Source organism: Vigna unguiculata, chromosome 6 (genome assembly GCF_037176805.1).
Source record: "Vigna unguiculata cultivar grain cowpea cultivar isolate G323 ecotype 2 chromosome 6, ASM3717680v1, whole genome shotgun sequence".
Classification (NCBI taxonomy): domain Eukaryota; kingdom Viridiplantae; phylum Streptophyta; class Magnoliopsida; order Fabales; family Fabaceae; genus Vigna; species Vigna unguiculata.
Window position 1 is genome coordinate 9,689,724 of NC_140797.1, and position 72,089 is coordinate 9,761,812.

General features: G+C 35.2%; 3 protein-coding genes, 2 long non-coding RNA genes and 1 pseudogene across 14 annotated transcripts in view; 3 read left to right on the plus strand and 3 right to left on the minus strand.

The window, feature by feature from the left end:
- Positions 1-2,808: 2,808 nt before the first annotated feature.
- Positions 2,809-23,246, minus strand: LOC114188349 (uncharacterized). 2 transcript variants are annotated; one of them, XM_085674892.1, is made up of 11 exons: positions 23,010-23,246; positions 22,822-22,905; positions 10,058-10,494; positions 9,714-9,811; positions 9,449-9,591; positions 7,311-7,802; positions 6,516-7,008; positions 5,999-6,141; positions 4,519-5,010; positions 3,369-4,405; positions 2,809-3,157 (listed from the first exon to the last, which is right to left on the minus strand). In XM_085674892.1, exons 1-11 carry the CDS (start codon positions 23,217-23,219, stop codon positions 3,112-3,114), a joined length of 3,675 nt encoding a protein of 1,224 aa, XP_085531018.1. In that variant the 5' UTR covers positions 23,220-23,246; the 3' UTR covers positions 2,809-3,111. The 2 variants fall into 2 exon arrangements, with proteins under 2 accessions (XP_085531018.1, XP_027932744.2); XM_028076943.2 differs by having other exon boundaries at positions 6,378-7,008.
- On the plus strand, positions 11,421-15,386 carry LOC114187313 (uncharacterized). Of its 3 annotated transcripts, none has more exons than XR_003605231.2 (4): positions 11,421-11,729; positions 11,821-11,962; positions 12,888-13,528; positions 14,508-15,386. It is a non-coding gene; the product is annotated as an uncharacterized LOC114187313 (long non-coding RNA). The 3 variants fall into 3 exon arrangements; XR_003605230.2 differs by lacking the exon at positions 14,508-15,386 and having other exon boundaries at positions 11,427-11,729; positions 12,888-13,188; positions 13,391-13,661; XR_003605228.2 differs by lacking the exon at positions 14,508-15,386 and having other exon boundaries at positions 11,422-11,729; positions 12,888-13,661.
- A 272-nt stretch (positions 23,247-23,518) lies between the features above and the next one.
- On the plus strand, positions 23,519-24,463 carry LOC146885499 (uncharacterized). Its single transcript, XR_014995544.1, has 2 exons — positions 23,519-23,927; positions 24,080-24,463. It is a non-coding gene; the product is annotated as an uncharacterized LOC146885499 (long non-coding RNA).
- Positions 24,464-24,658: 195 nt separating this feature from the next.
- Positions 24,659-29,652, plus strand: LOC146885500 (polygalacturonase-like; annotated as a pseudogene).
- Positions 29,653-63,574: 33,922 nt separating this feature from the next.
- Positions 63,575-67,693, minus strand: LOC114187264 (protein SIEVE ELEMENT OCCLUSION B-like). Of its 4 annotated transcripts, XM_085674401.1 has the most exons (8): positions 67,570-67,693; positions 67,200-67,448; positions 67,006-67,113; positions 66,131-66,567; positions 65,616-65,713; positions 65,363-65,505; positions 64,428-64,919; positions 63,575-64,281 (listed from the first exon to the last, which is right to left on the minus strand). In XM_085674401.1, the coding sequence occupies exons 2-8, from the start codon at positions 67,413-67,415 to the stop codon at positions 63,688-63,690; spliced, it is 2,088 nt and encodes a 695-aa protein (XP_085530527.1). In that variant the 5' UTR covers positions 67,416-67,448; positions 67,570-67,693; the 3' UTR covers positions 63,575-63,687. The 4 variants fall into 4 exon arrangements, with proteins under 4 accessions (XP_085530527.1, XP_085530526.1, XP_027931265.1 ...); XM_085674400.1 differs by lacking the exon at positions 67,570-67,693 and having other exon boundaries at positions 67,200-67,541; XM_028075464.2 differs by lacking the exon at positions 67,570-67,693 and having other exon boundaries at positions 67,006-67,092; positions 67,200-67,539.
- Positions 67,694-71,658: 3,965 nt separating this feature from the next.
- The window catches only part of LOC114187735 (protein FAR1-RELATED SEQUENCE 3-like), an 11,104-nt gene continuing 10,673 nt past the window's right edge, over positions 71,659-72,089 (minus strand). For all 4 annotated transcript variants that reach the window (XM_028076079.2, XM_028076075.2, XM_028076076.2 and 1 more), the window contains one exon: positions 71,659-71,969. In XM_028076079.2, coding sequence (XP_027931880.1) covers positions 71,925-71,969 — 45 coding nt within the window. In that variant the 3' untranslated portion in view covers positions 71,659-71,924. The remainder of the gene's footprint in view (positions 71,970-72,089) is intronic.

Sequence of the window (72,089 nt, forward strand, 5' to 3'; positions counted from 1 at the left end):
TACATACTTAAAAGATAAGGACCACACAATTGTCGAGATATAGCTCTCCATCAAATGTAATCTAACGAAATAAATGCTCAAAAATCTATGATAATAAGTTGGTTAATGATCAACAATGATATATGTTGTTCCAAGTTATCAGATTACAATACAAGTAAAATTAGAATTTTCCATAGTCAAAATTCATAAAAAAAACAGTTAATCTGTAGATAAAAATGTTTTCCACACAAATTTACAACAAGCAGAAATTTGTGAATAATATGTGCATAGAAAATGTTTCCCACAAATTTTAATATATGTAAGTAATTTTCATTAAACATTATTTGTGACAAAGGTCATAATTCTCTTAAACATTATTTGTGACGTAGTCTTACCAAACTATATCTCCTATGAATTTTGAACAATCATAACCATTTGTCAAAAAAAAAGAAAACTTGTGATAAATATACATCTTTTAAATTAAATAATCAAATACTAAAATTTTTATATGCTATCATGAAATTTGTGCCTTAAACATATTTAAATAATGAATATGTAAATTTTTTTTCCACAATTCAAATGATGCTATTAATATTTTTTATAATTAAAGAATATGTATAAATCATATTTAACAAGTTGAAGAGTATAATAAAATATTTTAATAAGCTAAAAATTTAAAAATATATACCATAATTTAATAGATTTAATGAAAGTGTCAAAGTATTATAATAACAAATAGTTATAAAAAATTCAAATTAAATGTATGCATGTTTAAATACATTTGAAAACATTGTTGAATAAAAATTAAATCACTGCTAAAAAAAATTCATATTACCTACTAATTTTGTTTTTATTTTTTTTTTGTAGGAATACTTATAAATTTTATTATGAAAAAAAATTTGCAAGAAATTGCTATCAATTTTTTTGTAAAATATTTTTGTATAAAACACTTTTCACAAAAAATTTTGTAGGAAATACTTGCAAATTTTATAATTTTGTAGGAAATAATTACCCACGAAAGAATTACCTGCCAATTAAAATTCTTAAAAAAAAAGCATGAAAAAGTTTTTTCTTACAATTTTTTTTAACAAATTTGTAAAAAAATTCCCATGTAATATGAGAATTTTTAGTAGTGAATATGCAAGCATATTTAAATTCATTGGTATTTTGCAAATATGAGTAGTGAGATTTTAATAAAAATTTCAAAAACATATGTTTTAGTTAATGAAAGTCAAAATATAAAAATTACAAAAGTGTGCAAGGCAATTTGTATCGGACGAATTACAGAAAATAATTTTTGTGAAATAGGAGATTGATATACTTTTGGCTTCTACAATAATAAGTCCATTGTTGCATTGAGCATAATGTGTGAAATAAGTATTGGGGAGACATTGTAGTTTAGGCATTTTAACTACGCGTTCTAGATAGAAATTTTAATGTTATGTTATTTTTATTGTTTTTGTTCTTATTTTGAGCTCATCTTTTATATCAAAAACATTAAAACAAAATTACAATAAATGTTTTGGTTTTTAACATATCTTTATTGGTTTGTAAGATGTTTTAGTGATTGGGATTATCAAATTCATGAAAAATTGGAATCTTAATTAATGTTGCATGGATTATTTATATGTTGCTAATTTATATTGGTTATTGAGAACTGTTATAGGTTGAATTTTTATAATAGAGTTATCCTTGGTGAGATTTTGAGCCTATTGATGGATTGTGTGTCATATCTTATTTTTCTAGTGTGATTTCACTTATGTTTTATTTATACTCTAACAATTAGCTTGATTATGTATTTTAAAACTTTGTTTACATGCATAAAATTATATGAATTAGACACTTCTTGTTTTTTAAGGCATTGCTAATATTTCATTACGGTGAAGTCTTCCGATAACTTTTCTTAATTTTAACCTCATTACTTAGCTTAAAAGAGAAAGACCATAATTTGTGGGAATATAGCTATCAAACAAATATAATCTAACAAAATAAATACACAAAAAAACTATGATAGTAAGTTTGTTAATGTTCTCCCAACAATCATATATGTTGTTTCAAGTTATTAGATTATACTAAAAAAAAAATAGAAATTTCCTGTAGTCAAACTCCAAATTTACGAATAAAAATGCTTTCCCCACAACTTTCCCATAAACAGAAATTTGTGGGTAATATGCTCATAGGAAATGTTTCCCAAAAATTTTAATATATGTAAGTAATTTCCTTCAAATATATTTTTTGTAAAATGTCACAATTATGAGTAGGTAATTTCTCACGGTTTTCTTTTTTTTTCTTTTTTTCAAAACTTCAAAGCCTTTCCCAAATATATTTCTCATGGATTTTGAATACCCATGTCCACTTTCCAAAAAAAGTACTAGTGAGAAATATACATTTTTTAAATTAAACAATCAAATATTAATTTTTTATATGCTATCATTAAATTTGTGCATTAAAAATATTTAAATAGTGAATTTACTGCAAAATATTTTTTTCTATAATTCAAATGATGCTATTAATATTTTTTTTTATAATATATATATATATATATATATATATATATATATATATATATATATATAAATCACATGCAACAAGTAAAAGAGTATAAAAAAAATTTAATAAACCAAAAATTTAAAAATATATCCCATGATCATGATTAGTAATTTTAATAGATTTAATCAAGGTGTCAAAGTATTATAATGACAAATAGTTATAAAAAATTCAAATTGAATGTTACTAAAGATAGAATTAAAATATCTAATAGATTCTTTTTTAATGCATGCGAAAAGTAGGAAACTTTCAAAAAATATCCAAAAGAATATACGAAAAATATAAAAAAAGTAAATTTAAATAAAAAGTTATTCGATACTTTTAAATGTATATATACGCAACTATCTTATAAGTATCCGTAGCGGAGAAAGATAATTTGTTTTAACATTGACATTCCTTCCCTGATCTGGTTCCCATTCTAGATGACATAATACATTGCAAATGATTTTAGGGTGCGTTTGGCATATTACTTGTATTGAATCCCTATTCATGCATAACACCTTCACATTAATGGACCCGTGACTGCTTCCTTGTTGTTTACGTTGTTGTTGTCGTCTAAATTCCTACCTGAATTGATATAGCTTATCATTTCCGTTTCACTTCACTTAATGATCTTTTTGTCCTTCTGTTCCTGCAATTTAAACCAAAACACATTCACCAAACAATATTCTAGCATTTTCCAGCCCCTCGAATTCGCTATTGTTCTTATTTGGTGACTGAATTTATGCAAGATAATGGTTTAGGTAGGAATCTGAATATGAGCAAATAGCATTGGCGTATGAATATTACTCTTTTCTATACCATTTTCTGAAGTAAAAATGCTGAGTGTATGAATTGCTAACCTTTGGCGTCTCTGTTGTGTTTTGGTGCTGTTTGTTAGGTCCCCGCGTTCATTGTGTTTTCGCATCTTGCTAGACTCTCCCTTCTGCACTTTTTCTTTCATTTTGAAGCTTCGTGGATCAACTTCTGCTGTGTTAATCAACATCATATATTCATCTTCACTTTCGATCTCTTCCTTTACCTCCAACCCCTTCCCTTTGTCTTTATTTGTATTCCTCTTTGATTCTTTTTCTTCCCGTTGTTCATCACCTTCGTCGCTTTCCTCGCAACCAGAGTGCCCTCGGTCAGTTCTCTCTCTGCTTCTTGTATTTTTCTCCTCTGCTGATTGTTTTCGGCTTTCTTCAATTTGGGTCATAATTTCTGTTGGGCCTGGCTCCATTCTATGTTCCACGTTGATCCCACACTTTGTACTGTATTCGGCTTCGCTGTGAAGTAGAGATGGTTCGAGACCATGAAAACACCTATAATTAACAGAAGCTACCTCCATGGGACGTCCACATTGGCAAGGTATATGAGCCAACACATCAGAGGGGTGGTTAGAAATCTCAATATGCTCACATATTTGAGGAATAATCTTTACCATGGTTCTCTCATAGTACTCTTTGAAAGCTTCATCAAAGTTCACTTCTTCATTCAACCTCACATGCCACAAGCGAAAGTCCTCGACGGTGCGAGACATGGACTCACCATGACCAAGGAGCTTCACATTCTTTCCCTTGCTAAGAATGGCCCATCCCTTAGGGTCTTGTTTGAGGAAGAGCAACCTCATTATCTCTATTGTTGCAAAGTCTTGCACCCCTTCATCTTCACCCTTCACTCTTTTTTGCTCCCTACTTGCAAGCAAGCTCTCAATGGCAATCCAAAAGTGTGGCACAATCTTAGGGTCTTCCCTTCCCATTTGGTATGAGTCTATTGTGATGTCTATTTGCAAGCTTATTGTCTCAACATCCCTCTTCAATTTCTCTATTGCACTCGTGAATTCTTGGATCCACATAGTATTTGTGCCTTCGTAGATGAAGAGATAACTATCCTCCTCGATCTGATTTTTTCAACATTATATTATATATGTATTAAATCATTACTATTTAAGTCATATTCCACACTATAGCCCACACATATACAAAATAGGACATGCAAGCAGTTAGAACTTACCAAATATCCAATTCTTGGGTTAAGCTTGTTCATTTGAGACCAAAACCAATTCCATTGATGAGTGAGTCGAGTGTGATTAGAGTTTCTAAACGGAAATCCATCAATGCCATACATCGATATAATTTGTTTTGTGTCTATGTTTTCCACCTTACCCTCAGGACTTAACAATGGAATCACAGGTTTTCCCCTATAGTTGAACACTTCCTTAATTAGTTCGATGCCTGTTTCAAAATTGAAATGTTTGACCACATACCATCCAAACTTTGCTCTTTGTAATTTAGTTTCTAATTTTTTTATTCGATCTTGATTCCATTCATCTACAATGGGAATCCACAAAATCTTGAAATCCTCCTTCATGTAACCTTCTACTTCTCTTGGTTCCTCTTTTAATTTCACATAAATAGTTTTCAGAAGTTGAGTCTCCTCGTCGATATGTTCGAGTCCCGAAATGAATAACAACACATGCTTCTTCTTAAACTCTTCAACTTTAACCTGTCAAAACAATACACTAAATTCATTCGGAATTTAATTACAATACTTTTTACTCTCTCATCTACTTATAGATTCACATGTAAGCAACTTACTGACTTTCACTATACATTCAAAGCATGTCTTGGATTATTTTCAATTAGTTAACAAAATATTAACTTTTACATTCCATAGTTCGTGAAAAGTTAAATCATAAGTAAAAGGAAGGACTATTTGTATCCAATCTTAGTGTGGTAAACATTGAGAAGATAGTAATTAAATTGAGTGCATGTATCTATTGATAGAAAAAAAAATCAGAAAAACACATACACACACATATATATATATATATATATATATATATATATATATATATATATATATATATATATATATATATGTCTCAAATCTCATTCCCTTGACAAACTTCCCACACCAGAACAAAATTGATTTTATCAACCTATTGCACCTGATAGCAATTTTATCACGAGAAGATAAACCTAACAAACCTCTGTTGTGACAATATATATAATAAGATAAAAGTTTAAGTTTAACTCATTGATGGAAGCATCCTCCACGGCTCCAAGTAGAAACAAGGCAAAGAAAACTTAGACTTTCTCAATGGAAACTTGAAAGCAATATCAGTTACCCAACAATGAAAGTTCCTTGATGGTGAGTCTAGGAGAAATACTCTCATTTTAAAGGCTTTGTAAAACAAGAAGACGTAGCATAAATAAAATATCATCAATTTCAAGCTTCATCTTCTTCTATCCTGGCCAAAAGTGTGGAGGTTGGATGATCCTCCATCACAAATCCTTACAAAACTCAACTTGTAAGTTGAGGATTTTTCATATATACTACAAATTAACTTTACATCTACCAGATATGGGATCTCCAACACTTTCAAAAGATGTATTTTTTTTTCTACAATCCATCCATTTAAAACTTTTAGATGACACTCATTATGCATGAGAAATAAGATCAATTAAAATTATAATGCTAGTTATTATACCTGTTCTGAAGTGAGGCCATTAATGATATTCTGTCTAGAATCCCTATTCTCATTAGAGATGATGAGTGCTTTCAAAACATTGACAATATCTTTTCCAGTATTAAAGATAATATTTTTACGCCTGGAATAGTCTTCTATTCTCCCTGCAATTACCAGACATAATTTTAAGATCATCTTATAAGGAAAAATGAACTTCAATTCAGCTTCTTACAGTAGAAATTGTATTTGGAAAAGGGAGTAAGGTATATTCAAAATCAACTCATTGAAAAACATACGAACAGATTGAAAATTGTTATTCTCTACTACTTGAGAAGCAAGTAGCTAAAACCTAAATAATAAACACACGAGCACAAATTTAAATCAAAAGGTGGAGTCTCACATGGTTCCCCGAAAGAGTAAATTGTCTGCTGATCAAGACCATGACAATTAAAAGAAGTTACCTCCATGGAACGTCCACCTTCCACATTAGGGCAATGTATATGAGCCAATATATCATAAGGGTAATTAGAAATCTCACTATGCTCAAATTTTTTAGGATTAGTCTTGTCCTTGATGCTCTCGTAGTACTCTTTGAAAGCCACATCAAAGCTCACTTCTTCAATCATCTTCACATGCCACAAGCTCAACTCCTTGACGGTGCGAGACATGGCCTCACCATGACCAAGAAGCTTTACATTGTATCCCTTACTGAGAATGACCCATCCCTTAGGATCTTGTTTGATGAAGAGCAACCTCTTTATCTCTTTTGTTACAAAGTCTTGCACCACTTTATCTCCTTCACCTTTCATTATTTGTTGCTTCCTACTTGCAAGCAAGTTGTTAATGGCAATCCAAAAGCGTGGCACAATCTTAGGGTCTTCCTTTCCCAGTTGGTATGAATCTATTGTGATGTCTATTTGCATGCTTATTGTCTCAACATCCCTCTTCATTTTCTCTATGGCAGTCGTGAATTCTTGGATCCACATAGTGTCTGTGCCACCGTATATGAAGAGATAACGATCCTCCTCAATCTAATTTTTCAACATTATATTATAAATGTATTAAAATTATTAATATTTAACTCATATTCTCACTCTATGACACATATACACCTTTTGAAAAACAATTCTGACAGTTTTTGTTACAAGTTAAATTCTTGTGAGTTAAGGTTGGACGAAAGGAAAAAATACGAAGAAAAGAACACACAAACAACTATGTTCTGTCCTAAGAAAAGAATCTCGGAAGGTACCTTTTCTTTACGCATATAGTTTTGTTTGTGTTCACATATATTAAATAGGAAATATGTGCTATGATATAAGCACTTAGTACTTACCAAGTCCCCAATTCTTGGGTTAAGCTTGGTCATTTCAGACCAAAACCAATTCCATTGTTGAATGAGTCGAGTGTGATCGGAGGTTCTAAATGGAAATCCATCAATGCCCCACATTGATATAATTTGCTTTGTGTCGATGTTTTCCACTTTACCCTCTGGACTCATCAATGGGATCACAGGTTCTCCCCTATAGTTGAACAACTCTTTTATAAGCTTGATGCCTGTTTCAAAAGAAAAATGTTTGACCACATACCATCCAATCTTTGTTCTTTGTAATTTAGTTTCTAATGTTTTCCTGTGATCCTCATTCCAGTCATCCACAATGGGGATCCACAAAATTTTGAAATCCTCCTTCTTGTAACCTTCCACTTCTCTTGGTTTCTTCTTCAATTCCTCGTAAATAGTTTTCAGAAGTTGAGTCTCCTCGTCAATATTTTTAAGCCCCGAAATGAACAACAACACATGCTTTTTTTTAAACTCTTCAATTTTAACCTGTCAAAGTAAAATACACTATATCGATTGACTTACAATGAACTTACTAACTTTTACTACATTTAAATCATGTCTTGGATCATTTTTAATTAGTTAACAATATATTAAATTTTACATACATATTTCGTGAAAGTCAAATCATTAAATAAAAGGAAAGACTTTTGTAGCTAATCTTAGTGCAGCAAGAACATTGTGAATGTGAAGATAGAAATTAAATTGAATGCATGTGGTTATTAATAGAAAAAAAAAAAACCCAAAAGCATATGTATTTCCATTTATCTTAAATCACTTTCTCTTAACAAACTTCACACTAAAACAAAAATAATTTCACCAACTAGTTGCATCCGATTGTAACTAAAGAGCGGATAATTGGGATGGGTCCAACAAATATCACCTATTATACTATAATTACAAGATATGATGGAGAAAAAGAATTATATCACTACTAAAAAAACTCATATTTTTTGTCAATTTTGTTTTGAAATTTTATTTGTGGGAAATACTTACAAATTTTGTTGTGAAAAAAATTTTGCAAGAAATTATTACCAATTTTCTTGCAAAATATTTTGTATAAACACTTTTCGCAACAAATTTTGTAGGAAATACTTGCAAATTTTATAAATTTGTAGAAAATGATTACCCACGAAAGAATTACCTGCCAATTAAAATTTTTCGAGAAAATAATAGAAAAAAGTTTTTTCTTGCAAATTCTTTTAACAAATTTGCAAGAAAAATTTTATGTTATATGAGAATTTCTAGTAGTGTAAATTGATTTAGATAAATTACATGAAGTGTGTATATATACAAAAATAAGAGAAACAAATATAATAGAAAAGTAAATTGTTATATTTGTGTGTTAGTATTATTTTTGTTTATTTGCTAACATCCCCTTCAACTTACGATGGGATTACATTCCACCTTAAGTTTAAGTTTATGTCTAAACTTAATTAAAGAAGCAATACACAAAGGTTTGGTAAGAATGTCAGCATAGTATTTGCTTGGCACCAGCAGCTGCTGGTCCTCTTGCTAATAGTTGAGAAATTCTTGATTGACTTTGTTGTTTAAAACATCTTTATGTGATGGTGGTATACCTATATCACGACCTTCCAACAACTTCACGAGTTGAAAACCTTTAACAGTGGCAAGCACTTCTTGTTGCCAAATAAAAAAAATTCTCATCGTCTAATTTGAGAGAGTTAGGTGTATCAAAGTGTGAGGAAAAAAAAAGAAGAAAGATCTGAAGATGTGCCATAATGCATTGTGGGAGAAAAAGAAAATTAGAATAAAACAACATTCTACATAGAAAAAAAAATCTCAAAAAAGATAGAAAAGTCTAAGATAAGATAAAAATATGAAGAAAATTTTACATAAGAAAAAATCTAAAACATCCCACACAAGTTGTGGCTATTACATTTTGACAATGAATAAGACAATATTTAATACATACTCACTACTACTTCCGCGTTCTACTATCTTCACAATTTTCTCTATCCCATCAATTATTCTTTTCACAACCTCAAATCCTATCACCATCCAATTAAAACTTTTACTAATCCCACCATGTTTTCTTGTAGAACTGAGGACACTCATTATGCATGAGAAATAAGATTAATTAAAATTGTAATGCTAATGATAATAGTTATTACCTGTTCTAAAGTGAGGCCACTAATAACATTCTGTCTAGAATCCCTGTTCTCACCAGAGATGATGAGTGCTTTCAAGACCTTGACAATATCTTTTCCAGTAATAATGATAATATTCTTACGTCTGGAATAGTCTTCTATTCTCCCTGCAATTATCACACATAATTTTAACATCTTTTTATAAGAAACATGAATTTGAATTCAGCTTCTTACAGTTTAGAAACTGTATTAGGAAAACGGAATATGATACAAAGCAAGCATAACTAACCTATCTCCGTACTACACATTTCCAAATGCTCCCTAAAAGTTCTTATAATGAGATCAAGCTTCTTCTCAAAGTTTCTCGATAATTCATATTTGTTAAGCCTGAATAAAGAAATAGCAATCATTATATTTGACAGAAAATAAAATAAAATTTGATAATTTAATGGTTGACACATCAGATAAAACCCCTACCTTGAGAAATCTTAAATATAAGCCACCCTCTAAGAATTTATATGTATGACATATTTTTAATATAACTAAGTTGATGAATTTATCCCCATGGAACAAAATATAAGAACTAAAATTAGTTTTTAGAACATAGTAATTAATTTGTATAAATGGTTTTACTTGTGGTGAGTGGTGAAGTCATCAATTTGACCAGTGCAAGTGACGAAGGTGAAGATTGCCCAGTAGACGACAACAGGGATCTCATGCAAAGTCTCTGCCAAGGTGGGGACGTCCTTGATATCATAGCCAGCACTGGTTAACCACTTCCACTCGGTGATGCACTCAATCATTTGCATCACCTTCTTCACCACACTGTTGAAGAAGCACAGGTGCTGAGGCTTTTGCTGAATCATCAGAAGCCCATTCAGATCAGCCAGAGATTTCTCATACTCCTCGTACTGTCTCAACTGGGGAAGGTACATGAATTTCCCGTATTCCAGAGCAAAAGCTGCTTCAACTATCAGTGCCTTTGCATCCCACGAATATTCTTTCAACTGTTCCAGAATCAGCATCGTCGTGTGATGCGCGTACTTGTCACCACGGGGAGTGCTCACCATCTACATCTCCGACCATTCCAATTTTAATATCTATAGTTAATGTCAAGATTTTTATATTATTTATAGTTAATATCTATATTAATTTTATGACTAAAAATTATTATTTTATGTACTAACCAATTTAAATATTAATTTAAAAAAATAAAAAATTATTGATTACTAAAATAATAATTATTATAAATAAAAAATTATAATTAATTACTAAGTTGATCATTAATTAATTAGAAACCAATTTAGAAACTAAGTCATTTTGATAATCAAAATCTAGATAATCAATTTTTAGTGACCAATTTTTTTTAGTAGTCAAAATTATGATAATTAATTTTAAAAATCAATTTATAACTAACTGTATCTTTTTTATTCATAATAGTTGTTATTTTAGTAATTAATAATTTTTTACTTTTGAAATTTGTATCAAAATTGGTCACTATAGTAACTAATAATTTTTTGTCACTAAAGTTGATTATTAATGAAGCATTTTCTTATAATGTTTAGACTATATTAACCTACAGTGAATGAAGATCAATTTAATTTGATCTTCAAATTATAAAAAGAAATTGTTTTAATTCTTTAATTAGTTTTAAAATACATATAATTAGTTTTTAATTATAATATTTAATTTTATTAGTGAAGTTACAGTAATATTTATATTTATTTCTAAATGTCAATTAAAGTTAACATGAAGTGATTAACTTTTATTACTGTACTTATCTGTTGGTCTTAAATGAATAAATTAAGTACTCAAGGCGGCCTAATATTTAGGCCAGTCAAATTAAAGGAAAAAAAAAGTTTAGGGTAAAATTAATTAAAAAGCATGTTATTCAAAGGTTAAAATAAGAAATAAAATATAGATACTTAAAAGGAGAATTTTATTTATATAATGGTATATATATAATTTAAATTTTATATAATTTTAGTTGAGGGTGGGCAATTGCTCAATCTGATCATGTTTTGGTATGATCTGTTTCATTAAGAATCTATTTTCTAAAATTCATTTTCTGATTCAGATCTACATTTTTTAACTTTTCTAGACCAGGTAACCATTTTATTTAGTTGGATTTTAAAATTTGGATAATCCAATTCGGCATCTGGATCATGTTCAGATCCAAATAAATCTGAACTAATTCATTAAGTTCTTCCCAGTACCAAAATTTGAAATTCATAAATCCCGGAAGTCCTTCCGGTACAATCAATCTTAAATCATTTTCTCACTTCTTTCTTTATACTTTATCAAGGTAAATCTAATTCGTTCTTAATTCGATCTCCATTTCTCCTTTCGTTCCTTCCTTCTTCGACATTTAATTTTTTTTTATTTTGTTTGAACAGAACGTTGTGGTGCCATGATTCTCGTTCGGTTCATCAGGATTTTGTTGGAGAAAACGTACGAAGCCACTACTGAGCTAGTGAATGTGGCGGGATTCGCTGGAGATTAAGATTAAGGTTAAGTTACTACGCGTGTTGGAAAGAGGTATGTAACCATTATGGTTGTGAATCCAAGAGTTCTTTTAAATGAAATAATGTTGTAGAACTACGTGCAGAGATCTCTGTATCTCTATGGTTTTTGCAACTATCTCTCTGTGTCTGTGTTTGGATGTATGGGAACAAATAAAAGTGATTATTTTAAGTTAGATTTTCTATTTTTAAATGGTATTTTGGTGTGCGGTGTTCTGTCTGTGTATAATCAATGCATCTTAATGGAATAATGAGTGGGAATCATAGATGATTCAACAATGATCAAATCTTCATGTCGTTTTTCATTCTTTGTTTTCATTTTCTTAATTCTATTTTGCTGAACAATTTAGTCTGGTATCCTGGTTGTAGATTGAAATCATACTTTGGGCATGTTAATGTTATTTATTTTGATTGTTATCTTTTGATAACTTAATTTATTTCTTTATTGGAGTCATCATATTAGTATCTTATAAGTTGAATTTTGTCAGTTAATTATAATTCTTGACAATTGGCATACATGTGTCTTTTGGTGGATTTGCATTTCTGATACAATTAAGGAATATGGGGTATGGTATGTCAATTTTGTATGTGAACTGTGAACTAAATTAGGCATGGTAAGTTGTTGAAACATATTTTTTGTGTTATCCAACTTAACCTGATTATGTATAGTGTGAAAAGTGAGGCTTCTTGGTATGATAATTCTTAAAAATGTGTGCTAATATGATAATTCTAAGTATCTAAAGACCAAATCTAAATTCTGTTTTCATTTGCTTTTGGGTATGAAAGAGAGCAGGCCACTTTTTTCATAGAAAATCTATTTGGAATGGATATACACTAGTATCTACCAGATTGAATTACACTGCAAGTTCTATTACTGTTGATTCATGTACTACTAAAATTTTACCCATGTGAATGTGATGGTGGTAATTGGTACTTATTAGGTTGATCGTTGATGTACATATTGGGAAAGGGGACACTTGGAATCATCAAAGTGGGTACAACTTGAGGAGCCGAATATATCTCAACCTGATAAGGCGAAATAGCCAATCATGACACACACCAATGTGCTAGTCCGAATATACTCCAACCTAAGAGGTTCATAGCGCACGCACATGTCAGGAAAGTAATATGAAGACAGGCGAGGATGTCGTGATGACTGAGGAATAGGCCTTAATGACCTCGACACTAGGGCAGAGGACACTTCTGCTGAATGAACTAATAATAAGTGCTCTGAATGGAATGGTAAGAAAGGAATTAGGATTAATTAAGCATAGTTAGTAAAGCCTAAAACTAACTAAATAGTGCAAACCCTAGGCCCATAGGGTTTGGCCCATTAAAGTAGTATAAAAGGCATTATTCACGAGGTAAAATGACTATGCTATTTTTTACTATTACTATCATTTATTGCTCTGATACTGACTTGAGCGTCGGAGTGGCTTTGCAGGCCTCCCGCCAACGAAACTCTTCATCGGAAGGAGATACTCAGGTTCCTGAAAGGAGATACTCAGGCTCTTGGGAGGAGATATTTAGGCTCCTGGACTTAGAAACTTAAGCGAAGAAGGTGGACGTGTGCATTTAAAAGGTTCATTGGTCCCTACATAATTTGTGTTCGCGGGTACATTTGTATTCGATAGGAACAATTGATATTTTAATTTGTGTTCTCTATAGTTTTGTGAAAACTATAATGAATTTATATGAGAACTAATCATTGAGAAGTTGTGTAAGTGGGAAATAGTTGGTCTAAAGTTCTTCGGATAAACCATCTTAGTGATTATGTAGACAAACATGTTAGATTTAACCCTTCTAATGAAAGAGACGTGTTTTCAAATCAACATGCAAATTTTTTTCACATACTTATATATAGGTGTCTTTAACTCACATTTTTACATATTACTTATGATTGGATTAAGACAGTGAAAATTTAGGATTAAGTATCACTCTTTTATACAAAATATAGATCACCATAGGATTGGATTTTCTAAATCTTATTTTGTTGGGATTAGTTATGAATGCGTAATCTTGTGTTTCCCTTCTTTACTTTTCACTTATGATAATCTTTTATCTAATTCGATCTCCATTTCTTTTTGTTGCATAAATAGTCATGTGCATCTTCAAAGACATCTTTTGGGACAATAATGCATATTTTACTTTTTAACTCACGTTATATGCCTCGGTTGTCCAAGAACCAAAGCATATAATGGCACGGTGGCAATTTTGCGATTCCAAGCTACTTTTATGCCTCGGTTCAGAGAAAACCCGAAGTAAAAGAGGGTTATAGGCTTCGGTTCACTAAAAATCGGTGCCAAACGCCATTATATGCTTCTGTTCCAAAGACCTGAAGCAAAAAACGTGGCTGAATATTTCAAAAATGCCACTAGCCATTACGTCTTTGGCCTCGGGTGAAACTCAACCTGTACCAAATAGGGTCATATGCCTCGGTTATTAATTGGGAAATGGTAATATATATTTGAATTAAAACAAATACTTTGCAATGTACTAAAGTTTGGTGTACTAAATTTGTCTTTCTATATACTAACTTAAGTTAATGTCTTACCTTGCAGACATTCAAGAGTCCTGCGCCAATGCTCGCGAAGTCCATAAAGTTTGGTAGGATAACATGTGCAAAATTAATAATTTAGATGTACAATAGTATTGATTAGGATATATGTATTTGGATTGTGGATATTCCAATTATCTTTTAAATGTATTTGGATTGTAGATGCTTGATAAAATATTTTGTTCTGGTTTATGCTGGTCTCTAAAAAGAATGCTGGTTTAAATGTGGGAATGACAATAAAACAAAAAAAATGTATTTAAAAAGAAATAGTAGAATAGGCCTCAGTTCTTACCAAATCTGAAGAAAAAAGGTACTCTATGGCTTCGGTTCTTACCATAACCGAGGCCAAAGGCTCTACGAATTTTTTAATAAATTAAAAATGTTGTGAACCTTTGGCTTCGGTTCACGATTACCCGAGGCAGAAAATGACGTCTATGGCTCTGGTTCGTCTACAACTGAGACAGAAAAGCAGAACCTCTATGGCCTTGGGTGATAACTGAGGCCAAAAGGCACTCCCTTTTGGCATCGCCCCAATATGTCTCGGTTATAAAACCGAGGCAGAATAACGAAAACAACCGAGGTCAAAAGCCCTTACTGCACTGGTTGAACTATGTTCATTGAAAGAGTTAGTTATCTCAATTGTTGCAAAATACTTTTATGAACTGTATATCTTAAACTTAACAAACATTGTTTCAAATTATTTTTCTATTGTAGGAAACAATTCCTTTGTCACTTCACTCCCTCTATATTGTGAGAATTAGTGAGAGAACAAAGACTGATTTGTGGTCTCCGTTTATTCCACGATGGAGGCAGATTTTTTGGATCTTTTAGTCTATGATAGATTAATGATGTTTTGTCCTTTTAATGTTTTCTTTTATATAAGATATTGGTGTAATATTTTATTTGAAAGATGGCAGAATATTAAATATGTGTTCATGTTTGGTTATACATAATCATTTTATTATAATTGAATTTTTTTATACTTTTTATTAAATAATTTATATTATTTTATATATTATTTAAATTTTTATAAGTATTTATGTATTGGATGAAACAATTATTTTATTTTTAAAATATAGATGCAAAATTAAATTTTGATTTATTAAAAAATTATTTTTTATTAGAAAATATGGATCTAGAAATGAATTTGGATTTATAACTTGATCCAAATATTTGGATTTGGATTTTCAAAAAATCTAAAATAGTTTTACAGAAAAAGTAGATATGGATCTAATATCTGATCTAAATATTTGGATATAAAAGGGATATGGACTAGAGCATTAAAAATCCAATCCATGGTCACCCTTGATTTTAGTGTGGGTGTTTATGTAACCTATAGAATCATAGACTAGAACTAACCTATCTAAAATAGGTCCACTCAAGCAAAGGCTCATGAAACAAGTATAAAAGGATGAAGTGATTACGAGGTAAGATTGCGGAAGTGAGACTGACGTGTACTTGGAAGACCATGATGTATCAACGTGAAACATGATCAATGAGAAGCAATAAAGAGTAGAAGGACAAAGTAATCATACAAGCAAATATATGACATTGTTGATTGACATACATTCATAAATAGGAGGCTAAAGGAGGTCTTAAGGGGTGATGTAGGGAAGAACAACCCTAGTTACATACAACCATCTTTTTCGAGTGATCTAGGACACACCCCATTAATTGAGGCCGAAAGAACCTGTAGAACAACCACACGTTCTTAGCATTCCGAAAACACCTTGGTAGGCATAAGGGGATCCTGTAGCCATCCTTTTTTTATTTATGGTATAATAGAAGTTAATCTCCCTCTAAACTTGAAAGCATTAATCGTGATCATTATGATAGGAGTATTGATCCAAATGAACACATGAATGTTTAGATAACCTCTGAACTTGATAGAACACACTATATGGCAACTGAATTACAAGTAGGATGATTGCTTGTGCAAGAAGACGATAATCAACCTTGATGAGTTGCGACAAAGGACAACCAAGTTCATGTAGCTTAAAGAGTTGAGAGAATTCACAAGCAATGGAAGAACGAAAGTATAACACCCTAACCTTTTGCTTTCTAAAAGATATAGTTAACACAAAATAAAACTTTGTTCCTGTTTTATTGGAAATCTTAATAAATAAAAAATCATTATTTTACAACCATAAAGTAATTTGAAAAGGAAAAATATATATCAGACTAAAAGACTTCCCAAACCTCTCCCAATATTAATTACTCTCTCTAGTTTTAATGTGTATCTTCATCAACATTTGTACGATCCTTTACTCCTATGATAAATCACGACTATCGCATGTGCAAACCACAACCACGAACAGAATGGTGAGCTACCATCACCAAGAAAGAACCTCAATTTTTTAAATAAACTCATTCAATGTTTAAAACCCATGACATTTAAAAGAAATATATAACTTTTCATAACAAACCACAAAAAAGCCTTGGATCATAGAGTTCTCAATTTTGAGACATTCGTCCTTTGACCTTACACAGTCAAGTATCAAACATCATTCAATAGAGTGCTTCATCCACAAACATTTGTACTTTGACTTCAATACTCTAAAAACCTTCACAATCAAGCCTTAGTTCATAAAGTTCTCAAGGTAGAGATATTCTTCCTCTGACCTCGACACTAAACAACCAAGTATCAAACACTAGTCAATAGACTTCTCTGCCCAAAGACATTTGCCCTCTAACTTCGACACTCCAAAGACCCTACTCACGCAAACAAATTTCATAGAGTACTCTATCTAAAGGCATTCGATCTCCAGCTTCGACACTTAAAGAACCCTCCATTCCATGGAGCTACTCGCCAACTGGGATCCTTTCAAAGCCACCCACTTGAGGAGCATGCTCTAGACAGAGCCTCCACACATACAAGTCGTAGAGAAAGAAAGATAACAAGAATTTAACTCCTTATACAACCACCATTTAACAATAAAAATTCCAACATTAGAATAATAATTTTAAAAATCAAAACTTTCAATACCTTCACAACTAAGAACACATTTTGATCATCAAATAATAACAATATACAAAACTCAAAAGAAATCACAATCTAGTTGGCTTCACAACACACATACAAGCAAGAAAGTTAACTTCCCTCACAACCCAAGATACTCACACACCCATATACCTATAAAACTCATAAAATCATGAAAAAAAATTCTTTCGTGAAAATTTCAATTTTCTCAAAAACACCCTTTGAGAATAAATATTCACCAAATCTTTTTTCTTAGAAAATAAATATTTTAAATTAGATAATAAATCATTTTAGTTTTTATCAAAATCTTTTAAATATAATAAAATAATCATCTAAATTAAATAATTAATAAATCTCCTTGGATATATATAACTAATTATTATAATTTTCCACGGTCTTGTAGAAAGTACATGTATCTAAGAAAAGAAACCCCGAGAAAGAGCATTATTTTCAACTTTGACTCCCATGACTAGACCCCCCAAATTCACCCATTATACTTCACTTAACACCAACAAATCTTGTATTGTGGATGAGGCTCTCAACTTCTATCTCATACCAACTCACGAAAAAGTATCATCTTCAAGAAACTTTGACAAAAATAAACATTGTAGATATCATCGTAAGTATGACCATACTACAAACGTATATCATGCTTTAGAAGACAAGATTGAAGATTTGGTCCAAGCGGGACATCTTTGATGTTTTGTCCGAAAAGAGGAAGATGGAAGGAGTTATCAAGATAGGTGTGACCTCAAGTGACGCAAATATCAAAGGGCCAATAATCCAGGAGGTCAACAAGGGATAACAAAGGGAAATTCTCGTCCCATTGGGAAGGACCCTTTTGGGTGAGAGAATAAGCAGCCAAAGGAGCATATCGACTGAAGTACTTATTCAAAAAAAAATCCCAAGAACTACACACTTGAAATGAGGATGCTTAAATGATATACTTTTTCCTACTTGGGTAAGGAGAGTTTTGATCGAGGATGTTTTAATGAGTAACCTAGAAAATAAAATAGTACTTCACCAATTATGTACACTTCTTATGCTAAGGTTAAAGAAGCTTCATATGATGATCCCTCTTGAGACGAATCTCGGTCAAGGAAGTATTCATCATACGACCCCTACCAAGCCATCCTTTGGTCAAGGAACTTCCATCTTAGATGATCCCTCCCAAATGGAAAATACAACAAAGTAACCACTGATATTTAATTTAAAAAATTGGACGACGATAACACATTTATGTGTAATCAAAATGGTAACTTCATCCATGTTCATTCCCTAAATATGGTTTTGTCTAAGAAGGTTTTAACAAGGCATCAATATAGCACAACATTGCAAATAGTTATAATGGCTCTTTAAAGGCTAAAGTCAGGAAGTTTCATGGGGTGTCCCCTCTTGAGATATATCCTTGCCGGGGAAGATTCCCACCTCATGATCACTACCTAGCTCGCCCTCTCTCAGATAATGAAGCATGATCTAGATGAGATAATCCCTCTTGAGTAAACAAGGACATCTATATAAATATGTCAGATAAGAAATTTTCTTCTTAAAAAGATTATCTGTTCCATATAAACAAGCTAACTCATATATACATACCAAGAAATATTTCAATTTCATTCAAAAAACATGCTAAGGCCAAGTACACTAAACGACATGAGAAATGAGTACAACAAGAAAAAGTGAAAACCCACTTATTGAAAACTAATTGAAGAAAATGCCTAAATTGAACAAAGTCATTCCAAATCTTTGCCACCATCACCACTTGGGGTTAAAGGGTTTTCCTCACCACCACCATTGTTAGGGGTTCCATGATTATCTGTAGTCATTAATGTCATTTGTACCTCCTTGTGCTCAGGTATCTCGTTCAGAGACACTAATTCACTCGATAAACATCCTTATCAATGTTGAAGTGAGGATCAACCAAAGGAACTCTAAAAAGAAATAATCCCTTCTTCATGTTAGGCCTAGATATAACCCTTTAGCTACTTAAGCTCTTTTACAGAACGTTCCCAACAAGTTCTTTCCAATGAAATATTATGCTTCAATTGATCCAGGACTGACCAAGCATCATTCTCTTTCTTTTTAGAATCAAGGCATCATGTTCTCCAGTAATTACAATATGCCATTATGTCTAACCACTTTGGTTTAAAGAGATCCACCTAGTTGAATAGGTTTTTCTTCTCTTGAATTACATTTTTAGCAGCTTCTTAAGATCTTGTAACTTGACCTCTAACTGGATTTCCTTAGACAATTTGGTTGAATCAGCACCACGCAACTTACTTATATCAAAGGCATAAGAGTGAAACTCACTAGAAAGTGCAAAAGAGTATCACAGTCATCATTTTCTACCACTCCCACTACAACTGACATTAATATGAGTTTAATACCTTAATTCATCCTCAAGTTGGGATCGAGCAGACTAGATGAACCCCACTAGTGCTTGTAGAAGCAAAACAACCTTGTTTCGGTGATTCTTGGTAATATGTTGATGATTAATGAGAAGAATTTTCTTTATGTTACTTTTCTTTTTTTAGAGGCACTGGGGTCGAAGTTCCTTTCAGACTTCAACCTCGACAGCATTCCCTACATTCGAAGGGCAATTTTCACCCTCGACCCTCTTTTTTGCATGTCTCTCCTTCCTAAGATGGTGGAAAACCTCCTTCTTGAGAAGGTCAATCTTGACAATCGACGTAATGTGCGCAATAGGAGAATAACATCAACAAATGTCAAAAACTTGCAAGTAATGACTAAACAAAGCTACACATACAATAAAGGTCAATACGAGGGTGAGAATAGACTAACACCCCAACAATCTTCTTAGTGGACAACCTTCTAAGAAGCCTATCTAAATACCCAAGAACCCGATTGTCTTCAACGATCAGTAATGATCTTGACCATTCATGGTACCTAACTAAATTTTGAGTCAATAAAATCATAATTTCATTTTATTGCCATAATAGAATATTGATGTCCCAATGGATCTACCATGACCCAGAAAAAACCACCCTTAAAGTTTTTAAAAGAAGTGTAAGAGACAAATGGATACACCTTAGCCTGACCAACAAGTGTAAGTCCCCATGCCAAGTACTACTATAGTGAAAGAAGACCTAAGGAGTGGGTTTCAAGTAAAGAGCCTAGTAAATGACTCGAAAGGCATGGAGAAATACCTAACTATTTGGATGTAATTGCGTAAGAGCAACGTTTAAAATACGCAACACCCATGTGGTTAATTCATCAAAAGGAAATCGAACATGGAAATCGATTATAAGTGTGAAATACATATAGAAAAAATCAGAACGATAACCCTCTCAGACATGACATACATTCTCTATGGAACTTATAATAAATATAATACCATCAATAATGTCACCCTCAATTAATGTGATACTATCAACAAAAGTCCTAATTATAGACGACCATTGGTACATCGAAAAATATTCTTTAACCCTAGGATCCAATCATTCGTAACCTCGAGGCAAAGCCATCTATCCTTAGCCCTTTCTATTGTCGACGAATCTTTACTATCATCGCTACCCATGTCGGAACCAAAAGACGCACTAGAACTAAAAGAAAAGCAGGAAAATATGTCACCTATTGAATCAGTAAAAGTGGTCCTTCCCAAGGTACTCTATCCCCATTTATAGAAAATCAAGGGAGCCCAAATCCCTACATGCACTCATTTCTCAACTGTCAAATTTGTTGGATCTAAAAGCCTAGATAATGTAACTTTGAACTTCCTAAGACAGATAATGGTCTCCTCAATCATATCCCTAACAATTGCTTTTATCATTAGCCTTTACTTCTCTATGCTCCTTGAGACTAGGGGCTATACTCGGGCAAGGATAAATGCATCTTTTCTTTCCTCATTTAATGTTTAATTTTGGATTTTTAATTGAATTTTGCTCGTAAAAGATTGATTTAATTGTAATTCCAAAACAAAATTAAAATTGGACCAAAATAGAATTAAAAACTAAACTAAAATAGTAAAAAGAAAATTCAGAATAGCAAGACAATGTTATCAGCAAGACAAAAAGATCAAAGAAATGGATATTTTCTTTCTATCATTTTTTCAAAAAATAAGATTCTAAATCAAATTTCGAGTCTACGAGACTATTATATGAATAAGATTGAGATGATGTCACTCTTGGAGATGGACATCATCTTGGAATTAGTTAAGATCGTCATTAAGATAATCAATTGATCATCATCCAAATTTAGATAACGTAAAGTGTCCTAGACTAGGCCTAGCCTATCTAGCCTATCTAGCCCACTCAAGAAAATACCTATGAAACATGTATAAAAGGGTGAACTATTTATGAAGTAAAATTATTTATTAATTTATTATTATATTTACTATATTTGACAAATAGTTGACTTTATGTAGTAATAGTGTAGAGATTGGGACCAGTTAGCCATACGAAACGTAATAATCTCATAACACTGTGTAAGTGAGAAGATGGTCTTGTAATAATAGTTCGGTCCTTTGCAAGGACAATACACAGACACACATATTACTCTTTTTAATTACGTAACCGTCTATTATCTAGTAATAGTGTAGAGATTCTATTTTTCCGATTACATTTTGTTACAATTTGATTTATGTTCCTATTTATCGTATTGTAAAACTAGCATGTGTGATTACATCACCTAATTGCTCCAAGAAACAGAATATTTCATATCGTAGAATGGAATCTGTTGAATATATATTTACGTTAAGTCAATTACATCAACAATAAATAGTTTATGACAAACACCTAATAGTTATTTTAAACACAAAGTTGCACGGTTATTTCATTATAAAATAATTATTGGTTAAATAAATTGTTGTTAAAAGTGATATCTCTTAAAATTGTATTAGAACAATATGAACATTATTTTGATACTACCTATTAATATACATGCAAGAAAATATGACTATGAGGATTATATATCTTCAATACCGTTAATTTAAAATATAAACACATTCAAACATATTTTAGACACTAACATTCTCATGGACCAGTTTTGACAATATCAAAATTTTTATTTTAATTTATTATTGTAAAGGATATAAAAGGAATATAGTTATTCATTTTAATTATTTTTCAATTTTTTATATAAGAACTATTTTAGTTTTATTTTTTTAGAAATAATCAGTATAGTATTTTCGTATTATCATCAATTTATCAGAAAAATATTATATTAACTAAATTAAGAAAAAAAAGAATATCTAAAATAATAAGAAAAATTGAAAAAATAATTATAAAAGAACTATTAAGGCTTCCCGAAATTCATTATTTTTATTGAACCGTTAAATTAAATTTCTAATTAACAGAGAAAATAGAAAATTAGCAAGCACCTGGTAAGCAATTCGCTTGAGTATTGCAGTAAGTTGTGGGGACGTTATGGTCTCTTCTCTGAAATGCTCACTGAGTTGGATAGGCTGTGTCAGAAACCAGTAAGTACAATCATTCTGAGGATTAAACATTTTTTTAACTTATTAAAAAATATTATGTTTACATATAAACCATTGAAAAGAATGATTACCTTTGTAAGGAGTGTGTCTGTGATTTGAATTGAGTGATTGATGACGGTTGAGGCAACGGTGTGAAGTGATTGTACATTGCATTTCTGAACACAATGAAAATGGGTTCTGTAGACATTATTCAGAATCTGATCATCACTGAATTCAAATGGGTTCTGCAGCAAGGTCTTCCCTTGATGCACATTGCTACCTGAATCTGACTTCGATGTCATTATCTGTGATTCACAACTATCTGCTAGTCAATCTTTTAAAATAAACAGTGTTTCTCTCATTTGTGTTGGCTGATTTATAGTCACCAAAAAACACAGGGCATAACTTTACGATGCTTACGTGAGGCACATGTAACAATAAATGATTCCAAACGAAGCGTACAAGAAACCAAAAGCATGGATTGTTGTTATCAGAATACGAAAGCATATGTTTGGTGTTCATTAATTTATGTAACTTTTCCTGTGTAATAAGTATTTGAGGAAGGTTGAAAATGAACTGGTATATGTCTTGCTGTCATGAATTTCCCTGTCCTTTTTTCGTTATTTTTCGTATGGTTTAAGCCAAAACAAATATTTTAATTAAATTGTCTATACAACGAAGATTATGATTTTGTAATTACGGAATTAAAAGGAGTGATGCTTGATATAGGCAAAAGTGCATGACACGCTTACTGCTTTTAGAAAATTGTTAAAAAATTGTTAGCATCAGACTGATTTACGTTGAAATAGATTTGTTTTTAATAAACTGGATGATCTATCCAAATAAGGGACATGAAAGACCAAATTTCTTACTTTTTTACTTTCATTCCTATGCTTCAAAGTATAAATTTGGTTCCTATATCTCGTGTCACTCAAAATATTTCTGCAGAGAAAATCAAAACCTCTACATGTATGACTTATTGGACCCACTCCTTAGTTTGGAAGCAAAAGGTATTTTCATGTCCTACTTATTCAAAGATCACAATTATTTTTCTTCTTTGACTAATATTTTCCTTTGAATAATCATAAGTCCATAATTATTCATCCGGGAAATATTACTACATTGTTGTAAATGTTTGTAATATGTAAGGGCTTCGTTACAGTGAAATTTCTGATTTCCCGAGATATCAAAAAGGAAGTGATGGAATGTTGTTTGGAAGTGGAGGCAGAGAGTTGGTTGGCAATGCTGGGATTGCAAGAAAAGGTGGAACTATGGTCTGAGGCAGTGTTGGAAGTGAAGGCAAAGGAAGCAATGTTGGTTTAGGCAAAGAGGGAATGATTGGTGCAATTTTTTACAAAAAAGATGGCGAGTTGCTAGGCTCATGCTCATGCTTGAGAAACTCAAAGTAAGATCAAAAGGTGTAATCAATGAGATTGAATATGAGAACTAATAATGTAGAAGATTTGCAAAATATATATGAAATTAATATGTATTTGTTTGAGATTGAATGAGACAGAAAGAAGGTGCTTGCTCTTATGTTTTTTTATACTAGCATTTTGTTTAGCTTCCTCAAGATTGAGAAGTGATTTCTATTATTAGAAAGTCAAAATTGTAATTCTTGCTCAACATGAATTTCTAATTGTATTTATTATTCTTAATTCTTAACTTTATGTTTGCAGTTATAAATTGCTAGCTGAATCAAAGTGTGTTGATATTATTTTATATTGTCAATACCATAATCATGCTAGCTACATCAAAGGAAGTAAGTTGATTATGAGTCTTAAACTTCCATTAGGGATGAATTTGAGCCTTTTTTTTCTTTTTTTCTAAAACCTACTACTAGGCTTACATTCACCAGTTTAAGTATGAGCCTCCACTCTTTGAAAGAAGGTTGTCTTGGTAGTTGTTACCCTCTCAAGTTTCCTATAGAACTTGATTGCTAATTTTATTATTATTTATAAAACCACATTTATATTGATTTACTTTGGTTTGTTGTTGTATACTGTTTGTTCAAATTAGGGATTGTTCAGATCAGGATTCATTTTGGTAAGGTATGTGTGTTTAATGACTTTGTACATGTCATAGTTTTGCTTAAACATGTTTGTGAATGTAACATCCCGACAGTATATTACGGATTTAAATAATAAAATAAATAAAATAGTAAATAATAGTCAATTAATGAAACCTCATTTCCCAAAAGCACGAGAAATTTAAAACTTTAATCCATTATATAATTAACTCTAAAATCATAATTATAACTCCATTACAAAAGTCAACGTCTAGTAATAAGAGTTTACAAATTATTCCAAATCAGAAAATATTAAAACTCTGAGAAAACTCTTTATCCCAGTGTAGCCTTGCTCCGGTTCTATGCCTCACCAGATCCACCTGCAACATCATCTACTCACGTGTACCGCGTACACGATCATAGCCAAACACAAGTAGATAGGGTGAGCTAATAGAATAAACATATATACAACACATTTATATATATAACACATTCACGCAAAAGTAATTACATCCTTTGATTTCATACCACATGGCCACAACCATGTTAATCGTGTTCTACGTCTTCTAGGGAGTACCTCAAGATGTCTTGCTGCCACACCTATCAGCCACAACCGATAGAACACGTGCGGGAAACCATGCTACGGAGTTCCCAATACGAATAACATTTGTAATGTCCCAAGACTACCAAACTCTTCAACTTATTATTGAGGAGGGCAATCTACTGGACCCGTCGTACAAGCCACAACCCGCACACTCACACCGACAACACTCGCCAACCCGAGCCACAACTCAAGAGTTCCTCATGTTCATCCGCCATCCTGAGCAACAACTCAAGAGATGCTATTCTGAGCCACAACTTAAGAGATGCTATTCTGAACCACAACTCAAGGAATACCACGTGCTTAACCCCTATCCCGAACCACAACTCAAGGGATACGTTTCGAGTGTCACCATTCACTACTATCCAAGTGTTCACCAATTCAGTCATAAAATTTGAATCTGTCAAGAAACATGATCAAGTTTCTAGACTTTCCCCTATCTAACTTGCCCAAACCATAATTTACAACATACCATACTTTAGCCTAAACTTAGTCTTAGAATAGCTAATAATTTAACAGATTAAACCGCGTCCATTCTTAGCCCTCCTTTGAATGACCCCATCTATCCTCCCTCACATCACTTTTCTACTATATTCAATCAATTCCAAGTTTAAGCCAACCACTTAATTCATGCATTCAGATTTCTCCTATTTACAATCCAAAAACTCCATCAACTCCAACCTTCCAGTTCTATTTAGAACTGCACAGAACCCAAACCCTGTGCTTGCCTACACAGCCTTCCAGTTCTATCCCACATTAATACACTCAAATCCACAATTTGAAAAATCCTAACCAAGTTCATACCCAATTTCATTCAGTTTCCTTGTATTACCATGTAAATTCATAATCATTCGCTTCCATTTAGTCAATTAATAATCTAAACAAACTTTCCACCGATTAGAATTTGCCCAAAATCCAGAAAACATCAAAAATCGAGCCAACAGAGCTCGCGTTGCCTGGCGATTCAATCACTACCACCAGGCCCTTCATCAAGGGAACCCAAAATTGGGTTGAACACAAGTGTCGCCTAGCGTGCTAGTTCGTGCCGCCAGGCGATTCCGTCTCTGGAACCCACAATTACTTAGAAAAAGATAAGTCGCCTGGCAGTGGTTCATCACCCGCCAAGCAATTTCTGGAAAATTCCAGAAAACCCAAAAAATACACAAAAAGGTAGAGCACATGCATACAATTTCTTATACATTTCATACAATTAATAATACGAAATCAAAAGTTCGATTTCAGCTCCTTTAACATGGTTTCCTTAGCTTAAAATTTGATAATTAAGAGCTCCCCTTTTTTTATCACCAAAGGTCTCTTTAATGCTACCTCCAACACGCTTTTCCCTTCACGCCAGAACCACCATTTCTCTCTAAATTTTCACTCCTCACAATGTTCTACAATGGCAAACTCGGAAACCCTCTTTCTCTCCACTAATTGGCTTTTTAATTAAGACTTAATGTTGGTTATCGGCATAAAAACGAAAATGGTTTAATGTTAGTGGTAATTGCAATTCATTGGGTCATTATGGATTGTTTTTCAGCCCCCCCTTGGCTGCTAGGGTTTCCTTGCCCTTTCACCTTCATGTTAAACGAAATTTTAGCAAAAAGAAAGTTTAGTTAAGTCTCACCAAGGTTCGAACCCATACCATACCAAAGTCAAATCATTGCACAACCATTTAACCAATTCATGTTTCATAATGGTTAATATAATTCTATAGTTATATTATCATTCAACATGATCATGCATTTTATAAAAATTAACAATAAATTGAATAACACACAAATGGCATTTATAGGACTTGAACCCAAGTCCTTTCACACAATTAAATACTTTCAACCATTTGAGATAATACTTTTCCATGTCATGTCAATCAATATTTAATGCCATAAAGGCTCCCACTACTCGCATTAAGAGGAAGAAGGAGAAGAAGAGGAAGAAGGAGAAGAAGAAGGAGAAGAAGAAGAAGAAGAAAAAGGAAAAGGAAGACAACGACGACGATGACGATGACGGCGGCGACGATCACATGGACGAGGATGATGACGATGAAGAAGACGAAAAAAAAATGAAAGAGGGAGTAGGAAGAACATGATTTTTTGTCGACAAATACACGTTATTTATCGACAAATTTTTTGTAATTACCTACGGATTTTTTGGTCGGTAATTATCGACAAATTTACCGACATATTTTTCGTTAGTAATTACCAGCAGAACATGATTTTCGTCAGTAAAAATTTACCGACAAGAGTTTTACTGACATATTTATTTACCGTCGATAATTCGTCGGTAATTCTGATTTAATGACAGATTTTGTCCATTACCAATAGATTTTGACCGTCGGTAATATCAATTTTTCTTGTAGTAAACCATGAAATACTGATGTAAATTTTTAGATATGGAACCTTTGAAGCATTAGATGATCCATCAGATTACGAGGAAGACAACAAACATTGGCTTGTGTTTGACAAAACTAAGATTTTGTTTGTTTATGGTGGTGGAACCCTCGATGGAAACGACAAAATATGGTGGAATAACTAATGCAAAAAGAACAAAAAGCGAGTAAGATATTAAGATAAGTTCAATATTATTTTATTTATTTATTATATATGTATATGGTAATAAATATTCAAAGGATGACTGAGTTATATGTTTTTCTGCTTTCTTTTGCAGCCTTGCAAGGATGCTCCAACAGTATGTGTAGCTCTCTCAAAGACCAAAGAATTTTTGTTCAAATTAATATAAAGCATATAAATATATACTATGTTATCTAAATTAACAATGATTTAATTCTTTTTTGTTTTTGTAGGCTCTAACTTTCTATAGTTTTGAGAACTTGAACATAAAAAATGCTAAAAAAAAATCTACGTTTCATTCCAAGACTCCGAGAAGGTTAAGGTTTCTGGCCCTACCGTGATTGCACCAGAGGATAGCCCAAACACTAACGGGATTCATGTCACAAAAACACAAAACATCCAAATCTCAGATTCCGGCCGTCATAAGAACTGGTATCCCAACTGATACTACTATTTCATTCGAAAATGTTTTCATTTTTATTTTCATCTAAAAAAGTATTATTTGATGTTTTATAATTTTTGTCAAACAATATATAAGTAAGAAATAAAATAACATATTTGTAATTAAAAAGAAAATAAACAACGGTTAATATTCTCAAAACAAATGGTGGTAAAATATTAAAATCTCAAATGTCAAACCAGAATAGACCATTTCACATTAAATGTTGACTGTAAAATGTTGTATCTATCTTTTTTTTATGGATATACATATTACAACTGTTAAGCATCATTATCATTGTTTCAGGTGATGATCGTATATCTGTTGTACATGGATCTAAAAATGTAGAAGCTACAAACATTACACGTGGATCGGGCCATGGTATGGGGTAATTAGCATCACCTTAGTAACAAGTATCTCTTAAAATACTGTTACAAATAATGGTGGGTTGTTTCAATATTGGGAGCTTAGGAGCAGGAAAATCCAAAATGGAGCCAAGATTTTTGGAACTAAAAATGTAGTTAGAATCAAGACATGTCAGGTAAAAAATAATTTGAACATTAATTTTGAGAACATTAAGAAAGTCATAATCTTTTGTGTCTACCCTACTATATATATGCAGGGAGGTTCAGGAAGTGCTAGTGACATAAAGTTTTAGAACATAGAGATGACCAATGTGACCAACCCCATAATAATAAATAAGGATTACTGTGACAAGAAAAAAAGGCCATGCCCAAAAGGGGTAAACTTAAACAAAATTTTGATACTATTGAAACAAATTGACATATATCATTATTATTCACGAATGATTCTACATATGTTGGATCTAGGACTCAGAAATTTGCTAAAGAAATCAAGAATAAGGTGTGCGAGAACATAAGTGGCACAAGTGCTTTTGAAGTAGTTGTGAAGTTCGATTGTAGTGAGAAATTTTTGTGCAAGAAAGTAACGTTGTAGAATATAGACCTTGCATGTGAAGGAGGAGATGATGCTGAGGGTCGGTGTAGCAATGTTAAATTATCTTACATTGTACACGTTAAGTCATGCTACACTACAGAAAAGAAAATGACCTTCCATTTTTACTTCCATAAGGAAATACTTCTCATGGTATATATGAATCATACAACAAGTACATATTGTACAATTTGAAAATTATTTTTAATCTCTGAATTATACAATCTGAAAATTCATTTTTAAGAATAAAAGTGACTTTTGAATTATATAATTCAAAAAGAAAAAAAAAATAGAAATTGTTTTATATTGGTTTAGGGTTTAGGATTTAGAAAGAAGCTATCTTAGGCTCATTGTATAATCTAGTTTGACAAAATCAAACTCAAACTGCGTATGGCTTCATCTCTAATAACTACAAAATTGTCTTGTGCTACTGTAAATATTAGATTTCAAAGAAACAATTGTTTTCTATTTTTTTATTCTTTATTTTCCATGGATTCATTAAAGATTATTTTTATTTGTTAGGTAACCTTTATCAAAAAAATTTTAGATGACATTAAATTTATTCACGTGAACTTTTGAGGGAATTTTGAAGAGGGCTAAATGATAATAGTTGTTTATGATTTTGGATAAATTTGTGAAGAAAAAAATAGTTGGAATTATATTAATTTAATCAGTAATTTGAAATTGAATTTTTTGTTATACAGTTAAGTATTTGGAAAGAATATTGTATCACTAACACTAATTCTAGATAACTCAAATATGGTTGCCGCTAATGTATAAATATCATGATTAATTTTAAATCCAAATTTTAAACCGAAAAGGACATAGTGGTTTTTCTGTAGCAAGATTTGGTAGGCGGAGCTCATCCTAAGCTGAGTACCCAAAGCGTTCAGCAACGACTGCCAGAACCTCGATGTGAACCTCGGGTCTCTGTCTGACACAATACTCGCTGGTACTCCATGTAATCTGACAATCTCTCGCACATACAAATCCGCCAGCCTATCCATATTCATCTTCTGGTTAATCGGCAGAAAATGAGCACACTTCGTCAACCTGTCTACTATCACCCAGATTGAGTCGTGCCCTCTCACTGATCTCGGCAGGTGAGTGATGAAATCCATGGAAATGCTGTCCCATTTCCACTATGGAATATCCAGAGGTTCTAACATACCACCCGGTCACTGATGTTCTATCTTCGCTTTCTGACATACCAAACAAGAAGCGACATAATCAGCCACATCCGTCTTCATACCCGTCCACCAGAAAGAGGCTTTCAAATCCTTGTACATCTTAGTCATACCCGGATGTATGCTAAGACGACTCTTATGCCCCTCATCTAGGAGCATCTTCCTCAGAACCCTGCTGTTTGGAACACACACTCTCTCCCTGAACCGTAGAATCGCATCTCTGCCCATTCGGAAATCCTTCCTCTTCTTAGTGCCCAACTCCCCAATTATCAGCTGCAGTTCCTGATCCTTACCCTGTTCCACCCGGAGCTCATCTAGGAACTCATTCGTGATCTTCAACATGCTACATCGTATCTGTCCAGGCCCCATATCCAACCCCAGATTCATGTCCCTCAACTGTTCTATCAGCTCCAACTCTCTAATCATCATAGCTGATACATGAATTCTCTTCCTACTCAAGGCATCCGCTACGACATTAGCTTTACCAGGGTGGTACAATAGCTCAAAGTCGTAGTCCTTTAAATACTCCATCCAACGCCTCTGTCTCATATTCAGCTCCTTCTGATCAAACAAGTATTTCAAGCTTTTATGATCGCTGAATACCTGGAACTGCGCTCCATACAGGTAATGCCTCCATGTCTTGAGGGCAAACACGACTGCCGCTAACTCTAAGTCGTGTGTCGGGTAATTCTTCTCATGCACCTTCAACTGTCTCGATGCATAAGCTACAGGCCGTTTATCTTGCATCAGCACGCAGCCTAACCCCTGATACGAGGCATCACAGTATACCTCAAATGTTTTAGTCGTGTCAGGAATTGCCAATATCGGTGCGGTGGTCAGTCTTCTCTTCATATCCTCGAAACAAGCTTCACACTCATCTGTCCACGAGAAAGGCTGGTCCTTTCTCGTAAGCTGTGTAAGAGGAATCACCATCTTGGAGAAACCCTCCACAAACCGTCGATAATATCCTGCCAAGCCCAGAAAACTCCGCACCTCTGAAACTGTTTGGGGCCTCTCCCACTTCACCACAGTCTCTATCTTTGCCGGATCAACGGCTATTCCTTGGGCTGAGATCACATGGCCCAGGAATTGTACCTCTTCCATCCAGAATTCACATTTCGACAATTTCCCATACAACTGATGCTCTCTGAGAATTCCCAGTACTACTCTCAGATGCTCTGCGTGTTCCTCCCTGCTCTCAGAGTAGATCAGAATGTCATCAATAAACACTACTACAAATTGATCTAGGTACGGCCTGAAAATCCTATTCATGTAATCCATGAATATAGCCGGCGCATTGGTCACCCCAAATGGCATCACTACATACTCGTAGTGACCATACCGTGATCGAAAAGTAGTCTTCTGGATATCCTCCGGCCTGACAAGGATTTGATGATATCCAGATCTCAGGTCTATTTTGGAGAACACTGCAGCTCCCCTCAACTGATCCAATAGATCGTCAATCCTCGGCAACGGGTACTTATTCTTTATCGTCAGCTTATTCAGCTGCCGGTAATCAACACACAACCGGGAGCTACCATCTTTCTTTTTCACTAACAGAACCGGTGCTCCCCACGGTGATGCACTCGGTCGGATGAACTTCTTCTCAAGTAGATCCTCAATCTGTTTCTTTAACTCGGCTAACTCAGCATGCGCCATTCTGTACGGTGCCATAGAAACTGGCCCAGTGCCAGGGATGAGATCAATGGAGAAATCTACATCCCTGCTAGGCGGTAACTCTGGAATCTCATCCGGAAATACATCTGCATATTCATCCACTACCGGAATCCTGCTGATCTTCTCGGCCGTGCTCATCTTCTCTGCTTGAGCCACAATCATGTAACATGTAGCTCCAGCCTCAATCTCCCTTACCGCCTGATTAGACGAGATAAGTTCTAACCCCACCGTATCAGGAAACACTATCTTGCGCTGCCCGCAATCAATGACGACATGGTTACTCGACAACCAATCCATGCCCAAAATCACATCTAAACCCTCCATCGACAAACATATGAGATTCAGTCTGAACCTACGGCCTGCCACCTCCATAGGGCACCCCACGCACATAGAAGTGGTGGATACCTCTCCAGACGCTGGCATCGCGACTAAAAGCTCGCACCCCAACTCTCTCATCGTAAGCCCGAGCCTCCTCACACATTCATTAGACACAAACGAATGGGTGGCTCCCGAGTCGAACAACACCACTACCTCGTGGTCACACAACAGACATAGAAACTGTAAAAGGTTACCTGACTGTTTCGCCTCTGTGGTCGTCAAAGCAAACACACGCCCCGGCGCTCTAGGTCGATCTCCTACTGGCCTCTTAGCTGGTGCACCACCAGCTAATCTTTTGTTAGGACACTGACGTGCAAAGTGCCCCGCCTGCTGACATATGTAGCACTTACCAGTGCCACTACCTCCACTTGCACTACTGGCAGGTCTAGTACAATCCCTCCTCAAATGCTCCCCGCCACAGTTATAACAATGTAGCCTCCCCCAAGTAGTCGGCGGTCTACTATAAGGTTTCCTCTGTGATCTGACATCTGGGGTAGTCTTCTGCTGTTTTCCTCCACTACTCGACCCAGTCTCCAACTGCTCCACAGTCTTGGCCTGCTCAACCAAAACTGGAAACTCTCTAATCCGAAGTGGCACAATGAAACGGCGTATCTCATGTTTGAGTCCGCCCTCAAACTTCCTACACCTCCACTCCTTAGTGACTACTGGGGTGTAGAAACGCGCCAGATACTCGAACCTCTCTATGTATGCCGCCACAGTCATGGTCCCCTGTTGAAGAGTGAGGAACTCTGCCTCCCGCTCGTGCCTCGCACTGTCGGGAAAGTACTTCTCCAGGAACCTCATCCTGAAGGCAGTCCATGTCACCTGCTCCTCACGGGCCTGCATCAACTACTGCATCCCCTGCCACCAATACTCTGCGTCTGCCACCAGGAGAAATGTGACAAACAACAGCCTCTGCTCATTCGTGCACCCCAGCACTCTACAGATCTTCTCGCATTCTCGCATCCAGGCATCCGCCTCATCAGGAGTGGCCTTGCCAGAGAACTTGGCCGGCCGGTGTTTCATGAAATCCTCCATAGATACTGGTCGGTTAGGTGCCACCACAGCTCTAGGTGGCGCCGCTATGGGCTGCATCGCGTCCACCATACGATGGATCACCTGAGCTATGTCATCAGCTCCAGCGGTGTTCCTCCTCCTCCTCCTGTTAGCCATAGCTCGTGCATGCCACATATTATAGTTGTTCACACACACAACCCATATTAGGATTTCCTATCCAGAAATAAACTAATAATCACAGAACATTAGTCACGCAAACGTAACACGGTATGCTCACTCCCCATAGACCCCAAAATCATTTTGAAAACCATTGCTCTGATACCAAATGTAACATCCCGTCAGGATATTACTGATTTATAAATAAATAAATGGAATAAATAAAACAGCGCGTTTAATAATACCTCATTTTCCCAAAACGCTGGAAAATTTAAAGCTTTATTAAATGAACGGATAAATTTTAGAACGTCCAATACAAAACTAAAACCACAATGTTATCAAGTCACCCATCAGGGTTTACAAATGTTTTCAAAAACAATAGATACATATAAGAGTTTCCCCAAGTCTAACCCCTCTCCACGGCTAAGCGTCACCTGAGCCACCTACATCAACAGAATCTGCTCCCGTGTATCGCGTACACGATCATCGCCAGACACACGCAGATAGGGTGAGCTTAACAATTAAATCACATATATAAAGTTGCAGAAACTTAAGCATATAAACACAAGAGATCGTACATAACATAAACATCTCACATTACCCTATTCTTTAATTCCTGCCATCTGACCCCCAATCAAATTATTCGTGTTCTACAATGACTAAGGATTACTTCAAGGTGACTTGCTGCCATACCTATCGGCCACAACCGATAGAGCACGTGCGGGAAAACATGCTACGGATCATACACCGCAACGCCAGGTAGAGTTCCCATATACGAACAAAGCCTGCATCGTCCCAAGACTACCAAACTCGTCAGCCAACAACTGAGGAGGGCAATCTCTTTGGACCCATCCGTACTGGCCACAACCAGCACACTCACACCGGCAACACTCGCCAACCCGAGCCACAACTCCAGGGTTCCTAGTGTTCATCCGCCATCCCGAGCCACAAATCAAGAGATGCTATTCCGAGCCACAACTCAAGGAATACCACGTGCTTAACCCCTATCCCGAGCCACAACTCAAGGGATACGTTCCGAGCCACAACTCAAGGAACACCAGCAATCTCACCCTTAAAGCATCACTAGACGCACTGTAGATCACAATTTCATAAATACAATTCACAGCTGCAGTAGTATAAATCGCCTGGCGGGGGACACGTACCGCCAGGCGCTGCCAGCTTCAGACCGCCTGGCGGGTGTCGCGTACCGCCAGGCGCACAACGCCTTTTAAAATGTTCACGCAACAGCGACCGCCTGGCGGAACTGCCTCTGCCGCCAGGCGCACCAAGTCCTAAGACCCCTCTGTGATCCCGCTACCGCCTGGCGGTCCAGATCCCACCGCCAGGCGCCATGACAGTACAACATCCTCTGGTTTTACTATTCAAGTTTAACACAATTTCTCTCACATCTCCATTGAACTATTCCCGAATTATTACCTAAATGGTTACGAACGATGATAAGGTCCAATCCTCAACATCCTAACTTGAAAACAGCACCCCATTTGGTCATAACACTAAACTCCTCCATTCTTAACTTATTAATACTCCTAGATTCATTACACCTAAGTTACTGCCAATTCTTTAACCCCTTTCGCACCCAACTGTTGCACTATTCAGAATCACTATTACCCCACAACAGGGAAAGACCCCCAAACTATTTCATATCACTACCTCCTAAAGCAATTCACCCTTTCTTGAGACTCATGCACGACTTCCTCATCAACCTTCCCAAACATCACGAGAACTTTCACCTATTGATTCCAACCCAATAGAACAAAATCCATCCTCAGCGCACAACACCTCAGCCTGCAGTATCTTTGCCACTGCGCGGGCGCCTGGCGGCCAGCCCACGTGCCGCCCGACGGTGCTTGCCATCTGGGTATTCCCCAGATTCTTCCAGCATCCAAAACCCCACCATTCCTCCAACTCTGTGAATTCCCCCTTCACGTAATCCAGTCAAGTACAATCACAACGACTCCATATTTTAATTATACTAATCTTTATCCCTATATCCAATTCACCACAATTCATTTCAAATAGCAATCCAAGATAACACACCTTCAACCCTACGCTTACACACACTGTTCCATTAAATTAAGCCCTTAATTAGGTGTCCATACCTACTGTTGGTTAACATTATCACCCTTTACGGTTCCCCACTGCCTTTTGCCCCGATTAGATTTAGCCCAGAACCCCAGAAAAACCCAAAACAGGAGAAATGCCCCGCGCCGCCTGGCGATTTAACTAGCCCCGCCAGGCGCTTCATCTGCAAACCCAGAAATTGGTACAAACCCTAAGCGTCACCTGGCGGCCGGGAGTGTGCCGCCAGGCGGTTCCCTTTCCAGAACCCCAAAACAGTGCAAAACAGATGAGTCGCCTGGCGGTGGTTCATCACCCGCCAGGCGGTTTCTGGAGATTTCCCAGAAACGCAGTATTTCAAGATTTTAACAGTATATAGGCACTACAAACTAACATACATCACATCACAATATTATTTGAAGCAAAACAGCGGAGTCCAGCTCCCCTAACCTGGTTCTCCTTCGCTTAAGCTTGACAATTTGTAGGATCCCCCCTTGATCACCCACCTTCCTTGCTTCCTCCCTATTCAGCCACACATAATCACCCAGAACCTCTCACACTCTCTCAGATTTTCGCTCTCTCTTTAGGTATAGTTTACCAGCTTATCAAACCTTAGCCCTTAACCTAATTTTCCTTTTTAAAATGTGCCTAAACTAAGGGATTAATTACCAAAACGAAAATGGCATTGAATAAGACATAATGTGCCATTCAATCCCTCCCTATGGCTGCCCTTCCAGCCTCCTTTGGCTGCCCACTTACTTAGGTTTCCTTCCCACCTTTCCATATTCACGTCAAAACCAAAAATGCCAAAAATATAAAGTTTAATGTAAGTTCTCCAAGGCTCGAACCCACAACCATGTAATCACCAAGTCTATATCAAACCATTTAGCCAATTCATATTTCTTGCTAGGAATAGAGATGTCAAAATGGGTTTTAACCCGTGAGCCAACCCGGCTCACCACGGGTTCGAGCCGGGTTGGGTTGAGAAAAATTCAACTTTTTCAAAAGTGGGTTGAACTCAACCCGGCTCACTTAACCCACGGGTTAAACGGGTTCGAGCCGGGTTGAAGGTGGGTTGGCCCACTTAACCCACCAACATTTTTTTACAATTTTTTTTTTAATTTTTTTTTAATTTTCTTTTAATTTTTTTAAATTATTTACTACTCCAATTATATTTGTTCACAATTTCATATTTTTGAATGCTAGAATGTTGTTTAATTATATTTGAATTATTTGAATGTTTAATTAATTTGATTGTCAAGTTATATATATGTTGATACTTTAATCTTTAACTATAATCTTTATAGTAAATTACTCAAGTAACCGTCTTATAAACAATTTTTTCTAAATTAGCATGAAAAAAATGTATAGTTTTTTTATTTATATTTTGTTGAATAGCATGACAGAAAATTTGTAATATTAGTCATGCTTTCTTAGACTAATGGATACTTTCTTGGAAATAATTCTTCATATATTGGTGGTGAGCATGATCAAAACATTGATTCTTGATTTTACTATGATTGTCATCTCATGGGTTACTTAAAAATTTATTTAAATATTTGAATAATAATAAAAATAAATAAATAATTTTTTTAGGTGGGTTGGTGAGCCAACCCACTTAACCCACCAACCCGTGGTGGGTTGAGCCGGGTTACAAAATTTCTGGCTCACCAGAAAGTGAGCCGGGTTGGGTTCACTCATTTTGAACCCGGCTCGTGGTGAGCCAACCCGTGTGAGTCGGGTTGGCTCACTTTGACATGTCTAGCTAGGAATCACAATTCAATTATCATAATATACAAGAACATGTTTTCATAAATTTAAATAACAAAACCATAACATCAAAAGTTAGCATACATAGGACTCAAACCCAAGTCCTCTCGCACAATCAAAGTGCTTTCAACCATATGAGTTAGCACTTTTCCACGTCATACCAACCATAATTTAATGTCATAATTATTACCCCTCCCGTATTTATTAATTAATTATTTATTTAATTAATTAAATTCTACGGGTCTTACAGAAAACATTCAAACAAGGCCTGGAAAAATAGGAAGAAATCAAGAAATGAAGGGTTGGGTAATGCTGAGCCTAAAGTGAAGGTGTGGGTCCTTTTAACACACAACAAAGTGAAAGTGTGGGTACTGATAATCATGAAATCGATCCCACCTATAGCACTAATGAGTTAGATAATGATGTGGATATGGATGATGGGGAGGGTGTGAGGAGATACTTAATATTTATGGGTGAAGATATGTCCAAAGAATTCAAATTTAGATTTGGGATGGAGTTTTGTTCCTTGAAACAGTTCAAGCAAGCTCTTATGGAGCATTTTGTGTTGAATGGCAGAGAAATTAAATTTATCAAGAATGATAATGTCCGAGTGAGGGCCATTTTCAAAAGGAAGTGTGGATTTCTAATATTATGTAGCAAAGTTGAAGGAAGTCAGACTTTTCGAGTGAAGACCTTGTTTGATACACATAATTGTGGCATAATTTTTGTTAATAAAAATGCAAACAAGGAATGAGTTTCTAAAATTGTAGTTGATAAGTTTAGAAATGTTGGGAGAATGACAGCGAATGAAATTATAGATGATGTGAGAAAATCATACAGTGTTGGGATAACACCCTGGAGGGCTTGTAGAGCAAAAGAAATAGGCACGGAAATCCTTGAGGGGGGTGGACAAAAGCAATACACATTATTGTATGATTATGATGTAGGGTTGAGGAGAGTGTCTACTGAAACAACAGTGAAGATTAAAATTAATCAACCTCGGCCCACATTGTAGCCACAATTTAAATCGTTTTATTTGTGTCTGGATGGGTGCAAGAAAGGATTCGTCAATGGTTGTAGACCATTTATAGGTGTAGATGGATGTCATTTGAATGTCCAGCATTTTCCACTGGCATTTGCAATTGTGGAGAATGAGTGCAACGAGACTTGGAGGTGGTTTCTAACTTTATTATTGGAGGACATTGGAGATATTCAAAGCAATCGCTGGGTATTTATTTCAGATCAACAAAAGTTAAATTAAAATCAGTGTAATTAATTTTGGCTAATTAAATATGATATGTTAATGACTACGTCTTCATGTACATTTGACTGCTACTCATGCAAGTATTTGATGAAGTTTTGCATGGAGTTGAGCAACATTTTTGTCTAAGACATTTTTACAGCAATTATAAGGAGAGATTTGGTGGAGGGATAGTGATTCGGAATCTGATTATGGCAGCTTCTAAAGCCACATACTATAAAGGTTGGGAGGGAAATATGGAAGAACTAAAAAAGGTAAATTAAGAAGCTATTGAATGGCTACTTGAAATTCCACGTAAGTCTTGGTGTAAGCATGCCTGTAGTGCATAATCTAGGCGTGATGTCCTCATGAACAACTTATCAAAGTCATTTAATAGCACGATATTGTTAACTAGGGATAAACCAATTATAACAATGATGGAGTGGATTAGGACTTACTTGATGAGTAGGTTTCCACATCTACGAGAAAAATTAAGTGCATACACTAGTGTTGTGATGCATAAACCAAACAAAAGTATATATAGGGAAATAGAGAAAAGTGGAAATTGCTTTGCTGTTTGGATTAGCGATGGTATGTTTGAAGTCACACAAGGATTCACAATGGAAAAATTCATAGTGGACCTCACAAACCACACTTGCACATGTTACTTTTGGGACTTAGTTGGAATACCATGTAGACATGTCGTGGCTGCAATTAATTTTGAGAAGATCCCATTTGCGCAGAAGACAACGATGAAACCACTCAAGAGTTCGATCGAGTACTCCTCTTCATTATTAAACCCTAAAACAGAAAAAAAACCTTAATCCTCAAATGAACCAACCTTATATTGATGAACTGATTCTTACCCCTTTTATATTGTATGACTGCGTGGTACTGGATTTCAATTTGTATTTCCTGAAATTAGAACACGAAGCTCTCTTGCACACGCTTCCTCTTCGATGCATTCATAAAGCCTTCGTCTGCACCCTCTTTACTAAAAAGCACATCTTAAAAGTAACATTAAATATAATAAAGAAATGAATTAAATAAATAAAGAATAAAATAAATTAATATTAAACGTGTTAGCATCCCAATGTGCACGTGTCACTAGATTACGAACCTAGGTGTAACACTGTTTGTTATGAAGTCACAAAGTTAACATCATTCACAAAATAGGGACTGAAACCATAAGTTTTGAAATCATGAGGACCAAAATGGTTTGAGGTTTCCAAGAGGGACCATTTCCAAAAATTGATAATAGTAGAGGGACGCAAAACATAATTAACCCATTTGTAAAATAGGTTCTGTTGATTTTTTTTTTTTTTGTAAAATATGGTCAAGTCGTTAGGGTGGAGGACGACATTACAGGTGAAGTCGTCCTCCACCCAGCGGGTTTCTTTTATTTTTCAAAAAAAAAAATCATCCTCATACAGGATGATGTTTGTTTCATGTAAAAAGTGAAGTTGTCCTCATATATGACGACTTCACTTTTCAGATTTTTTAACATGTCAGTTTTATATTTTTGTTTCTTAAACTTTGTTCTCCGTAGAGATTATATTTATTATTTTTGTAATTTTTAATTTTTACTAACTTAATTGTTGTATTTTAATTTTTAATCAATGTTAAAATATATTAATGTTTATTTTTATTCCAATAATATTTTTTTTATTTTTACTATTTATTCTTCCAATCAACTCAAATTAAAAAAATAATAAAAATTAATTCATTATGTCATAAATAAAAATAAAAATAAAAAACTAAAAAGTGAAGTCGTCATGTACGAGGACGACTTCACTTTTTACATAACAGAAATCGTCATGTATGAGAACGACATTCTTTTTTGAAAAAAAACAGGAACCGGCTGGGTGGAGAACGACTTCACCTGTAATGTCATCCTCCACCCTAACGACTTAACCTTATTTTGCAAAAAAAAAAAATTAAAGGACCCATTTTTACAAATTTTAGTTCAAATGGACCCTGAAATATAAAAGAGCCAAAACTAGGTGAATCAATATACTGGTTTCATAACAAGCAGACATGGGTGTGACTTTTTCCTTTACCATGTTTGAGCAATTTTGAATATTCACACTGAATTTAGCATATTACATCATATGGAAATGTAGCATTTTATATCTTTAGAAGACAGAGTGGGTAGACTTTTACTTAGCATACTACATCATATTGTAATTGTTTTAATTCTTTAGTAATTATATGCTTTTGAGGAATTTCTCTTTCACATGTTTTCGAGACTATATGTTTCCAAGAAACTGGATAAAAGTGTACTTGGTAGATATGAAGAATCATATTTTGTCAATTGATTTTTATTAATTTGATTTAATTTTTTGTTATTGTTACATTTTAGATTTGCATTTTTTATTTTAGTACATTTAATCATTATTTTATCTTTTTTTAATGGGAAGAAGACATTCATATAATTATAGGTATTTATAAAAAATTTAGAGAGTAACATTTGTGATTATTTTTGTAATAAAATTGAGAAAACAATAAAAGTAAATTGTAAGAGATTAATTATATTTTGTTATATGTAAAAATAACAATTTATCATTGTTTTAATATAATAATAGGTGTATAAAATTATATGAAGATTTATATTTGACTTAATTTTATGCATTAAAAATATTATCTTACAATAGTTGATACACAAAGGAGGAAGACTCTCACAATGGTTGATACACAAAGGTGCTTAATTTCTCCAAAATGTTCAATCTTTGTACAAATGTTAGAGGTCCCCTTAAATAGAAGTGTCTAGGAGCATCTTAGCAAAAGAAAATAAGCTAAAAAGGACTACAATGCAAATAACAAAACTTAGAATCTAGAAAGTAGGTCAACAAAGGAGCACATGGACACATTCTAGAAGCCTTCTTGGCCAAGGCAAGGTGGATGCTCCTTCTAGATGTTTCTAGACTTCTTGGTGGCCAAGGCATGTGGTCATCCTTTCTAGATGTTTCTAGAAAGCTTTGCTCCTTCTCTTTCCTCCACATGTGCTCTCCAAAAGCCATCTAAATACGCCACTTGTCCTTCCTTGTCCCACCTCTTAATGAACCTACAAAACAAGTTAATTTTGAATTAGCATGTTTGTAACATCCCGTTAGGATATTACGAATTTAATAAAATAAAATAAAGTAATTAATTACATTACATTTAATAAAGTAATTAATTACATTACATTTAAAACTTTATTAATTTACTAATAAGTCCATAAATATAAAACTGCAAGTATAATCAAAATATTCCATGAGCCTTTACAATCCATTTCAAATAAAATAAAGGAAACATAAAGAAAAAAGATCCCATGATCATCCCCTCTCTGCAGCTAAGCCTCACCAGCTCCACCTGCATCATCACCTGCTCACGTGTATCGCGTACACGATCATCGCCAAATACAAGCAGATAGGGTGAGCTAATAGATGAAACACATAAAAATATACCAAACACACATATACATGTATAATCGATAAAAATAATATATCAATAACACAAACTCTTCCCTTATACCGCATGGCCACAACCATATATAATATCCTTTCATTTCCCACAGAACTTACTCCATTTCCATCACATGGCCACTACCATGTACACCGATGCACTTCATGGAAGACTCATTACCTTCCCTCCACATGGCCACCACCACGTATATTAAAGTACATCAGGGAAACTCGTCCCAGTTCTTCCACATGGCCACAACCATGTTAGCAGTGTTCTACATCTTCTATTAAGTATCTCAAGGCGCCTTGCTACCACACCTATCAGCCACAACCGATAGAGCACGTGCTAAAAACATGCTACGAATCACACACCGTAACGCCAGGTGGAGTTCCCAAATACGAACATAGTCCGTAACGTCCTAAGACAACCAAACTCATCAGTGAATCACTGAGGAGGGCAATCCATCCAGACCCATCCGTACTGGCCACAACCAGCACACTCGCCAACCCGAGCCACAACTCAAAGGTTCCTCGTGTTCATCCGCTATCCCGAGCCACAACTCAAGGGAAGTCATTCCGGGCCACAACCCATAGAATGCCACGTGCTTAACCCCTATCCTGAGCCACAACTCAAGGATACGTTCCGAGCCACAACCCATGGAACACTAGCAAGCTCGCCATCGAGATATCTTAGAAGCCTCATAGATCACGCATCACCATTCAAACTTCAATCAATCCAATACTGCAAAATTTATTGCTTTTAAACCTATCATCCATCCATCCCTGGACTTAAACTTCCATCTCTCGCCTAAGCATTCCAGTTCATCTCGCTTAGGCTAGGTTACCTCGCCTGAGCAAGCATCATACATAAAACCAACCACGAACCCTCGCTCAGGCGAGTTACACTTGCCTGAGTGAGATCACGTTTTGCCCAAGACTCTCATCTCTCGCTTGGGCTGCGAGTGAAACCACCATCAGAATGTTCTTCGAACTCTCGCCTGAACGAGACACACTTTCGCCTAAACAACAAACCCCGCCTGCGCGAGATGCGCAACCAACACACTCGAGACACACACGGATTCTCACTTGGGCGAGTCACACTCGCCTAAGCGAGATGGCCTATCGCCCAAGACCAAATCACCTCGCCTGAGCGAACTGCTCGAGCAGAGAGAGATTTATGAGTCCCTGCGTATTTCGCCTAGGCGAGCCTGGCTCGCCTGAGCGAGACATGCAGACCCTGTCACTGTTTCACGCACACAACAACAACAATCGCACCCAAAATATACTCCAATTTCATACCATTTCATTCAACACAATCTCATTAGTCATAGGCGCATAATTGAACACTAAAATAGACCCTTAGCAACCCAACTTTGCACAATTACAGAATAGGTAGTGCATACCCCGTTATTTTCATGCTTTTAGGCCATAATTCAATAATACAGTACCCAAAACCCATAACCCCTAATCCCCTCATGTGTAGCATGAAATTCAGACATGGTTTCATCAAAGATCATGCAAGACAATATGACAACACAGAAATTCGGCTCAGCTCCCCTAACCTGGAATTTCCCCTTGCAAAAGTAGAAGGTTACAGCTCTTCTTCTTGCCCAACACGAAACTCCCTTAGTGCTTCCACAATTTGCCCTAGGAAATCTCTCAATCCTTTCCAATTAGCTCCTCACACAATTGATTCAAAACTAGAACTGCAGAAACCCTCTTTTCACAAAATTCTGACCTTTTATAGGTGCCTTAATAGTGGTGTTAAGTGCAAAAACGAAAAATAGCCTTAATGGTATTTTAATTGCTATTCAAGGCCCATCATTTAGTTATTTTTCAGCCCCTTGGCTACCCCCTTTCTGCTAGGGTTGTCTCTACCCTTTCATATTCAGGCCATACTAACTTTTTAGCAAAAAGAAAGCAATTTTGAGTTCGCCAAGGTTTGAACCCTCACCCAAGCCAAAGCCAAATCAATACTAAAACATTAGGCCAACTCATGTTTCTCGCTAACTCACACAATTCGAGTATTATGTCATACAAACATGCCCCAACATATTATTAAAACAATAATAACTAAATAACACACAATTGGCATACTTAGGACTCGAACCCAAGTCCTCTCACAAAATCAAGTACTCTCAACCACTTGAGCTAGTACTTTTCCACGTCATACACAACAAAATTTAATGTCATAAATGCACTACCTACCCGCATTTATTAATTAATTATTTATTTAATTAATTAAATTTTGCGGATCTTACAATGTTGGCTTTAGGTTAAGCTAATTCTTTGAGTCAACAAATCAACCCAAAGTCAAGGTCAACAAGTCAACTTAAAAATAGTCAACCAAGCCAACTTAATGGAATTTTAAACTAAAGAAAATAAAAGCAAAGGAAGGAATCAAGGAACTCCCATTCTTCTAAGCATGTGCCATGGGCCATCATCCTTGGTAGGATCAATCCTTTATCATTCTCCCCTTGTTGGAGAGAATTTGACCTCAAATTCTTGAAGTCTTTGTTGATGGAGCTTGACTTGAGTTGATGAGAACTTTCTTCATCTTTAATGATTTCATCCCTAGTCTTGGAGATGCCCAATTTCTTTTTAATATCACTCTCCCTTTCTTGCTTGTGTTTTTTGTTCATCTCTCTTTGTTTGGGAAGAGAATGAAGATTGGTGTTGACATCTTGCTTTGAAAAACTCTTTTTGTAGGCAAGTAACTCCTTAGTGAAAGCTTGCCCCTTTTCTTTTTCTTTTTCATCTTTTATTTTATTTTTGTCGTCATTTTCTTGTAGAGGTGGGAGAGGTAGGATTGTGAACTTTTTTCCTAGGGAGGAGAAAACATAGGTGTTTGCATGGCCTACCTAGCAAACTATGGTTGGCTTCCATAGGCACAATGTCACATAATACCTCATCCTTAAAATTGCCAATTGAAAAATTAATGAGGACTTGTTTAGTTACTTTTGTTTCTTCTTCCTTAAGCCATGATAGCTTGTAGGGTTTGGCATGAGGAATGGTTTTCAAGCCAAACTTGTCCACCACCGTTGGGCTAGCCATATTTACACAACTTCCACTATCTATGACGAAGGGACATATCTTGTCATTGATAAGGCACCCCCATGGAAAAGGTTTTGTCTTTGAGAAGGATCAAGTTCTTTGGGAACTTGCCCTAGTTGGCGCCTTACCATTAACAATCCACTTTCAAGGGGTTTAGTCCTTTTAATTGAAGAAGAAGAAGTGTGGGAAGAAGTACTTTTAGGGAAAGGGGAAGAAAAATGTTTACTCTCATCATCACTCTTCTTTAAGATCATTTTCCTCTTGATTGGGCAATTTCAAGCAATGTGTTTATACCCCAAACATTTAAAACATTTAATGGAACTTGATCTTTGACAAGTGGAATAATGAGTGTGACCACTTGGTGACTTATTTTTACTTGATGGTGCTTAGTGAGACTTAGAAGGAGATTTATCATGTTTCTCTTTAGTTTTTCCCATCCATGAGTGACTATAGTAGTGGTTGGGTGAGTAACGTTTCCTTGCCCTTTTCTTTCTTTTCAATTGAGTTTCAATCCTAAGGGCAAGTGTGAAAACATGTTGAAGAGTGGAGTACTCATACAACTCTACTTGGTCTTGTATGTCTCTCCTAAGACCATTCACAAACCTTTTCATTTTTTCTTTGTTAGTTTCTTTTATTCCAACCCTAAACATTTGAGACTCTAATTCTTTAAAGTACTCACTCACACACATAGGACCTTGGTGAAGCCTTTGGAGCTTCAAAAGCAGTTCCTTCCTATAGGAGGGAGGAACAAATCTAGTGCGCATAAGAGTTTTAATGTCCATCAAAGAAGTCGCGAGTGGACCTTGGTCATAATTTTTACAAACTTTATGCCACTAAGTTTTGGCATACTCCAAAAATCCTAACACTACTAGAACAACTTGTGCTTGATCTTTTACATGATTTTCATTGAAAATTTATTCCACTTGAGCTTCCCAATCAAGGTAGATTTTGGGATCACATCCACCATAGAACTTAGGAATCTTTGGAGTTTCCTTCTTTTGTGATGGTTGGCGCCGAGAATGCTCTCTTTTCCTAACCTCTCTTTGGAATGGTTGCAATTGCTGTTGAATTTGTTGTTGCATTTGTTGCATGTAAACTTGAAGGGTTCTTTCTTGTTGTTCTCTATCTTCTTGTCTCTTAAGCTCTATTTCTTGTAAGATTTTAGCAATGTCTACCAATGCACCTTGATTGGCCATGGGAGTCACCATCTCACTTTCCTACAATAAAACTCAAAATCCGAGAAAAAGGAGGTGTTAGTGACAATTGGTAACCAAACTTGAGACCAAGTATGGTTCAAAGAAATTCACCCAAGTGTTTAGATCACTCTCCCCCAAACAACAAAGCAAGGCTACACTCAAATCCACCAAAAGGAGTGAAATACTTTTAAAGTTTTTGAAACCTTCTCAAACACAAACTCAAGTGGATCGGCCACCAAACTTAAAAGAGAACAAAGGAAGAAAACCACTAAGACAAAACAAAGATTACTTAAGGACAAGCAAGAAAAGCACAAAGCCAAGGAAGTTAAACTCTAATAAAAGGAAATTATGTGACAACTTTTACCAAAACAAACAAGAAAAGCACATTTAAAGACTTTATGGAAAGTACTTGAACATGCCACACCAAGTCTTAAATCATGCATATACTAAGAAAGATAATAGCCAAGTTAAGAATGGAACTAATTAGCCAATATCACCCACAATTTTAATATGAAAACTAGTAGCATAACACCTAATCAAAATTGCACTTTTGGTTCACCAAAGAGTAAGTTTGCCCTTGGCAAATGAGTAAAAAGGTGTTAAGATTTTTATTCTTTCACAAGTTTCATAAGATAGAAAGACAATGTTTTTGGGTAGCTTGGACACTTAGTTCCTTAAATTTTATGCCAAAATCAATTTCAAGGAGCATACATCAAGCAAGACATAAAGTGAATGCCATATTCAAATACTTGGAATAACAAGAACAAGAAAACTTCAAGCTAACATATGACATATAACTCAAGCAAAAGTTGGGCACATTTAAAGACTCAACATGGCATACACAAAGACACACACATGTAGCTATCATGCATTTAAACTCATGGAATTTAAGCTCAATGACTAAGCATCCAAAGTCACGTTATCCAACCACATTTAGAAGCAAAAGAGTCATAAAATTGAAGCCAAAATTGCCACAACATAACCTTAAAACGTTGTTTTTCGTATTCTTGACAACTCTGACCTTTGCTCACTCATTTGATCATAACTCTTTCCACAGAACTCAAAATGCGTTCATTATGTTTTTGTTGGAAACTAGACTCACAGGGCTTTCTTTTGATATAAAGAATGTTACTTTTGGACCACTGAGCTAGCTGCAGTATTTTTTTCAAAAATGAACACGTTGCTATCAGCACTATTTTTATGTGGACCCTTCAAAGATAGCTACACAAGACAATGTTAGAACATGAAAACACCATATTCAAGGACAACCAAAGCTCTAGATACTAAATTATGTAGGATTATCTTGTTCCTTTTAGAAGATTAATGAATGTGGTGATGATTGATTAAGAAAACCAAGAAAATCCCCATTGGACATTAAGATAGCAAGCTATCTAGATGTGAAGGTTCCTTTCCAAGGTTCTAGAGAATAGAAGAATCGATTGATTCAAAACAAATAAGAGTGGAGAACACATAAAAAAAAAGTAAAACCCAAGTCACACACACAAAGGAAGAAAAAGTTAATTTAGATGTGGTCATCCTTTCTAGATGATCCTAGCAAGCTTTGCTCCTTCTTTTTCCTCCACATGTGCTCTCCAAAAGCCATCTAAATGCTCCACTTGTCCTTCCTTGTCCCACCTCTTAATGAACCTACAAAACAAGTTAATTTTGAATTAGCATGTTGGTTTTAGTTAAGCTAATTCTTTGAGTCAACAAGTCAACCCAAAGTCAAGGTCAACAAGTCAACTTAAAAATAGTCAACCAAGCCAACTTAATGGAATTTTAAACTAAAGAAAATAAAAGCAAAGGAAGGAATCAAGGAACTCTCATTCTTCTAAGCATGTGCCATGGGCCATCATCCTTGGTAGGGATCAATCCTTTATCATTGATTTAGATGTTTCACTTTGCCATTGTGTTTCATTCCTATGATTGCTTGGTACCAACATGAAGCTTTTAAAATAATGACAACAAAAGTATGTGGTCTCACGATGCAAGTAAGTTGCACAAATTTATCCTTCTACTCTAGCTTTGTTTTTTACAAAACGTTTTGATTCCCCCATAAATCTATATGAAGAAAAAGAATACATTAGGGAAGGACAAGAACAAGATATATAAAATATAGTAATCATATCACCTTTCAAATGGATACATACACCTATATTGCACTGGTCTGCCAAGCCATGCTTCATATGGAAGATGAATAGGGAGATGCTTCATTGAATGCAAGAATCCTTTGAGGAAATATTCTTTCCAATTTGCACATAATAAGTGGACTATTTTCCTCCAATCTTCTTATTGAATCCTCCTTTAATATTGTTGAGCACAAGTCTTTGAAGAAGTAAGAGGATTTAACACATGCATTAGCAATGAGCTAAATGCAATAGGAAGTAATGTCTTCATGAATACATGACAATCATGACTTTTCATACTGTGAATACTACCTTTTTCAGTATCTGCACATCTTGCCAAGTTAGAAGAATAACCATCTGGCATTCTAAGCTCTTTGATCCAACGACAAACTATTTTACTTTCATCTTTTGTTAAGCTGTAATTTGCTATTGGCTTTAGAAACTTCCCGTTAGCTTGTGACTTTAACTCCAACTCTCTCCGCCGACAATACGAAGCTATATCTCTTCTGGTCTTGTCATTATCTTTTGTTTTGCCACTAACATTCATCACCGTGTTAAAGATGTTGTCAAAAAAAAAAATTCTATATGCATCACATCACGATTATGTCATAGCAAGTTATCTTTCCAATATGGAAGATCCCAAAAGATGCTTCTTTTAGTCCAATTATGCCACTCTCCATACTTATTCATCCTTGTCACACCACTTTAAGTCACTATTGGAAAATCTTGGACTCGTCGCCATACTTGTGATGAGGTCAACCTCAAAGGTCGCTTATCCTTTTCAACTTTCCCTTTGCGAAATTCCTTATTATTTCTCCTAAATGGATGTTTTGTGGGCAAGAACTGACGATGACAATCAAACCAACAACTTTCCCTTTTCAACTTTTCCATACATTGTGGATAAGATAATCTATCGTGTGTGCTCCAACCGGATAACATCCCATATGCAGGGAAGTCATTAATAGTCCACATCAAAGTTGCCCTCATTAGAAAATTTTGCCTCCTTGAAACATCGTTCGTCCAAATACCAGTCCACAACTTATTCAAATCATCAATCAAAGGCTCTAGATAAACATCTATAGATGCCTTTGGATTAGATGGACCTGGTATAAGACACGTTAAAATCATATAAGGCTTAGTCATACACATCTCAGGTGGAAGATTATATGGAGTAACAATCACAGGCCAACAAGAATAGGGGATGACGATGCCTGAATGTACGAATTAAATCCATTTGTACATAGACCAAGTCGAACGTTACGAGGATCACTAGCGAAAGATGGATGATTTCGATCAAAGTGCTTTCAGGCTTCCTCATCAGATGGATGACATAGCATGCCTTGTGTTTTGTTCTCATCATGTTATGTCACATGTTGTCCTGTTTGCATTGAAGCAAACATTCTTTGTAGTCTTGGAATTATAGGCAAGTAAAACATGAACTTCAATGGAATTGTTTCGTTTTTTTTTTTTTGCCTTTGTCCTAGATGTATCGTGCGATATCGTGGTTTCCCATAAAATTTGCATTGGAGCAAGGATGCATCATTTTTTCCATTACCATTGTCGTAAAAAAGCATACAATCATTCACACAACAATCAATCTTCTTAGACCCCAATCCCAAAGTTGAAACTAATCTCTTTGCTTCATAATAATTGTTGGGCAAAGGATTATTTGGTGGTGTTAGATCTAAAATTAGTTTTGCCATCTGGTCCAATGCTTGGCTGAGAATGTTCTAGTTGGATTTGAAGGCCAAATGTCTAATACATACTAACAATTTTGACTCTTTTACCCCTTCAAATACAGGTTCATTTGACTCTGCCAATAAATTGTAAAACCTTTGAGTGATTTCATTTGGAGACTCTTCTAAACGACTATCGTCTGCTTGTTCAAATGAAGCATGTTGGCCAAGAGCATTATTCAACATCTCTTGGATATACATTGCTTGATTCATCTTAGAGGTACGTAGGAAGTAGGAAGATTCTTTAATGTTCATCCAAATAAACATAGGACATTTTTTCACCGTGAAATGTCCAAATCCAGTAATCTGGCATGAATCCTTTTTTGTATAGATGAACTTTAACCTCCTCGTCTTTCAAAATATGAGTACATTCGCACTTGATGCACGGACATCTAATCCCTCCCTCAAGAGCATAATATTTATATTGACGAACTGTTTGGATAAATTGTTCAACTCCTATCACAAAAAGTTTCCTTCAAGCCTCTCCTACCACTGTAACAACAGTCATACACTCAACGACGGTGGCTCGAAACTTCACCCATGTTCTGTGACAAGGCAAAGAAGGACAGTGTTACATTTGTGATAGTGAAAGAACATGGAAATTAAGCAATAAACCTATTATTACTTAAGTCCTACATGGAGGACAATGTAAAATAGAGAGATGCTCCTAAAAGCATCATATTGGAGGGATATATCTCACTTATTGGGTAAGATTTCGGAAGAGCGATCAAAGTCATCATTGTCCTATTTTGGATAAGTCTTGTTTGTATCCTTTATATACCACTTGTGATGTCTCTACCTACTTTAGGGAGCATTTCTAGGTTTGGAAACTTGATATTTTGCTTCCTACATACTTTTCAGTTGTTAGTTTTAATTATAGACTTTTTTTACACTTTTAAACTTATAGGAAGTAGTCTACATAGACTATGGTTGCTTGTTTAAGGTTAGCCTATTCCTATCCTCTAATTAGTTGTTAAGATGTGTACTTTCTAGGTTGTCAAATGCAGATTTAATTTTTGTTATTGTTACTAACTTTGAGTTATGTTTGTATCCTTTATATACCACTTATATTGTCTCTACCTAGTTCCTTAGCATGTCCAAATTCTAGCTTAGTTCAATTTTTAACTTTATTTTGGATGAGTCTTGCTTGAAGTTTATGTCTTAGTTAGTCAAATTGTGAGTTTTAAGTAGATTTAAAAACTTGAGTTGATCCATAGCTTTATTCTGGCACTTAAAACTTAATTGAACAATTTGTTTACACTTTTTTTACATACATTTCGTGCACATATACATTTCTAGATTTGTACAGTAGTTCTAGATTGGTGTGTTAGCTTTAGATGGTGAAATTAGGTTGTAAGGTTCAATTTTAAGAAATCAATACATTTTGACAGTGTTAGTGTATTTTAGAACTTGTCAAGCTAGTTACCTCCAAATTTTATTGTCATGTTTAGTGCAGTTTGTAGTTTTAGCCTAATTTAGGGAACATTTCTAGGTTTGGAAACTTGTTATTTTGCCTCCTACATACTTTTGAGTTGTTAGTATTAATCATAGACTTTTTTGACACTTTTAAACTTATAGGAAGTAGTCTACACAAATTATGGTTGCTTGTTTAAGGTTAGCCGATTACTCACCTCTAATTAGTTGTTTAGATGTGTACTTTCTTGGTTGTTAAATGCGGATTTAATTTCTGTTACTGTTCCTAACTTTGAGTTGTGTTTGTATCCTTTATATACCACTTATATTCTCTATACCTAGTTCCTTAGAATGTCCAAATTCTAGCTTAGTTCAACTTTTAACTTTATTTTGGATGAGTCTTGCTTGAAGTTTATGTCTTAGTCAAATTGTGAGTTTTAAGTAGATTTAAAAACTTGAGTTGATCCATAGCTTTATTCTGGCACTTAAAACTTAATTGAACAATTTGTTTACACTTTTTTTACATACATTTCGTGCACATATACATTTCTAGATTTGTACAGTAGTTCTAGATTGGTGTGTTAGCTTTAGATGGTGAAATTAGGTTGTAAGGTTCAATTTTAAGAAATCAATACATTTTGACAGTGTTAGTGTATTTTAGAACTTGTCAAGCTAGTTACCTCCAAATTTTATTGTCATGTTTAGTGCAGTTTGTAGTTTTAGCCTAATTTAGGGAACATTTCTAGGTTTGGAAACTTGTTATTTTGCCTCCTACATACTTTTGAGTTGTTAGTATTAATCATAGACTTTTTTGACACTTTTAAACTTATAGGAAGTAGTCTACACAAATTATGGTTGCTTGTTTAAGGTTAGCCGATTACTCACCTCTAATTAGTTGTTTAGATGTGTACTTTCTTGGTTGTTAAATGCGGATTTAATTTCTGTTACTGTTCCTAACTTTGAGTTGTGTTTGTATCCTTTATATACCACTTATATTCTCTATACCTAGTTCCTTAGAATGTCCAAATTCTAGCTTAGTTCAATTTTTAACTTTTAGCCTATTTTGGATGAGTCTAGCTTGAAGTGTATGTCTTAGTTAGTCAAATTTTGAGTTTTATACAGATTTAAAAACTTGAGTTGATCCATATCTTTATTTTGGCACTTAAAAGTTAATTGCACAATTTATTTACACTTTGTTACATACATTTCATGCATGTGGCAGGAGAAATAAGGGAATGTAAAAATAAGAAGGTGATTGAATCCTACTTTGGACGTAAGGTGACAGTGTATACAGAGAAATTCAAAGAAGGGGATATTGAAGGAAAGGCCATGGAGTGTTGTTTGCCTTAATTTCATAAAAAGGTGAGGCCCCATTGTTCACTTGAAGTTCACTAGAGTAGAGAGAATGGTACTAATGACAGGTTTTGGATCCAGAGTGGCGAGGCCCACATGCATCCATAAAGGGAAATGGTTTAAATCCTAGTTGAGTTTCTACATAGGTCACACTTATAGAGTTTATCATTACTGTATGTTGTTGGGTTGAGTGCAAGGTGACATGAATTAATTATGCAGAATGGTTGAAGGGAAAAGTGAAAGAAGGTGGTATGTGACAATGGATTTCTAAATTTTGCATGTACGCAAAATTCATTGAATAAGCAATGAAGTGGTTGTAGGGGGAGGTTGATCTATTGAATATGGATTGGAGCAATTATAGCTTAAGAAATTGGACATGCTTTATTTATATATCTTGTGGGAGAAGAACATAGATTATGGATGAGGTCATGCTCCCACAACAATCAAATTTACTCCAAAGTGAATATTATAACAAGATCTGTTGTTTTAGGTTGGTTAAGTGAAATATAGCCTAGTGGGTTCCTTAGTCATGTTTCTTTAGGTAGATTTGTTAGCATGAATAGCATTAACTTAAGTTTTACGATTCTAGTGCAGCCAAAAGATGCAAAGTTAGTAGTGAAATATTGATTGAAAGAAATCATTGCATGCAAATTAGCCAAAGACTCATAAAATTATGTCGAGTTGACTTTTTCAATTAGAGTTTACCAAAGAGGATAACTTCAAACACATAAACAAATTTAATCTTAATATTCCTTTATATACTTGGTAGCTTGTGCTTAACTTTGATATAAAAAACCCTAACAGAAAAATGAAGTTCAGTGAAGTTCCATCAGATATTGTGGGGCTGCCTCAGCTACATATCACTTGAGTCACAATTCCCTTCAATCAATTCCAGTGGTAACAATTTTTCTATGACTCAAAAATAGGGATTAAGCTTATGTAACTATTTGATTATGTGTGCCTATTAAATTCAAATCTTATACATAATATACTCACACTAAAACGTTCATAAAATTGTTTTTTTTTCTATCATAAACTTATGATTGAAGAAAACTGTCATATTTCTATCTTTATTTTAAATTCGTGACCATGCTTTCTTAGTCATGTACATGTGAGCACATATAGCTTAATAAATAAATAATTGAAAAGGTAAAAAACTTACTTGGCTAAAACTTTGCAAAAATTGATGTAAAGTAGGCTTTCACAACTACTTATGCATCTTTCTCTTAGATTACCTATTCATGAAAAGTTGAAGGTTTATAATCATCCATGGCAGATTGGCAGATTAAGAAACTCACAACAAAGTAAACAAAAGCAGTGAAATAGTAATTCTAAAGAACTTGTAAAAGATTAAGAAGAAAGCAAGTAAGAAATCAAAAGTAATCACACGTATTATATAGTATAGTGTTGGCTTGGTGAGTTAAGTGCAAGAAAATATTTATAGTGTATATGTGTTAAGTGCAAGACAATAGTTATAGTTTTCTCAAAGGAGATAGGCCATGGCTCTATTATATTACTGTATATGTGTGTATATAAGTAAAATTTCAAGTTAGAAATGTGAACCATGTTCAACGTTCTGATAAATTTGGTGAAAGACTGCCACACCACAACTTAAAGTTAGTTATACCACCGATCAAACTTGCCAATCAACCGTGAATGATATTTAGAACACAATTTTTATGGACTCTCTTGTGTATTTTAATTATAGTGGTGGAATAAAAAACCAATAGCACCAAAAGCCCCTGCAGCAAAAACTTGTCACACACCAAACACTACAACACCATCACCAAAAACATACACCAAACACAGAGTGGAAACCCAACCAATTCACAATGAATTCAAAATCATACCCAATTATTTATTTCCATAAGTTGAACCCGTAAATCCCCATCCAATTAACAATGATATAGGCGGCTTACCTCAACAGTTGCTGAAACAGTACCACGACAGGGACCCGCAACGACTAGAGCACCAACAACTTCAAAATCTCCCTCGATAGCAAGCCACCCTCAACCAACGAAGACTCCACTCACGAAAGCACAAGAGGAATTGCAAAAATGATTTCGCAATTGCAAAAACGAATTGCGACAGAGGAAAAGAGAAGAGCAGAAAAAACCCTTACCAAGATTCCCTTCAAGGCCGCAAGAGAAGATGTTGGACGGTAGCAACCGAGGACACTACGGTGGGTGTCGGACAAAAATGGTGGACAGCGACAGCGCCCTATAGAGGAGGAGAATTTTAGAGTTGTAGTATGGTTCTGTTTTTTGTGAGAATGAAAAGAAAAGGGGGAAACTAAAAATGATATTGGACATTATTGAGCCATTACCGACGGATCATATCCTTCGGTAAATGAGAAAGTAACTTATCAATGGAATTACAGACGTACATACAGTTTTTGCTTCAGTTAATGACCTTACCGACGGATATGTAATTCGTCGATAAGCCCATAGAAAATTCAACTATTTTTTTGTTTGCCTTTACCGACGCTCCTTGCCGTCTATTTTATCCGTCGGTAAACCAAGTTTTTCGTCGAAAAATTATCTATCGGTAAACATTGTTTTTCTTGTAGTGTACTAATGTTGCTATAGTTTAGTAATATTAATTTGATTGCGTCAACGACAGCGTTATCACCTGCCTTTTTTGGTCCTTTTTTTTCCCGTACTTAGTAGAGAGCAGCCTCTTAGCTTTATAGAAGGCTTTAGCTCATCCTTGCTTTAGGTTTAAGTGAATTGGGCCTTCCAGATAGTACGTAGGTCGGCTCCAAGTCGGGCACAGTACGTCTTTGCAATGAGGTTGGCTCCAGTCCAAACCCAATACGTCCATACACCTTGGTCTGCCTAGAGTCTGGCCCAATACGCACATACACATAGGTCGTTTTGAGGTCGGCCCACCGCATGTATACACATACTCTACAAGAAAATGTTTCATTAGTAACCAATTTTAGTTACCAAAAGTTGTTAGTCACTATAGTGACTAATTTAGATATCATTTTAAAAAATAAAAAATTATTGGTTACTAAAATTGTCACCATTATAAATAAAAAATGATAATTGGTCATTAAATTGGTCATTAATTAATTAGAGACCAATTTAGAGACTAAGTCATTTTGGTAGCCAAAACCTAGGTAGCTAATTTTTAGTGACCTCCTTTGATAGCCAAAACCATGGTAGCTAATTTTAAAGACCAATTTAGTGACCAATTATAATTTTTTATTCATAATAGTCACTATTTTAGTAACCAATAATTTTTTACTTTGTAAATTGGTATGTAAATTGGTCACTATAATGACTAACAATATTTAGTCACTAAAATTGGTTACTAATGATACATTTTCTTGTAGTGATAGGTCAGGTTAAGGTCGGCCCACCGCGTGCATACACATAGGTCGTCCTTAGGTCGGCACACCGCCTGTATACACATAGGTCATTTTAAGGTCGGCTCACCGCATGCACACATAGGTCGTCCTTAGGTAGGCACACTGCGTGCATACACATAGGTCATTTTAAGGTTGGCTTGAGGTTGGCCCACCGCACACATAGGTCTACTAGAGTATGTAGAGAACTAAATCATTTTAGTGTCGAGCTAACTAAAGTTGCTGCAAACATTTTATAACGGATTTCATCGCTTCCTCCCACGATCAACATTTGGGCTCGGAAGGCCTTTACATGAACTTTAGGGTTTGAATCCCCTAAGAAGGAGGAGACCTTCGGAGGCCCAAAGCTCTAGGGTAGGGCTTCTTCCTTGATCTGAGGCAAGAATGGGTGGCTTTCATCACAACCTCTATGAAGTGCTAGGAACTCACCCCTTCCCACATAATGATCACGCATCCATTGCCTCATCTCCTCATTAGTCTTCTATAGTTGTTCCTTTTGGCGAAGAGGCTCGACCAGACAATGACGAGACTCCTCCACTTCTTTCCTTCATCGCTCATGGTCCTGCTCGACTTGCTACCGTTGTTCATCGCTCTCGATCTCAGCCTGGGCTCTTTCCTTCTCTACTTCACGTCTCATCTAGTCTCGTTCCTCCGCGACCTCCTCTTCTTCCTATTAGGTAAACTTAAATGTGTGTAGTTGGAAGTTGTTGTATTAATTGTCTAGGAGATTGCAAAAGGTTGAGAGTGGGTCTAGCTATGATTAAGCATGCAATAGAGTTCATTAATTGTGAGTTAGGTAGTAGTTATATTTAATGAATGTAGTTGAAGGGTCATGTCCAAAGGCCTATAAAAAGACCATGTAGTGCTTCATTTCAACATACAACAAATCTGAATACAAATAGTGTTTATCCAGAGAGACTTGTTTGTCAACAAATTGGCATCAAAGCTTGAGAGCCTGAGTGTTTGAGTGAGTTTGAGAGTTTGATCGAGATGGCTAGCTTAGCTAACAGCATGCCCCTACCGAAGTTATGAAAAGGCGTCAGCTATGATAACTGGAGCCTGTAGATAAAGGCTTTCCTTGGTTCCCAAGAAGTATGGGAGGTGGTCAAAAATGGGCAACAAGAACCAGAGGATATTGGAGAAATGACGATAGCCCAGCTTGCTACGTTAAAAGCAACACGAGCAAAGGACAAAACGGCTTTGTACGTGTTGTACCCAGCTGTTGATGAGTCCGGATTTGAGAAGATAGCAAATGCTATGTCTTCAAAAGAAGCGTGGGATATTCTGGAGAAGGCATACAAAGGGGATAATTGTGTGAAGCAAGTTCGGCTTCAAACTCTCAGAGGCGAGCTTGAAAGGATGAGGATGAAGGAAGATGAAGGGGTTGCCGAGTACGTCTCCCGAGTTGAGATAGTAGCGAATCAACTCGGTAGAAATGGAGAGACGTTGCCCGTTTGCCGAGTGGTGGAGAAAATGTTGAGGTCGTTAACCGACGACTTCGAGAATATAGTTTGCGTAATAGAGGAATCCAAGGACTTGATAGCGCTCTTAGTGGAAGTGATGAAGGATTGATCCCAACCAATTATGGAGGCATATGCTTAAGAAGACTAAGCATGTTTAGAAAGGAAGTTCATTAATCCTTCATCCCTTTCATTTGTGTTTGTTATTTTTGATTCCCTAAGTTGACTTAGTTGAATCAACTTTAGTTAACTTGTTGACCTTTGACTAGGTTTGACTTGTTGACTATAGTTGACTTGACTTAAGCCAACATGCTAATCTATATTTGTTTGCTTTGTAGGTTAATTAGGAGTAAGAAAGCAATGCTAGGTGGCGCATGGTGATTGGGGAGCATAAATGATGTGGATGAGAGAGTAAAGCAAATGCATAAAGCATAAAGTAAAAGGCATAAAACAAGTGTACCTATGTACATTTGGTCTCCTTTGTTTTGAGCACACTTTAGCCACTTTTTGGAGACATATGAGACACATTCTTTGTCTCCTTTTGTGCTAGACCGAAATTAGCCTTGCACACACCATAGTTGGCTCTTTTGTCTCTCATTTTTGTAACCTTATTTGACCTAGTTTCTAAAAGCTAGGGTTAGGTTTTTGTAGAGACATCCTTAAGTATCTTTTATTTGCTTAGAGGCCCCTAAACTCTTCTATATAAGGGGTGCTCCTAAACATGTAAAAGGGTTGAACATTTTGAAGTAAAAACACTATTGTGTCTCAACCATTTGTGAGAGTTTCCTCCCTAGGGAGTGAATACTTTTAAGCCTTATCTTGCATAGCAAGTGGCGGCACACATCTACTCATCTTCAAGGTTGCCATGGCTTCTAGCCTAGCCTTATAGTGGCGTGCTTCTCACATTTTTACCATTTCTTTCCTTTCCATTTTATGTTTTCTTCTTCTTTTAATTATTCTTGGTTTTCTATGGTTTATGTGCTTTCCATTTCCTTTTTGTTTTGAATCAATCCATCATCTTCTTCTCTTGAGCTTTGTGAAAGGAACCTTCACATCTAGATAGCTTGCTATCTTAATGTCCAGTGGGGATTTCACTTAGCTTTCTTAATCAATTCACACCATATTCATAACTCTAAAAGAAAACAAGATAATCCTTCATCAGGAAGAGCTTGCTGGGTCGCTTGAAGCGCATAAGCAGCAGAGAAGGAAGAAGAAGGAGGAGTCCCTTGATAAAGCACTCCAAGCAAAGGCAACCATTAGGGAGAAGAAGGTTCCTTATACTCAGAACACTCGAGGCCGAGGTGGTAGAGGCAGAAGAGGATATGAAAGAGGTCAAGAACAGGTCGGCCAACAAAACTGGCGTGGTCGAGGATAAGGTGGAGGTCGTGGTGGTAGAGGAAAAGCAGGTCATTCGAACAACAGGAGTTGAGTGCTTCAAATGTGGTAAGTACGATCATTTTGCTAAAGACTGCTACTCAAGAGTCAAATGTTACAATTGTGGGAAGGTTGGACATTTCGCGAAGGATTGTCGATCTGAAAGCAAGAAGGAAACGAACTTCCTTTCTGAGGATGCTGAGGAAGAAGGAATATTAATGATGTCCAGGAGATCAGGTGCCGAGCTAAGTTTGAGTTGTTCTGACAACTCAGTTTGGTACCTTGATACAGGAGCAAGCAACCACATGTGCAGGGACGATAATCTTTTTAAGGAGCTCACCAAAGTTGACGCTGGACACGTATCATTTAGAGATGCATCAAAGGTGGCAGTAAAAGGTCGGGGTACAATATGGTACCTGCAGAAGAACAACCGAGTTGGAGAAATCAGAGATGTGAACTATGTACCCGATCTCAAAAGCAACATATTGAGCATGGGCCAGCTGATGGAGAAAGGCTACTCGGTTCTAATGAAAGACCAAGTATTATACTTGAAAGATAAGTCAAATCAATTGATTGCTCGAGTAGAGATGAAGAAGAACAGGATGTACAAGCTGGACCGAAAAATAGTCCAAGAAAGGTGCTTGAAACTTGACGTGAAGGATGAAGCTATGAAGTGGCACTTCCGGTTTGGCCACTTGCATTTTGGTGGGTTGGCCGAGTTGGTGAAAAAGGAGATGGTGCGAGGACTCCCGACTGTGGAGTTTGAAAAGAAATTCTGTGAAGAGTGCGTGCTCGGGAAGCATCCAAGGACCTCATTTCTGAGGACTGCCGAGTACCGGGCGAAGGAACAACTCAGATTAATTCACATAGACATTTGTGGACCAATTACCATTGAATCTTTCAGTGGGAAAAGGTATTTCATTTCTTTCATAGATGATTTTTCAAGAAAAACATGGGTGTATTTTTTGAAGGAGAAATCTGAGGTGTTCCAAGTGCTTAAAAGGTTCAAAGCAATGGTTGAAAAGGAGACCAGCATGCCTATCAAATCTGTTAGGTCTGACCGAGGAGGCGAGTTCATCTCATTCGAGCTCATGAAGTATTGTGAGGAGCAAAGAATAAGGAGATTTCTGACAGCACCATACTCACCCCAACAGAATGGAGTAGCTGAGAGCAAAAATCGAACCATACTTGACATGGTTCGTACAATGTTGAAAAGCAAGAACATGCCTAAGGAGTTCTGGGTGAAAGCAGTGCAATGTGCCATCTATGTGCAAAATAATGTCCATATGCTAAGCTGAACGAGAAGACACCGCAAGAAGTCTGGAGTGGAAGAAAGTCGAGTGTGTCTCACCTCAAAGTGTTTGGCAGCATTGCTTATGGTCATGTTCCAGCTCAACAAAGGACCAAACTTGAAGATCGGAGCAAGAAGTACGTGTTTATTGGGTACAATGAAAAAACCAAGGCGTATAGGTTGTTCAACCCAATAACAAAGAAGGTGATTATGAGCCGAGATGTTCAAGTTGATGAAGAGAGTGAATGGAAGTGGAACAACTCGGAGAAGGAGTCTATAAGCTTGGAAGTAGATACACCACCAACTATGAGAGATCATGAGACTTCTGATGAAGAAGATGAACCTCTACAGCCTAGAGCGCGAAGCTTGCAAGAAATATACAACTCGACTGACAAAGTACATGTTGTATGTTTCTTGGCAGATTCAGAAGACTTCAGCTTTGAAGAGGTTGTGCAGGAGGAGAAGTGGCAAATGGCAATGAATGAAGAGATCGGAGCAATCGAACGCAACAACACGTGGGAGCTAACCGATCTACCCAAAGGAGCTCGGCCTATTGGCGTAAATTGGGTGTACAAGAAGAAAACGAACGCTGAAGGAGAAGTTGAGCGATATAAAGCTCGACTCGTAGTGAAGGGGTACAAGCAGAAGGACGGAATAGACTATGATGAAGTATTTACTCCAGTGACGAGGATGGAAACAATAAGGTTGTTGATTTCTTTAGCAGCTCAACACAGATAGACAATTTTGTAGATGGATGTGAAGTCAGCATTTCTGAATGGAGTCTTGGAGGAGGAAGTATATGTTGAACAACCACTTGGATACATGCAAAGAGGCGAAAAGAAGAAAGTGCTGAGATTGAAGAAGGCACTTTATGGCTTGAAGCAAGCTCCACGAGCATGGAATGAAAGAATCGACACTTATTCAAGAAGAATAATGGGTATGACCAGTGCCCTTATGAACATGCTCTTTACATAAAGAAGAAAGGAGAATATGTGATGTTCATTGCCCTCTATGTTGATGACCTTATCTTCACGGGGAATAATGCTGAGTTGATTGAAGCATTTAAAGAAGTGATGAAGAAGGAGTTTGAGATGACCGACTTAGGTCTTATGAAGTATTTCCTTGGTTTGGAAGTCATTCAAGGGAAGGACGATATCTTTGTGTCGCAGGAAAGGTATGCTGAGAAGGTCATGAAGAAGTTTAAGATGGCGAGTTGCAACCCGGTTTCCACCCCTATGGAACTAGACACAAAACTTTCTAAGTATGCAGATGGAGACCGAGTTGATGCGAGCAAATACCGAAGTCCGATTGGAAGTCTCAGGTATCTTACAAATACTAGACCAGATTTAATGTTGAGTATTGGAATAGCAAGTCGGTATATGGAGGAACCGAGGTATACTCATTGGAAGGCCCTAAAGAGAATTCTAAGGTATGTGAGAGGAATTGTGTCACTTGGTCTGATGTATACTAGGACGGATGATTACCGACTAGTCGGCTTCTCAGACAGTGATTGGTGTGGAGATGTTGATGACCGGAAAAGCATGTATGGATATGTATTCTTCATGGGGAGCACGACGTTCACTTGGCTTTCAAAGAAACAGCCCATTGTAACACTGTCAACATGTGAAGCAGAGTACGTTGCAGCATCCTAGAGTGTTTGCCATGCAGTTTGGCTTAGAAACCTTCTAAGCAAACTGGAATTAAAGCAAGAAAAGGGAACTGTGATCCAAGTTGATAACAAGTCGGCCATTGAATTGGCAAAGAATCCGGTCAATCATGAGAGAAGCAAGCACATTGATGTTCGATTTCACTTCATCTGAGAACAAGTGAAAGAAGGAAATGTAGAGTTGGAGCACGTTGAAAGTCGAGCACAAGCTGCATATATGTTTACAAAGCCGCTGCCATCCTCTCTGTTCGAGAACAATAAGATGATACTCATAATGAAGGACAAGAAGAGCATTTAAGTTTACGGGGAATTTTGTTAGATAAACTTAAATGTGGGTAGTTGGAAGTTGCTGTATTAATTGTCTAGAAGATTGCAAAAGGTTGAGAGTGGGTCTAGCTATGATTAAGCATGCAATAGAGTTCATTAATTGTGAGTTAGGTAGTAGTTATATTTAATTAATGTAGTTGAAGGGTCATGTCTAAAGGCCTTTAAAAAGACCATGTAGTGCTTCATTTCAAAATACAACAAATCTGAATACAAAGAGTGTTTATCCAGAGAGACTTGTTTATCAACACTTCCATCCTTTGGTCGCGTTCTCCCTCCGTAAATCTTCTATGTTCTGCATGACTTGTTGAATAGCCGTCCCATCCATACTCCCTCCCTGAGTAGCTCTTGTGGCCATAGGTTCTTTGTCAAAGAGGCGTCGAGATCAAGTTTCACCATATGCCCCATGGTGGACGTTATTTTGATTTGGAGATATGAGATCCCTTTTCAGAACAAATAATAATTGAGTTACTTCTTACAACCTCAGTAGAATTGAGCACTAAGGCCACAAGAAGAATCCTCCCCTTCTTGAGGGATGCCCCCTTTATTTATATTAAAACATACTTACGAGTATAGGTGTCCGAACTGAGTGGGATTGTTTCTCCCTACTTCGGAATCTTCGAAAATATCTCTTAACAGAAACTAAACTCCCAACTACACGCTAGCTTCCAGTCCATGGGAGAGAAGTCAAGGTCAATGATACAATACAATTTTTTTAATTACGTTTTGTATCCACAATATTTGAATTTAAAATTCTTTTTAACGAATAAGCCGGAAATCATTATTATCTACAATTACTTACGTAAACTGATTTACACAAAGATGAAGTCCACATGCAATGGAAGCTAGAATGGTTTTTGACGAAACATTCCGAAACATTGTCTATTGGCCCTGTTGATGACAACACTTGAAATTAACAGAAGTTACCTCCATTGGACGCCGACAATCCTTTTTGGGACACGTTATACGTTCCACTATATCCGTTGAGTGACCATAACAAATTACATTTTCTTCACATTTTTTGGAACCATCTTTATCCTTGATTCCCCTGTAGTGGTCTGTGAAAGCCACGTCAAAGCTCACTGAACTTAATTTCTCACGCCACGTGTCGAATTCTTTGACTGTGCGACACATGGCCTCACCGTGACCTAGAAGCCTCACATTTTTCCCTTTACTTAGAATGGCCCATCCCTTGGGATCTTGTTTGAGGAACAACAACCTCTTAATTTCATTTGTTGCAAACTCATTCTTCACTTCTACTTTCCTGCTTGTAAGCAAGCTATCAATGGCAATCCAAAAGCGTGGAACAGCTTTGGTGTCTTCCTTTCCTAGTTCAAATGATTCTATTGTGATGTTTGAGTCCAAGTTCGTTTTCTCAACCTCCTTCTTCACTGCTTCCATGCCTGTTGTCAATTCTTCAACCCACTTTTTGTCTGACCCTCCATATATTAACAGATAACAATCCTCTTCTTCGCTCTGATTTTGCATGTTACACATACTATCTAGGTCAATACAATTAGCTTCATAGATTTCCAAATATTAGATGTCATATAGATATATTTAAGGATATGGAATATGAAATAGTACTTGCAATAATTTAAGAACATATATATAGTACTTACCGAGTTCTCTATTGCTTTGTTGAATTTGGTGATTTCAGACCAAAACCACTTCCATTGTTGACTAAGTCTGATTTGATCAGAAGTTCTAAAGGGAAACCCATCGATGCCCCACTGAGATATAATTTGCTTTGCATCAAAATTTTCCACTTTACCTTGAGGATTCATCAATGTGATTACATGTTTTCCCTCGTATTTTAGCATCTCCTTAATTAACTTGAGGCTTGTTTCAAAATTCAAATATTTAACCACGTACCACCCAAACTTAGTATCACGTAAATTATTTTGTAGCTTTTTTATACGTTCGTCGTTCCACTTATCCACAATAGGGATCCACAAAATCTTGAAGTCTTCACTTCGATAATTTTCTACTTCTCTTGCTTTCTCCTTCAACTTCTCGTTTATTGAGTTTAAAAGTTGAATGTCCTCTTTAACATTTTCAAGACCCGAAATGAATAATAAAACATACTTCTTTTTAAATTCTTCCAGTTTAACCTGTCAAGACAAAATACATTAATCTCACTAAAAAACTTAATTAGAATGTATGTATACAATGTTTTTTGCGCTATTATGTAACGATAGATCCCAAAGTGATTAAATAATTATTTTTTATAGTTATTATTTTAAAAAAAAATAATTTGAACATGCAATGAGGATAGGATTCTTTAAAGGCACAATGTCTTCTTGAAAATAAATACAGATTAAATATGTTCTTAATTACAAACTTATTGTCAAACGTATTTTATGTTAACAATATCAACAAAATTTAATATAATTGAATTAAAAAAATTATATTCATATATCACAGCTTCGTATAAACACAAATTTCAATTTCACCTCATATATAACAGGTTAATGTTAAACTAAATGATAACCGATTCAAAACATACGACACTAATGGATTGCAGGGAAGCAAATAGGATTGCAATAGTGAGTACCTGTTCTTCAGTGAGGCCAATATAATACACATTCTGCTTTAAATCCCTCTTATCTCCACAAATTAGGAGTGCTTTCAAAACCTTTACAATATCTCTACCACGAGTCACAATATTCTTACGGCTCGTGAAGTCCTCTATTCTTTCTGCAATAACCACACATAATATCTTATTACAAATGAGCTTCAATTCAGCATCTTCGTAGTTTTGAAATTCATTAGAAAAAGGGAATGAGTTACGAAATCACATGGTTAACCTATCTCGTTGATACACTTTCTCAGAAGTTCTTTAAATTCTCCTACAATGGGGTCAAGCTTCTTCTCTAATTCAGTCGATAATTCATGTCTTTGATACCTTGAAATCAATAAACAGGACAAGTAAAAGCATTTAAATCTGTTCGATCTATTGTTTGAAAGTTAAATAGAATACATTTGATAAAAAATAATGTGTAGCCATGGTTCGGTTTTTTAAACTTGGTACATTTTTAGAAAAAAATTAGGAGAATAAACAGGTTCTGAATTAATTACGAGTCATAGTATCAATCACACGACTTTACCTTAAAATCGTAGAAAAGCCACACGACTTTGGGTTAAAATTCTGAAAAATAAAAGTCGTGTTAAGGTGGAATGATTGTCTTGGGATTTCAACATAGTGAAGTCGTGTGGTTAACACAGGACTTAACCTATAACTAATTACTTCAGGAACCAGTCCATTCTCGTAATTTTTGTCTAGAACTATATCAATGATGATTAGATAGGTGAAATGCCTTACTTGTTATCAGTTAAGTCATTGATTTCACCGGTGCAAGAGACAAAGGTAAAGATGGCCCAGTACACAACAACAGGGATCTCTTGCAAAGTTTCTGCCAATGAAGGAACATCCCTTATGTCGTGTCCTGCACTAACAAGCTTCTTCCACTCAGTGATGCATTCAACCACCTGCATCACCTTCTTCACCACACTGTTGAAGTGAGTGAGCTGCTTTGTGTTTTGTGGAACCATTAGAAGTCCATGCAAATCTGCAAATGAACTTTCAAACTGCTGGCATGGGGCTATCAGAGGTAGAAGGTACAAGAATTTTCCATATTCAAGGGCAAAAGCTGCTTGAACTATGAGCACTTTTGCATCCCAAGAATAATGTTTGAGCTGCTCCAGAATCAACATCGTTGTGCAATGCACTGGATATTCACCACGAGGTGTGCATATCATCTACAACTCCAACGTGTTTATTTTGGACATATAACATATTGTTAGTATAAACGTTTTTCACTTACAAAACTTCATAACTTTGAATTACAAACAGATAATTCAAAGTTAATAAGGTTTAATTGCATGTTGTGCTTTTCCAAGTATCATAACTATATAATGTTATAAGAGTGTCAAAGTGATGATATCATTGATAAATTCTTTTTAGGAAGGATTCATTAAAAAGACATAACACTGTGAGTTTGTGTTTTTTTCCCATTTTGCTGAAATTTTTCATTTTTAATCCATGTGTGATTTTGACAATTATTATGTCAATAACATTAAAATGGTTGTCTCAAACTCAAATTTTAATAGAGACATAGAAGACTCTGTTACATGCATCGTTTTCATGAAAATTTGATTAAATTTGTAGTTGACACCAAAAAAAGAATTAGCAATCACCAGATACGCTATTCGTTTCAGTTTGACAGCAAGTTGTTGGGAAGTTATGGTGGTGTCTTCTCTGAACCGATCCATGGGTTGCTCACTCTGTTTTACATAAGAAGGTTTCTTTACAAAAGTTTGTTGTATGTTATTCAAAAATAGCTATAGGAAAAATGCTAATATTTTTTCCAAAGGGTATATAACAAAATTACCTTAGCAATCACCTTCTCTGTGATATCCATGGACTGGTTGAGAACATTTGAGGCAACGGTGTGAAGAGATTCTGCATCACACTTTTCAAGACAATGGAAATGTGTTCTGTAAACATCCTCCAGGATCTTGTCGTGATTGAATTCAAATGGATTTTGCTTCTTCTGTTTCTGCATCCCTTGCTGCACATTACTACTATTTGAACCTGACTCAGACATGTTCTTATTCACCGTAGCTTACACTATAATATCCTGCAAACAAGTCAATATCAAAGTAAATGTAACCCCTTTTGTTTGTAATGGCTTATTTATAGTTTTCAAAATACATAGAGCATGGTTTATAATGCTTAGCATAGTGAATGATTCGTTTCACCATAGAAGGGACTTGAGGCATGGATATGATCATTCACACAAGAAAGCATCTAAGCAAATGATTAATAATGTCAGTTTTTTCATCTGTGATCCCTATGTTAGGATAGTTGAAAATGAATTTGTATGAATTTCTAGTATTGTACCCTACACTTTTCCTTTTCAAGAAAAGAATAGGATCTGAAAACACGTTGCACTTTTTAGTGTTGATTTTCAAGAAAAGAATGAGGATAATAAAAAGTAATAGGGTCTATCAGACCTACAAGAAAAGAACCGTGGTGTAACTACTATTGATACTTGTATTGTATTCATAAGAGATGCATATGCTCTAGGAAAATGATATGATCCTAAACGTCCCATAAATTATGGGGAACCTCATATTTTCTAAAGTTTGTGAATTTTACTGCGCCCTTCTTTATATTATTTGGTTATTTTTTATTAATATTTGCAAATTAAAAAAATTAAGAAAAGTTGCTGATTTTAAGTTTTTTTTTTGTTCCTGAGATCGTTTCTACAAATCAGCAGGTAAAGTTAATATTTCTTTTTTCTTGAAAGAGTTGTGGATTAAAGAAAATAAAAGTTGAAATTTTATAATTTTTTTTTCTATTCCTATCTTCTTCTCTTACTCAATTTTATTAAAACTGATATTCTTTGGTTCATTTCTTTTTTTCCTTTCATGTTCAAGAGTTTCATTTTTCTTTTAAGTGTTCCAGGATACATTATTTTTTCGCTTCCTAATTTCTTACCGCAAATATTCTCTCTTCTTTATTCTTTTTTCCACTTTTCATTTCCTTCATGATTCACTATTTGATTTATAGGGTTCTGTTCTTCCTCTCTTTATTTTGGATTTAATTGAGGCATTTTAATCGATTAATAAATAAAAAAAGGTAAACCACTTATTCAATTTATACTATACTGATGCATTATGGTATGTAGTAGATCCATTCATATTTCGACGTGTTTATGGTTTTGATGTGAGTTCACACTTTTTGTGAACAAGAAGGAATGAAATAAGATTTTACATTGTTTTTAATTAAATTTGACATTTTAGAATGGTAAATGGTGTTGATGGGTAAGGTTTTTTTTCTTTACTGGTTTGTAGAAATTGATCCTCTTCTTGACCAAAATGTGGCAGAATAATGAGGTTTGAGATATGTGTTGTTTTAAGCTTGAAGTTTGTAGTACAATCTTGGCCTCAATAATCATCTTATGAATAAAAATATTATTAAGAACACGAATATAATCAAATTTAAACTTAAGATCATTTAGAATATGACACGATTACTGGACCAATTATCTTTTCTTGGAATGTAAGGATTGTAATTTTTTTTTATTTACTTACAAGGTAAAACCTATGACTTAATTTATATTTATAAATCTTTTGAAATTCATAAAGAATCATAATTCTTTTTCCAAAATAACTATGAGGTTATGTTTGGTAGGATTGTTCCCGTATTTTATTATCTTATCAAGAATTTTATGATTCTTGTGACGCATCTTTAGGCTTATCAGGCCATAGTTTGTGGCACCTTCCCTTTGTCTAGGTTATCTTTATTTTATTTTGAATTTCCAATTCTATGTTTTTAATTGATTCAAATTCCTAAATATTTGCATCTATTCTATTTGGACTCTTATCATCTTGATTCCTAAGTAATATGAAACTATTAAATGTATCAAAAAAAGCTTCCAGCTAAGGTCTAAACGAGCGGTTTATAATCGTGACCTAGAGAATTTTATACTCATGTTCCTAGAGGGAATAAACTCGTAAAATTTGAGAGGAGTAACACATGAACCTAGAGTTCTCAAATGCAATTGAAAGTCGTTACGACTCTTAGCACTGCAGTTCAAATTTTTTTTTACAAAAAAAATTGTCATATTCTTGATGACTTTACCTTTTTTTTCGTTTACAAAGAAGTCCACATGACTTTGTTCTTAAAATCATTAGGACTTATGATGATTTATCTCATGTCTCCTAATTTTTTTTTTACTTGCCCATTTAGGTAATTACCAAGCAAAGTTGTCTCATATACATAAAAAATCCTTTCTTGCACGATGAATAACGAAAGGGGGATCTTATGTTTGGAAAAGCATATTCTCACCAAATCATATGATGCTTTAAAGTAGGTTTTGTAGTCGAACAAGGGTTTCCAAGGTCTTCTCTCTTGTTAAGCAACAAGGATTGTCTATGGCCTGCACTCCACGGTTCAACCAATTCCACTTTGAATTCCATGAGATCTTCAACCTCAATCTGAGCCATTGTGATCTCAAGGAGGAATGAGAGTCATATTTTGCCAAAAATCGATCGATTATGTATAAATCATACATAATCTCCCATATAACCTCCTCCTCAACATATGGAAAGGGAACGATGTGAGACGAACAAGTTACGACCTCCTTGAGCATTAATGGGACCCAAAGTTTGTTCACCTCAAAGTGATTGATCGACCAATGAGGTACTTATAATATGTCCGGAATTGGCCGAATCTTCCACCGTATTAAAGTATAAGCAAACAAATCTTCCAATTAGGATTAAACAGCTCCATGAGACATTATGGCAACATCGATAGCCCTGCTTCGGTATGAGAGTAAGGGTCACTCTAAAATAAGAGTCTCCATAAGGCTTCCTTGCTCAATGAACAAGCAAGTTTCAAGACCAGAGTATGGAAAAAATCCCTCATATATATTACTCCCTACTGAATTCTAGCTCCCTCTTTATTGTTGAATTTATGATTCCTTCTTTCCATTCAACTTAGGTGGAGCAATACAAACTCTGGACAGAATATAAAAAAACATCTTCAAACTTGTGCAGACACCTCAACGAACACATGTGGACACTCCTCAATGTGAGTCGAAGATAATCTCTCTAAAGTAGACAATAAGATGTTGACTCGTTTTTCTTTTCTTTGTTAAATGCTCTTAATTAAATTTCCCATGTTGCACTAAGTTATATGCATGCAGTCCAGGAACACTTTCGAGTGAACACCCATCTGATCAAGTAGGGACAATAGTTTAACATTTAGGCCATAACATTTAACAACAACAAAAAAAAAAAAAACAGGACGTCCTCTTCGAACTAAGTTTTATATAATTAGGCTCACCAACCAACCTAGATTGTGATTCTCATTATTCGTGCTAAATATCAAAACAATGTTTCCAGCCATGAGCTCCCATATTACATAAGCCCTCTTGGACAGGTCATTCCATGAAATCTTTGAGAAAGGACACAATTAAATGTTTGATGGTCGTGGCGATAAACTCAACTTCTATGACTGTCTCCCTAACTGTTGCCAAGACTGAACAAGAACGATAAAGGACGTATAAAGAATGTCATTGCAAAGGGATGCAATTAACCAAGATAGGGCAAACAAAGTCACCTTACCCTCTACCAGATTGGGAATGCAAAGGCCTTTCTTTCAAAGAGACTAGGGTAATAAAAGAACTATGCTATTTACTGACCCTCCGTAGTGACTTTCAATCAAGAGTTTTTTCTCATTTTGTCTAATCAACTTAAAAATCTAACTATTTAAACACTATAATTTGATTGTAACTTCGATTATAACTGAACTGATCTTATCTCCACTACAAGACAATTAATAACACAATTATGCTTATCGTTTTCTTTTTTTATAAAATATTGCATACTAAACATTACTATGAACTCTAACTCTAGACACTTCAAAGTTTAATAATAATAATAATAATAATAATATATAATTACATACAAAATCGTATTATTAAAAAAAATAACAAAAAGGAAGCAGCAAATCAAAAAACCCATGCAAACTAAATACAACAAAACTCCAATAAATAAACTAAAAAAATCCAAAACTCAAGGAATTTATACCTAATAAAAGAAAATGTCTAGAATAATACTTAAAGGACGACCATTAAACCAAATAAACTTTTAGTCCAATCAGACCTTAATCTTTTTCTACATTTTTTTAGTAAATGTAGATACCAGTATTGGTTAAATTTGTAAAAGTTCTTGATCAGATGCGAAACAGATATTTGATTTGGCATGGAACAAAATCAAGTTAATTCCAATAGAATTCTTCCAAAAAACGTTCTCATTTTTACCTTATATAGGGCACTATTTTACTTTGATAAACCCATTTTCATTCGTTATCAGTGGGTTACTTAACGAAGAGTATTTATTTAACTACTTTGCATAAAACTAAGCTGCTACTTACGATATGATACATGTACAACAATAAGTTACAACAGACTTGTAAAAAACTATAAGTTAGCAAACTTGAAATACAACAGTTACACTGCATTTTCTAAGCCTTTTTGCGTTGAGTGGTCATCACGCTTTCATCAAGATATGTCCCCACATCCATGAAAAGAAAATTTGATGCTTTACTTCTTATGCTTCTTGGATACAGGTTCTAAATGTGCATCGTCCTGTCAAAATGTTGCATCGAAACGAATATTAATATTTTAAAAAGAAGGACTATCCAGTAATGAAACATATTTTTTGATAAACCGAAGAAAATTGTGCCCCAAAACAATATATTTTTACCA

What these genes read in the sequence shown, in the direction of transcription:
- LOC114188349 (XM_028076943.2), bottom strand. Translation starts at nt 23,219, where the DNA reads ATGACATCGAAGTCAGATTCAGGTAGCAATGTGCATCAAGGGAAGACC. An exon ending in ACCCAAGAATTGGATATTTG is followed by an intron (nt 4,406 to 4,518) that starts GTAAGTTCTAAC and finishes TGAAAAAATCAG; the next exon opens with ATCGAGGAGGATAGTTATCT. An exon ending in ACACAACAGAGACGCCAAAG is followed by an intron (nt 3,158 to 3,368) that starts GTTAGCAATTCA and finishes TTTAAATTGCAG; the next exon opens with GAACAGAAGGACAAAAAGAT.
- LOC114187264 (XM_085674401.1), bottom strand. Translation starts at nt 67,415, where the DNA reads ATGTCTGAGTCAGGTTCAAATAGTAGTAATGTGCAGCAAGGGATGCAG. An exon ending in TTGGCCTCACTGAAGAACAG is followed by an intron (nt 64,920 to 65,362) that starts GTACTCACTATT and finishes TTGTCTTGACAG; the next exon opens with GTTAAACTGGAAGAATTTAA. An exon ending in ACAAAGCAATAGAGAACTCG is followed by an intron (nt 64,282 to 64,427) that starts GTAAGTACTATA and finishes ATGCAAAATCAG; the next exon opens with AGCGAAGAAGAGGATTGTTA.